The sequence below is a fragment of the Ixodes scapularis genome, unplaced genomic scaffold, assembly GCF_016920785.2.
Source record: "Ixodes scapularis isolate PalLabHiFi unplaced genomic scaffold, ASM1692078v2 PGA_scaffold1__304_contigs__length_218370807, whole genome shotgun sequence".
In the NCBI taxonomy this organism is placed as follows: Eukaryota; Metazoa; Arthropoda; class Arachnida; order Ixodida; family Ixodidae; genus Ixodes; species Ixodes scapularis.
Genome location: NW_024609846.1, coordinates 13,490,458 through 13,562,546, shown reverse-complemented (window position 1 = coordinate 13,562,546; position 72,089 = coordinate 13,490,458). Strand labels below are relative to the sequence as shown.

The following is a 72,089-nucleotide window of genomic DNA, read 5'->3' as shown; positions in this document are numbered from 1 at the left end:
GCCTTATTTGGAAGGACATATGCACGAACAGGACTCCATTAGTTGCTTATATGACCCAAGACTTTCTGGATGCAACGCATGCTCCGCTAGCCAAGAGCCCATTCTACCCTGTGCTCCACTTGTCAGCACTAATGAGCTGGAGCACTCCACGTCACGTTTCAACGCTCCAAGCGGTTTTCCTTCAGGTGCAATTGTTTTATAAACGTAATTATCACCAACCATATGTTCACTCAAATACCTGATGAACCTCTCACAACACGTTCGACAAATGAACATTTATTGACCAATTATATCCTACCTCATTGGTCGCTATAGTGTAAGTAAATTAACCTTAGCACGCTGAATTTTTCGCAAATTTCGGAAAGTGTAGTCTGGGAGTATTTGAGTGGCGCGAAATATGTAAATTGTGAGTGATATGTTATGTATTTGTTACCATGGAGTAATATATACACTACAGAAATTTTTCGTGAAGTTTCTGAAGTCGCGGAATTCGCATAAGTTAGCTCTTCGTTCAAGATTAACTTGTTAACTCTTCAAATTAATAACAAGTTCAAAGAACAATTTTGTAAGTGAGACCTAACCTTAAAGTTCACAAACAGCAACCCTTACCTGCAGCGCGCTTCGTATACTAACGTTTTCATAATGAGTCACAGATAAGACAGAGTCGGGCAATTAGTTACTGTTTTCACCACCAAGCGCTAACAGTAGTTGCTTTATTTTTTTTTTCCTCTTTGAGGATGTACATGTAATGTGAAGAAGCGGCAGTTGAGAGTTTTAACCAAGAAGTATAAGCTTGTTATCGGCTCATGCAACTTCCAATTGTCTTTTTAGCTGAGTATCTGTTCGCCGCTTTTTTTTTTTTTGCGTGAAAACAGTAGTCTCAGAAAATAAAAGAATATTAAGCATGATCCCAGGATGACGTCGTCTTCAGTTATGTGGGTTTTTTTCTAATTTTATTTCTAACAAATCATTGATCTAGACGGTTGAATTAACAATAGAATTTTTAAAGTGAATGACGTGGGGTCAGACTTGAACCGTACGCATTACAAGTAATCAAATTACTTGTAATCGATTACTTTTTGGAGTAATTTTGTAATCAGTTGATTACTTTTATTATGCAGTAATCACAAGAGTATTCTGATTACTTTTTGAAGTAATAAAATTACTTGTAACCGTTACAATTTGTCCACAGGACCCCCCCCCCCCCCCCCCCCCCCCCGGGCACACGCCTTTTTTTTATAAAATGACAAAATAAAATTTTTCGAAAGGAAAAAAGAAAGATTCTTGCGGAGCTGTAGGAAACTAGGTCAATCTCTTTCTATGTGCATTTCTGTGGAATGTCCGTTTTTTTTTCGAGCTGGGACTGGGAGTGGGAAGCCACAGTACGTGACAAAGGCCATTCAGGACGAAGTTTGAGGAAGCAGAATGTAGCTTTCTGAATCCTTCGTTCAAACTAGCTCCTTCACGCACACACACACAGAAATAGAAAAATTAAAAAAAAATCCTTCTTAGGGTACCTACTCGCAGCCCGTAGGAGAACCAGAACCGAAGAATGCCAAAAAGCGGATGCAAAATATAACAAAGGCAGTTGAAATATTTCCCCATTTCCCCTACGTGGTCCTTGTGACAAGCAATGTTTCGAGTTGAGAAATGGTCGGAGCGATATCTTCCGCTAATGGACACTACACATGATCCGTTTCAAATCCTGGAGCTTCTGCTCTTTTGTATAACATGCGAGCTCATCCACACGTGAATAACAAAATGAGCGACGCAAACTTTGAGCGACAACCCTTGTTCAAGCTTAACAAGATCTAGAACCCCCTCCGCCCCCCCCCCCCCCCCCACACACACACACACACACTGGCGAACGCCCAAATCATTAAACGTCTTCAAACGAATTCTATGCTTCTGTCCGCATTGTGAAGGTGCAACGACCACGAAGAGGGAGCCAGTTTTTCTTCTTCAATACTTGTGCAAATGTGAAATATAGGTTGGAAGTAGTTCATTGTTATGAGCGCTAAAGATGTGTCTTCACACAATAAAGTAATCGGAAAAGTAACGATTACTTCTTTAAGTAATGTCCGATTACTTTTGCCATCGAGTAATCAAGTAATCTAATCGAATACTTTTTAGCCAAGAGTAATAGTAATTGTAATCGATTACTTTTTTTTAGTAACGTGTACAAGACTGCGTGGGGTGTAAGTTTTTTTGGCGTCTGTTCTGCGAGACATTACTTGAGCTAGAATTTCACGATAGTTTCGGGCACATACGCAACTGAAATGTGAAAGGCCGATTAGGATTGGCTTTAACATTTTGCCTTCAATCACGCATTTTTCGCAAAATACAAGACACAGCAAATATGTTGGTCCTTACGACCTTGCTCTGTTAGTGACCAATTCCTACTCCTAGTCAAGGTAACTCGAACAAGCGTTAGTGCCTTCTGTTTCCTTCGAGACAGGTACGAAAGGGCCTTTTTCGTCGAATAAAATCTCTGCACAAGTAAAATATTATTTTCCCAATCTCTTACCGCGCTATGTACCATGCCGGGCGTCTTGAGATGTAACATGGGAATTGTGACATCACCGTACTTTCAAGGCAGCATGGTAAGCACCCTTCGGAACGCCTCGTGCGCAAGGTGCGGCACATATTACATTTTGGCATCGTGATCACACCATCCTCTCGTGCGCGGTAAACTCCAAGATCACCATCTATGCTGGTGGCAGTACGGATGTGCAAACTCCTTCCGATCTTACGATCACGCACTTGCAACCGAGTACGACCGAGAGAGACGAGACCTCTTGAAACCTCTTAAAATGTCTTCGGACGAGAGAACACACTGGCACGCTGGCGCCATCTATGCGGTGATCCTGGAACTGCATTACACATGAGCGAAGGTTTCGCGGGATTTACGAGGTCACATGTGCGTAGTACCTATGAGAAACGCTCGTTCATAATTTTGACGAAAGTTTTTTGAGCCAAGAAAGAAATAATAATACGCGAGAGATATATAAAATATGCCGGACCTCCAAGTTTGCAGTGCTACCGAATAGATAACGCCAGTGTGTCCTCTCGTCATAAGAGACATTAAAAGGTTCCAAAGCACTCGGTTCCAAGAGGTTGCAAGTGTGTGAACGGGCCTTTACATGCTTTTCTTTCTAAAATGCGACACTAAGAACGTATGACAATCACAGTTTGAAAAAGAAATTGTACGCGGTGACATATGAGAAGGTGAAACGTAGTTCTCGATGGTCCTGCGCCTATAAGGTTGTTATTCTTTTATCAGATTCTGTGTTCCTGCACACACCAGACATTGACTCTCGTATTTTGACTTCCGTCATTCGTAGGGATACATTATCGTTAGCCGTGATTCGCTGTCTCTGTGTTCTGTAGAAAAATAAACTCACAAACTGTTTTATTAAGTGCACACTTTTGACACTTTATGAAATCCAAAATGCAGAAAGAAGGACCGTGCGTCATCGATATTTCACATCAAGGGACGTGCTTGGAAGAGTCAATCACTGCTATCACCGAACGGAGCTCGGAGAATGACGAGGCTGAAAATACTCGTAGACCAACAAAAACGACCTGTGCTGCGACACCACGGCTATGTTCCAAATATTAACTGAGTAACTTGTCTTCTGCATCAGCGGGTAATGCCACATGTCATCGCGAGTAAACGATCCGCGACTCGATTTTGGAATGGCAGGGATAATCAAGTGAACACTACTTGTATTGGCTTCGTCTTGGGCTACAGCAAAAATAATGCATAGCAGTGGTGGCGGAAAATAGCAGACGATATCTTTTAATCACGGAGAGGATAATGCGAACTGCTTTGAAGTTCTTCTTTGACAGCGACGACGCGATATTTTAAGGGCTGCTCCACCAGCTCCGCTTGGTCACCATCCTTTTTAGCGCCCGACAGGGCGTCATATTGTTAATAAAGTTTGACACCACCACCACCGTGCTTTTGAGCAGTATATCAGTATCAAATTCACTTACTCCTTCCAGTAATGCATCAAAATTGTGTTTTTATTATTCAGCATGATCGCTGCAATTTTTGTCTACGTGCACTAAACGCATACGTTTCACGCATCGTAATCTGCACCCACTACGCTTTGCAGGAATTGATTCCACACGGTGCAGGTTTGCAGCGAAGGGGCTTTCTCACAATGATATGTAACTTACGTTGGATTTGACTCGAGTCTGATTACGAAATCACAGGGAAATATCTCCAAACCGCTATAGACAATTTCTTGGGTGCGGGGATGGGGAGGGGTTGCAGACTGTTGATTAACATGAAATATTCGAGGCCGCTTCACAAACGTTATCATATCATTACACAAAAAAAAAATAGTTCCATATGCCGAAAATAATTTCTGGAGATGGATAACAACGCGAACAAAGGACAAATGCAAATCTTAAAACACAACTTGGGGACTGGCGCGCGACCGAAAAAGTCCGCCTGGTCCTGGTGTCGAACCATGGACCTCTCAGTTTCTAGTGGAGCCCCCTACCAACTCTGTTAACCACGACTTAGACATCAGTAGAGCAAACGGATTTCATCAGCTGCCACCAGTTTAACATCAAAAAGAGTGAATAACTGCTTGCATTTTAAGGTTATAATGAAAATGAAAATAAATGCAAAGTTGCAAGCGAGCTGGACAAGAATTGCGAAAATAATCCCTGGAGACGGAGAAAAAGTAAAAGTATGGACAAACACAAATCTCCAAACACTTCTAGGTGGCTGGTGCGCGACCGAACAAATTAGCCTGATCCTGGTTTCGAACCAGGTACCTCTTCATTTCTAAATCCGTTTGCTCTACTGCCCTCTAACTCCTGGTTAGCTCAGTTGGTAGCGCGCTACACTAGAAATGGAAAGGTCCCTGGTTTGACACCAGGACCAGGCGGATTTCTTTGTTCGCTCACAATTCGCCTTGCTGTGCTTGGAGATTTGTGTCTGTCCTTTATCCCCTTATTACCCCGCTCCACGGATTATTTTCGTGATTCTTCTCCAGCTCGCTTGCACCATTGATTTTATTTGCATTACCATTATAGTTCCACGTCATCTGCTGCGCTCGAACCTTCTCAGCCTTGGACGTAAGATTACGGAGTTCCCTCCAACGCCGTGGACGAGGATGCGGAGAAGTTCCTCTAAACCCTCGCACTCTGATAATAAAAATAGGAATGTCTTCGTGGCCAAGGTGCGCGGTCTGGGTGTGTCGCACAGTCTGTCAATTCCTTCGGTGAAAACACCAAATCGCAATAACCACACATAAATGGCTGCACGTCATTCATTGTCATTTTGTACGTCTGCCACCAAAGCCAACGGACCAAACGAGCTTTGATGGCTGTCAGCACAGAAACCAGACGACGAGCAGACGGCGAGCAGATCACGTGTCGAGTCTGCTTGATTTCATCTGACGTTGCCTCCCGATGATTAGGGTCACGTGAATAATTACTCAGGAGTAAACAGACCGCTTCTGGAAGGCGAGTTCTGATGCCATCAAGTAAGCGCCAGTAGCTTTTGAAACGCCATGCTATGAAACATTTACTCCGCAGTCGGGACGATTAAATTTTGGAACACAGCATAAGGCAACATTTGTTCTTTCCAGAAGGAGTGTATGCTTGAAGAGGTCGTTGACGTCAGCATCGTACGTATACAAGGAGCGAAAAAAATTTATCAAATTATCTGAGCTTGAGACGTTTCCCAATTCTTCTCTTTCCATTTAACTTGAAAGTTGTTTTTCTTGTTTTTTTTTCTGTTTCACAGTTTGAGGTTTTACAATATGATTAAGGTGCCGTGTTTTTGGTACATACCCTAAACATCAAAAATTAACTCCCGAGGCGGCTTTCTCTGACTTTGTGAAAACTGAAAATTCCCAAATCTTTGGCTGTCACAAGAAAACGAAAAAGTAAAGACTGCCAGTTTTGCAAAAAGCAGTTTTGTACCTCGCAATTCTTTTCTCTCGTGGAACACAGCCACACTGAACTGTCTTAAGCCACACTGAACTGTCTTAAGTCTTAAGAACGAACACAGCCACACTGAACTGTCTTAAGGGTTGTTCTTTCTATAGAAACCACGGTCCTTGTCTGAGTTCCATCTTTTTTCGTTACCAGCTCTACTTTAGAATGTATTATAATTTATAACATATAAGTTATAATGCGTTGTTCATTAATTATTGAATTGTTTTACATTACACGTCCGATACAAACAGATTTTACTCCGGCATTGAAATTAGACCGCGAAAAGTACCTATGCAAAGGGGAAAAAAGTAAATACCGAGAAATAACCCCCGAATTGTGAGAAATATCACGACCAAAAACACGGATCCTATTTATGATGGATTAAGCATGACGTTTTACCTTGCTCGGTGCCAGAGCCCTGAACATTTTTAGAGCGCATCTCTTAAGCCCCGCCCAAACTAACGATAAAACGAGCGCTGTACGCCGCACGCGTTAAAAAAGATTTTCTTTGCGAGAGAATGGCTCCCTGCGCTATTTTTTTTCGGAATGTCGCGTGCCGCTGGGACGGCTTCGCCAATCAGAAAGCGTCATATGTAGTCCCGTGGGATGCCATGGCAACGCTTTGGCGCCAGGGTTGAGCCGCCACGTAGTGGCGAGTCAGCCAAGCTTCTTTCTGCCATGAGCCTGGACAACAACGCCAGGACCATGGAGCGTTTTATTGAAACGGTACGCATGTACCCGTTTCTATATGATAAAAAACACCCCGAGCTCAAGGAGAAAGGTGTGAAGCTAAACCGATGGGCGAACATCGGCGAGGATTTCGGCCTCACCGGTGAGTTTTTTCTCTCTACCCCTGTTGAACGTTCATTGTCAGTCGAGTTGTGTGAAGGCCTCTCGTGCGACTTCGTGATATTAGCGCAGGGGTTCCCGAAGTAGGTGCCGAAGCAACTTTCGAAAAAATGAACAAAGGTGTCTGTTGGGCTCAGCAGCTGATAGGGAACTGACCCAATTATGACTGCCGCGACGTGATGGCCGCGGCGGCGAAACGCTTGCTAGTGTGGTCTTCAGAATGCGGGACACGTCTTGCCGCGGGCGTTTTCTCGCTCTTGAGGGCGGGCCTTTAGCCGCTCTTTTCCGGCTTGAGCGGCGTCGGCGTGGCCGTCGGCGTAACCGCGCGTTGCATTATGGGACGCTTTCCATGATAACGTCACGTGTGACGTCTTCATGTTTTCCGCTAAGTTTGGCAGAAAAATGTTTCCGCTAAATTTTTCGGAAAACGTTCCCCTCTAAATTTAGCCAAACAATTTCCAGTTAATTTTAGCGGAAAACTTTTCCCGCTAAATTTAGCCAAAATAATTCCCCGCTAAATTAAGCGGAAAAAACTCCCCGCTAAAGTTAGCAGAAAAAGTTCCCCGCTAAATTCAGCAGAGAATTTCCCCGCTAAATTTAGCAGGGAATTTTTTCCACTGAATTTAGCTGGAAGCGTAGCGAAAATTTCCCGCTAAATTAAGGGGGAAGCAGGAGAGGAGGGGAAGGGAGGAGGGGGAGGAGGCGCATATCCTTCCCTCCTTCTCCTCAAGAGCTGCGCTCTAATTAGGCATTACAGGCAGTCGTAAACGTCTTTCTTTTATTTTATTTATGTCTAAACATATTATCCCCCTCATCATTCGCAGGCTTTTTCCATAGATTGCAGGGATTGGTTCTCAAAACTGCTTTGCAAGAAAGTAGATGTTCCAAATAACTTAAAAAATTCCTTGTAGTGTAAAGCTGTGAACTCCGGGTCGCAACGGTAGTTCCAGCGGTGCCACGCTCGCAGCTTCAGTTCAGGGTACAAAAGTTGCGCCTTCGCGCTCAACAAACAATCGCGTAATCGAATGTTCATGAAAAGTCTAGCCTTCTTGGTGCCCCTGTTTACATTAATATCCGGAAGCCTTACTCTATAGAAGTCCAAAAATACACGTTTTAACAGTTTACGAAAAACAAAATTTTTCCTCATTTATCGGGCAATTAAAAAGCTCGTTATTTGTTTAGGATAATAAACACTTTTTTTGCCCATTCTTTATTTTTTTAATAAAAATATGCACCATTGTGCATAGAAGACGAATACTGAAGCGAACCTTTCTTGAAAGATTTTTTAGGTCCATAGCTGGGACTAGAGTCACCGTATGAGTTCCCAGATCAACGCATTCCTTTTCTTTTTGCGTTTTGCCGACAACATACTCACTCCACTCGATCATGTTTTGGCTTAGTGAGCATCATTGGACGGTAGCAATCACGTGACAGAACTTCACAAGCACCGCTAGACTCACTTCAGTCAGCGCTTCAAGCTCCTCTAATCGCCACCATCTTCGGTCCGGCAAACAACTGCTCATCGAACGCGCGTTTACGCGTCGTCTTTCCCGCACGGTTACCGACGTCAAAAACAGGGAGGTTTTGTACTTGTGGCACAATGCCTGCTTGTTGCGCTTTCGGATGCAGGTAGCAGATCGGAGGATGGAAAGTGACTCTTCTGGATCCCGTTTGGAAAGAACACAACTGCGAGACGGAGGAACAAGGGTTTGCTGGCCATAGTAAAACCGAAAGATTCTGGGCCCTCTGCAACAAGCAAGCTTTAAGAGGTGAGTGCCGATGAGAGGTGAGCTGGTTTATTGCGCGTATCGCCGAATGAACCAGCTCCTTCAACACGCTCCAATGCATGTCACTATTGCCTTCATACCCCCGTCGACGCGTGGACCCAAGATGGCGGTGCCATGGCTTCAGTTTCAGCGCCGCGCCGCGGTTCTAGAATGAAGCTTTGGAGTTTCGTTACTTTGAGAACCTATACAGTGCCACTAGCTGGGTCCAACGTCATAACTCAGCTCACATGTTAAAGGCCGACGACCAGACTCGACATTCTGCAAGGCGGAAGATCCTCCTCACCATGCGGAGGAGGAAATGGGCAACGGTGGACAGGGTAGAAGGGGCGCGAGGAGGAAGCGGGCGAAAAGTGGAAAGCGCGAACTGGTCGTCGGTCTTTAAGGTACTTTAATGGGTATGTTGCCGAAAATTCGAAGCCCGTCGACATGCCTACCCGCAGAAATAAATGTAATATGGTGATGAGCCAAAGAAGTTCCAGGTAACCTGCAAATATACGCCCCGATTAACAGCTCAATTCGAAAGGATATTTTAAAAGTGAGTGAGAGTTAGACGAATATGATCTTGATGTATTCACCATGCTTTGGGGGACATTGGATTAGGAAATAATTATCATTGTATGTTGTCTAATTAATCATTTCTCTCGATAACCTTCGCATTCATTTGTTTTAGAGGTCATGCGGAAATTACAGTAATGACGGCAATTACTATTAGGGGCCAGAAAAATTAAAAGAATTTGCGAAAATCTCATGGTATTTAAGATGATACTCAATAAATGTTCACGTTTTAAGCCCTTTTTAAGATATTCGATCAAAAGGAGCGCTACAAGCCCTGCAAAGAGTTACGCTTATTCTAGCGACGTTGCCGTTCCAGTCAAGTCGTCACTTCTGTCGCCGTCGCACCTCCAAACGACATGCTTGCGAGATAGTAATGACACGATGGAAACAACTGGGTCACGCTGTCACGCGTCATTATGGGCTGGATTTGTGCTGCTTGTTTTGTGCGAAATCTTTAAAACGCGCTGAAAGGGTAAAAATTAATCAATTTACTATCTACAAAACTAAAGCATTCCTGTAAATACTTTTTATTGACCCACCCTTTCATAAAATTGCGGTTCATGCTGCACTTGTAACATAACCCTGCAAACTAATGACGATAAATCAACGACTGTTAGTTCATGAGACAACGTACGATCAAGATTATACCCTATCTAATGTTCAACGACCCTGATAGATATATGGTAAAGGCGGCGCTCGTTTAAGTCTCAACCTCCCTTTTAAAAAGATATGTCCGAATTAAAATTATGCTACCTGAATATACTATACTATGTACAGGGTGTTTACTCTATTTCAAACAAACTCGTTTTTTTTTTGTTTTTTTCAGAAATCTTTGCAAATTTTTGACGTCTAACTCACCTGCACAAAACGCATATGTACACCACATATCCGTTCTGTCCAGGTGAGTTAGACGTCGAGAAGAAAAAAAAAATATCGGTAAAAAATTCTTACCACAAGCCGAAAAATTAACTAAAATATTTTTATTAATGTTTTTGATTGTGTAAATAAACGTGCGCTTTTCATTAGACCCTCGCTAAGCGTCATCTAAAATAACTACATCAGTCAATATTAGATATATTTGAAGCATGTGGTAAGCGGGGGAGTGTGCCCAATGTTGCACTCGAGCAACAGGCGGAACGCATGTGGTCTGTAATGCTAATATTTGCATTCGCGTTTCCGGACCTCCTGCGGCTGTTGCAGGAGCGGCAACTTTAGCCCACCTACACGTTTCCCACGTGCGTCGAGCTTTCTTTTTTAATATTTATTGCTTCAGTGGTTTTGTATTCGGTTCAGCGAGTGTCTCATAATAAACCGTTTCTTTATATTCACTAAGTAGAAATGGAATTAAAACTACGAGTGAATGTTTTAATTACCTCGAGCATTATAACTATATAGAACAGGGGTGGCCAACCCGCGGCTCGCGAGCTTCATGCGGTTCTTCGGGAGAAGTAGTGCGGCTCGCGGCCTCGCAGCACCCTGGTAAACCTACCCCCTTTCCCCGGCAAAATCAAATGGAGTGACAGAAGGAAAAATAAAAAAAAAAACAGTTTGTGTTTTGTCCTTATTGTGCCCTCGTACGCACATCGAACAAGTTCCTTGTTTTACAAATGGAGACTCACAATGAAGACACATATTGTGCAATCGTTTTATACAGTCTAAAAACAAGGGAGGAGAAATGGAGGAAAAAAACGATGTTCCGCCCTGTCGCCAACGGAAGGGAGGAAGTTGCCCCCGTTCCTCCCTTTCACCGATCCACATGCAGCGCGACGTATGGTGAACTCGGGTGGTCGCCTCTGTCCTCCGACCTCGATTCAGCAGAGCGCCCCCTCCTCGCCTCCAGAGCTACTCGGGATCATTTTCAGCCGATCACAACTGCTGGCTTCAGAGGGCTCCCAGATTCTCAGACCAGTTACGGAATTAAAATTTCTTGACATTGGTAGTGCGTTAAAAACAACACTATCTTACAGCGTACGGTGGACGATTAAGCAAAATGTACGCTTGCAACGGGACGAAATAACGGTTGTTACGGAAATTGTTTTACGCATCGGCATGTAAAAAAAAAAAAAGAAAACAGCAGTATGCGAATTGATTTTTGCAGAACGGAACGAAAGCCAACACTTGGAAACAGTTGTCAACTCATCGCGTTTTCGATAGTGAACGCGCTGCGATAGCGGTCATGCGTACGACATGGCAGGCAAAATAAAATGTTTATTAAACCGCATTTTTTTCTCACGGTGAAATATCGTGAAAGCATCGCAATGTAACAGAAATCACAGTGAATTATATTCGGCTCTCCCTTTATTTTACAACACAAACCTTTGAACGCACTTTTACCAAACCTCAAAATTTCTTGAAGCGACCACAAAACCCAGTAAAACAGCGGTGAGCTCTGCGAGCTGTTTCCTCGTCGGTTAGGCTTAGCGGATTCACCGCCGGGAGATGAACGATCTCGTGAAAGCACAGAAAATACTTCGCAGGTCGACTTTTACTGTTACACTCACAAACGAATGTCGTCCCGTCCGTCGTAATCCTCGCACCGTCGAATGCACAAGCACTTTGTAGAACCACATATCAATCGCCGTCATGCCGTACCCCGCACACCACAACGGACCGCTGCCGGCCATCGCCAACAAAACCACGTGATCACTGTCCAAGTCCCACGTGACGCCTGCGCCGCTCCGCACTCCGTCGGCTACAGACGGAGTGCCAGAGAGCGCTCTGAGAGGGAAAGGAGCCCTCGGAATGAACCACCCGATTAGGCCACAGCACTCTTTTTCAACCACCCGATTTCGCACGCTCTGGAAAGAGCGCTCGAGAGCGCGCAGAAAGAACCACGCAAATTCACCAATAGTGGCGCTTGAAAAAGGGACAAAAATTCCTCCTCTATATTCGTGGCGGCAGCGGCGGTCCAACCGCCGCTGCCACCGCAAACATGTTTAATGGCGGTGACGGCAACTTGAGCGCTTGGTAGCTTGGTTGCCGTCACTTCCGCGAGAAACGAATACAATTGAAATAAAGCGTACGTTCCATACAGCGAAAGGTAATCTGTGAGGCGTTTATTTCAGTTCTGTATAAAACAGAATAACATATCCAGTCGATAGGAACGAGCACTGCGTTGCGGCGAGCGACTGCGTCCGACACACGCTGTAGTCCGTCCACATCGGGACCACGACCGGTTTGCGTGAACACGCGTTTTTCAAAAACCATAGCCCCGCACAAGAAACGACACTGCAATGACGATTCGGGGAAGGGACGAGGCAACGGATCCGGAAAGCAAGGTCGATTATGCATTCGGGAAGAGCCCACTTAGAAGCAAGGGTAGTACAGACATTCCATTCTGGTTGCGGGGCAAAGTGGGGGAGGAGGGCAGATGCGCGGGCTTGTAGGTACGAATGATTCCCCACTGCCGACGGTTCACCGCAGCTTCTTTTTGGTTTGCGCTGCGCCACACCACCTGCTACATGTCAAAAGTCGCACTCAAAAAGAAAGAAAAAAAGAAAAAACTTCGTCTCTTTTTTTTTTTTTTTTATGCGGCCAACTTAGTCTATTATCGCGCAATTCCTTTTGTGTCGCGAAACGACACAAAAGGCTGTATAGTACTCGACCAAGCCAACCCGGCGTCAACAACCTGGATCTCAAACTCGTCGCAAACGTACTGGACGTACTTATAAAAGGAACAAACATGAACATAAGCACTGGATAATCAATTAAAATAATATTTAGATAGAGACATGAATAGAAGATTACTAACAATTGCTTTACGAAATCGATTTCAGCTTTAGTGTCCGAAAGAGTTCCGTTGTGTTAGCTTTCGCAATGCTATATTCTTCACCGGGCTGCAAACGTTATACTAGAACATGAAAACGCGGCTCCGCTACGGTATATAAGGCGGAAGCCATAACGGATTGCGTATGGAGTTGCGGGAGTGACTAAACGATCTATTAAAACTATCAACACGGGCTTTTTAACTTTCTGACTCGGGCAAGGTGATGTTTTCAAGCGGGTGAATTATATCACCAAAGACAGCCTTAGTTTACTTGTCTGCTGAGGATACCAAAGTCATGGTTCGTGTTTCTTTATCACTCCCGGCATTTACTTTTTATAGGAAAAACGCTCCAGATTACTAGATTAAAACAATTCTAAATTTCTGTAACACCAGTGACAAAGCATGACCCAAGATATCTTCTCTGCTGTTGCAACGAGTCTCGCTAAATCAGTAATATAACTTGTTGGAAAATCCGTTGAACTTGTGCAACAATTAAAATGATTAATTACCCCACCAAAGCTGAAAATAATTACACTGGCACTGAACACTGCAATCAAGCAATAGCTTGATATCAATGTTTAGCACAGTGTACTGCATTTCAGCACTGCATTGTCAAGATGATTCATCGAACTTATTCAGAAGATAATTATTAAATTTTAGTTAAGTAGCCTACATTTGCTTTGCTCAGGGTGTTGCATAAAAAGATGGGGGCTATTCCACAAGATAATTCAAATAATGTAAAGAGTAATATGTACTCCGCCTCTCCGTGTTTATGCGCCAAATGATGGCAGTCACCGAAAAAGTCGGATTCAAAAATAAGACTGCCATATATAGAGCTAGTGCGAACTCAGCGTACGTAGAGAGGCGAGGGGCCCCGGTGTCGCTGCGTTGTTGCTGTTATGTACGTGGTTAATCTGCTTGTGTTTCGTGTATTCTGTGTGTTCAGTGATGCATGTGCATCTCTACCATGTAGAGTTCGAAAGTCGGCAGAAGCTAAAGAAAAAAAACAAACAACGCCTCTCCGACTTTTTTTTTTTTTCGCCGTTTTGAGCGCCATTTGTTGGAAACTATATAAATTACACGAGGGGAGAAATTTTCCTGCATTAATAGAAAAAAGGTGGCAATTTACCTCCCTGCTTAGGGACGAACTTTTCCTCCGCGAGCAAAAATAGGTAGCAACTTCCCTCCCTTGTTAGGGAAGCGAATTTCCTCCCCGCTTTGTAGGAGGAAATTTCCTCCCTTTATAGAGCAATATACGGGACACGCGGGTTCCTCCTGTAAGGGAGGAAGCACTACTCCCTTTTTTTTAGAATGTAAGTGCAATTCGCCGCGTCCACCAACTCAGGGGACAGGACTTGTTTTGAAGTGACACGCCCCCTTCTTTTGCGGCTCTTTGCTTAAAATAGTTCCTTTTTATGGCTCCTTTAGTGTGTCCGTTTGGCCACCCTTGATATAGAATGTTACCTTGAGTCTAGACTCAAGAAATAACCTGCAGATATGTGAGGCAGCGGTCCTCTCGAATGATGATTCCGGTGCGGCTTAAATGTGTTCTTCCTTTTTCAGTCTGGCGCAGCTTCACACACTCGCGACTGCCTACGAACCAGTCTGACACTGGTGTCACCTTCTACTGGGTAGCGATAGAACATTTGCGATTTCTGAATATTTACTCATATTTTTTCTGAATATTTACTCGCGCAACATTCTTTCCCTGTGCGGTGCACGAGTTCGTCTGCTTCTTTTGCAGTGGTTGTGGTGACGTCTGAATAACGCCGAGCTCTTATTGGCTCTGATTGAAGGATAGTGGATAGACCTCGAGACAGCTTGCTTTCAGGACTACCCATATCTATCCTTCAATCAGTGCCAATCACAGCTTGGCATTCTTAAGTCACCACAACCTCCGCCCGAGAAGCACACGAGCTCGTGATTTGTATTGGCTTGAAATTTAATGGTCTCGTTATAAACGACCATTTCTCATAGATAGTACGCCGATTTCATCTCGCAAATACTGAAAATCCTTCCCTAGAGCGAAATGTAGTTCCAAGGCCACCTCATAGGCCAGTGTGGTTGGGGTTCCTTTATAGGCTCCCAGCGGAAGCCAGAGTTGCGCGTCTGTTTTACACCTGCCGCCGCGCCGCTATTCGAAAGGATCCGATCACGTGAAGAGCAGGATGAAATGACGTGCAGGAAAGTAGACGCTGGACGCGCCCCGGCGTACGTTCCCTTGCTTTTGCTCGCGCCGCGCGCATCGAACGCGCGGCGCCGCTGTTCGCTCAATCAAGTCACGTGACGAGCAGGATCAACATGCCATGCAGGAAAAATGGCGCTACGAGGATGGGCCAGCAACTCTGACTCCCGTAGGGAGCCTCTAAAGGAACTCCAAGTATGTTCTGTTGTCGTAAGAGATCATAAGAACGTATTCGTAAGCGAGCGCAAGTGTTTGAACCAGCCTAGAATCGGATCGCAGCCAACGGTATTCGACCCGATGTAGCCAACCAAACGGCGACAAAAGTGCATTGTCGCGCAGCTGGTCGTCCTTTTCTGTTCGCTGTCCCCGGCTAAACCAAACACCCACAGTGAGAAAAGTGCCCCGTGATCCTCCGCTTATTTTCTTTCTGTCCCTGATTGTATGGCACGGAGGCGACGAGTGCCGAGACGATGTCATTTGCAACTCGAGAGTGTTAAGGAGCTCGTGTCGCACAAAAGCTGGCGTCAGTATCGGTGGGACTGAAATATCCTGATTGGTCGATAGGTTCACGACGTCATAGAGCATTCCCTCGCGCGAGAATTTCAAACAAGCCACAACTCCCACTCTCACGCGTGAAATGAGTGTGATTCAAAGAGGACATGCATTTCAAATTAAAGGTCGCTGCATGTCTGAAATGATTTCACTTAATGAAGTAATTCATTTGCCTCAAAGAAACAAAAATTGGAAGAATGTTAGGCGAAGGCAGGTTTCAAACCACGTTCCTTCTGTCTCGAGTCAGACAAGGAACCGACTAGGAAGACACTTTTTATTTCTGCATTGCATAAAACAGTGAACACGTGTCAAATAATAATAAAAATGATCTGCATAGCTTTTCCGGAACATTTTAAAAGGATTTCACTTCCAATAGCACTTTGGAAAGGCCTAGTCCCTCCCCCTTGGGCTCACGGGTGAAGAAAAAAAAACACTTTCTATTTGTTCCCCACCCTGTCAAACCAATAAAACCCAACTTTGGTGTTGAGGCCAGCATGACGCACTGCTACGCGCGACCGCCGTATTCTGCACAATCCTAAAAGACGAAAAAAAAAGTGAAAGCCGTTTACAAATCCCTGTAACGCCGAATTGGAGCGCAGCTCTTGAGGAGGAGGAGTGAAGGGTACTGAGGGGAGGGTAGACCCCTCCTCCTCCCCTCATTCTTTAATATGCTCCGGGGGGGCGGTCACGTGACCTCGGGGGGGGGGGGGTGTCACGTGACTTCGGGGAGCGGGGTCACGTGACCTCGGGGGTCACGTGACCTCAGAGGGGTCACGTGACCTGGGGGTCACGTGACCTGGGGGTCACGTGACCTGGGGTCACGTGGGGGTCACCCTGGGGTCACGTGACCTTGAGATGACCTTGGGAGGGGTCACGTGACCTTGGGGAGGAGACCACGTGACCTCGGGGGTCACGTGACCTCAGAGGGGTCACGTGACTTGGGGGTCACGTGACCTTCAAAGGGTCACGGGGGGTCTTGGGGTCACGTGACCTTGAGATGACCTTGGGAGGGGTCACGTGACCTCGAGGGGTCACGTGACCTTGGGAGTCACGTGGGGTCACGTGACCTTGAGATGACCTTGGGAGGGGTCACGTGACCTGGAGGGGTCACGTGACCTTGGGGGTCACGTGACCTTGGGATGACCTTGGTTACGCCGACGCCGACGGCGACGCCGCTCAAGCCGGGAACGGGCCCCTAAGAGCTGCGCTCTAAAAGAACATAAAAGTGTACACAAATGACGCTCCTTATGCTCAAAAAACGTACACCCGATGGATTGATACAGAGTTCTTTTTTCAACGTACTCTGGAGGACGTCCCTTCGAAAAAACAGCGTCCGAACTAGAGATGGGCAGTATTTCAAATGCTTTGTGTATTTTGCATTCGTATTTAATTACGAATTGGGTAATGTATTTGACGTGTGTATTTAAATACTAATACGTGGGTATTTCAAATACAATTGCAATTAAATACAATTTTGTGGGTGAAAATACATCTTGTTTTTATGGATTTGGTTCTAAGATATATTCTCCATCCTTTATTAGGCCGTGGGGCTTTTTTTTCTCCTCCGGCTTTATTTTAAAGGCACTGTCCAGAGCAGGAAGAAAACTACGTTATGCTCCGAATGCAGTGCCTCTGAATCAAGCACAAGCGTTTAGTGACTGTGTGATTACGGTGCTATACTCTGTTTCACCTTATGATGTACCGCAGGAAAGGCTACAAGCGCGAGCTCCTTGCTCTAGGGCACCTCTCGGCGGCACAAGCTCTCGTGCGTTAAGAATAGCTACCAACGCTATGAGCTCGCGCTTCTAGCCTTCGCTGCGGTACAACATAAGGTGAAACGGAGTATAGTCCAGGGCAAGAATAGTGAGGAAATCGACGTTCACAGGCAGATTGGCTGAAGAAGTGCCTGTGACAACTTGTGATGCTTTCCAGTCTGATTTCCATCCATATTTTTGCCTGGAACATTCTGAATGCGGGGGTCGTCCCGATTTTGGTAACTGGTGCGAGTTGCAACAATAAAAAATTCTCTAGCTACTGCTGCGCGTCTTGGTCGTCTCGGTTTTTTGTTGGTCTATACCAAAATGTAATCGACAATAAAAGCTGCTGGAAGCTCTGCACTTTTTTCACCTATTATGTCCAAGCTGATTACATTTTTTTTTGTGATTATATTTCTATTACGCTACTAGAGCCTCGCACACTAACTCCCGAGTGTGCGTTGCAAAATTAAAATGAGATACCCAGAAGCCCGTTGTGCCCTGAAGTCGCTGACGCAAAGTTTGAGGAATGTATTTGGAAAAAGTATTTGGAGGGGACCAAATACATTTGGTTGTATTCGTATCTTGTATTTTAATGCTTTTCTGAAAATGTAATTAGATTTGTAATTAAATAAATTTTGGACGAAGTATTTTGTATTTGTATTTCGATACATATTTGCATGTATTTTGCCCATCCCTTGCCCGAACAAATCATAAAAACGTGCTCGACGGTCCCAGGTTGTTTTCACAACATGCTAGACCACGCAGACACGGTAGCACGGCTCGGGAACGACCAGGGATTCATATGCGTAACCATCGCGTTCCATTCTTAAAGGCGAGGCTTAATCGTCGTCCTGTAATTTTTGGCTGCTTCACTAGCAGTCGGGCTTTAATGTGAAACAAAGGATGAGAGCCAGTGGTGTTGCCTCCTCCTCACTTTCCTTTGGCGTCTAATGGAAACGTCGATTAAAAGAACCTTGTTCGTTTTAAGTCAGACCTGTTATTTTAGCTCAAGCTGGGGTAACACAATGCGCTACGTTGTTAAAAGGAATTAGAAGGTTGATGCAAATTGTGCCGAACGTTGTCGCAGGCCTGCCTCTAACGCCTCCTTTTAAAGTCAAACATGCATCGTAGCGACTATTTTTTTTTCATGCGTTAGCATTAGTGCCTACATGCCAGCAAAAAGCTGACGCCGTCCGTCTGTGGACAAAACAGTGGAAAGGGAAGCGAGCCGCGTAGGGAGGAAGGGAGTCGTGACGCACAAAGACGAGAGAGAGGCGACTTCACGGGGCGGAAGCCAATGGGCGCGCGGCGCGGCGAGGCGAGAAGGCAGCTACGCCGCGCGGGACGGAAGGCAATGCGTACGGGGGAAACCGGTAAACGGCGAAAGCAGTGTCAGGCAGCGGATGCCGCTGCAAAGCGTGCAAGTCGGGCAAACGAGACAGCAGAGCAGTGGAAGCGGCGCCAAGCTCATCTGGTCGAAATGCGGCGAAAGATGCTGCAAGCCGAATCGGGTCTCCGTGCGACTGAGACTCGGGCGAGGGGGGTTCGGCGAGCCCGCTTCGCCGGGAAAATGGAAGGAAGATACATTGGTGGATCCCCAGGAAAAGCGTTAGGATGACCCATGAGAAATGGACATGTAAACTGACTGCGTTCTGAAGAGGAGTAGCTTGCAGGATAGTGATGAATCTTAAAGGAACAACCATTGGTAAATCTTCAGGGAATGCGTTAGCATGACACCTAAAAAACACCACACACGTCGATCTTTGAGGAATGTTAACACTGACTCCGTAAAGGAGCCAGAAAGACGCAGCAAAAATTACAGAAAGCCAAACAGAAAGCCAAAGTACAAAGCCAGAACAGAAAAGTGAAGGGGTCAGCATAAGCGTTTCTCAAAGGAGGACGTGTGTGGCGTTTCCCTGGGATCATGATAACGCATTCTCTAAGGATCGACCAATGGTTCTTCCTTTGATATCTGTCTCTATCCTGCCAGTTATTCCTTTTCAAAACGCAGTCAGTTTGCACGTCCATCCTATTCTACTACTCGTACCACACCACTGTGCTTGGTAACGTTCATTTTGTGTGCAAACACTTTTCATACCATATTTCATGGTTCACCGCTTGTACAGCATAAACGTTGCTCAGGAAACGTAGATAAATTCAAAAATTGCAAGAAACCTCCGATGTCTTTTGAAATAGCGTTAACTTATCTGCTTCTCTTCCTTCCAAGGGGGACCACGAAGATATCTCGCTGCGCCAAGAGAAAAGTAAATGCATATCGGGCCGGCAGCAGAGGCTTTCGTTCCCAGCGAGTGTTTGCAGGCTGCTGTCATTAGGCTGAACAACGTAACCGAGATGTTTCTTCGAAGTTTCGTTATGAGTGCGTGGGTGTTGTTGCTTGCTGTATTGATTTGCCTCGCAGAAGGGAGTAACAGGACGGGTGACTGAATTTGTGGAACTTAAAGTAAAGAATGTTTTGCAGAGACGTAAAAATGACGTGTTAGTAACTTGAATTAGAAGTGTCTGAAAAGACACAGGGTTGATTAGAGAAAATTCAGGGTGTCACGGTGTTGTGCCGTTTAAGTGTAAATTTATTGTGCTGTCCGCAGACTGTGCAGCTGTCACTTCAATGTTTCTTTGAGTGACCACTTCCCAAGAAGAACATAACTTTCCAAAAATAAAGTGAGAGCGTCCGATTAACGTAAATCATAATTATGAACTATCGAGTACTTTGCGTATCTCGTGCCCAAATAAACTGAACCGTGTTTAGTCTGAAGCAATATCGACGAAAGGACTTTCCTTTTATGCTATATTTAGAAGTGCATTCCTGCGGAGACGTCTATAGCCCCTGACACTGACAACTTTAGAGATGCAGAGAGTGGCAAACTCCTGTCATTTTAGTATCACTCTGCAGCCAATGAGATGGAGGCAAGGTGCGACGTCGAAGAACCAGTCACGAAGCAAGAAACCATAAACATAGGAAGCCACACCCTCCGTTTTTTATGCACTCGGTGACTAGAGACGTTTTCTATAATCTCTTTTTGCGTGCTGCCATTTCTGTCTATTGTACTATGACACAATTTCTGAGCATGCGTACTAGCTCTCTTCTGCGTAATATTGCCGTGTGCGTGGCGAAGTTGGCAACGCACGCGGTTGCCAGGCAGAGGAACAGGGTTCGAACCCTTGCTCAGCCAGTTTTTTCTTTTACAACTATGTACTGATCCAGAAAATTTCAGAACATTCTCGACTGTCTTCCTAGTGTTCTGGTTCGAAACATTCTACAACTTGCCGCGTGTGTAAAATCAGCAGTAGTAGGCTCCTTGGTAACAATCGCCTTTACTTTACCAACATACATATACGTTGTAACTTGTACGCTGAGTGTTTGAGTTTGGAGGGGAAAGTTCCTCTCATAGGACGTTTATTCGCAGTCCTACTTTCGTTTGCCATTGTCCATCCGTGACGAAATCAGATGCTGAGCAGGCGTCTTCAGGCAACACCGCCTAAAAGACAAGGCCTGTGCGTGACGTCATTGTTAAACAACCCCCGACCCGCCCCAAGTGGTGAACACGCCGAAGGATGACGAGAGTCACCGCCAAGCGAAAGACGCATCCGTCGTGGCGCCGCCACGTACTAGTCTAGAGCCCGTGAGGCGCTAGCATACATGCTTTCACATGCTCCCCTCCTCCTCCTTCTACTTTCTCCATCCTCCTCCGTACCTTCCCCTTCTTCTACTTCGCAGGTGACGTCAATGTTCCCGCTAAAACTAGCCGAGAAACTGAATTTGTTCAGAAGTAAAGGGACACGAAGTCATGTGACGTCATCTTCCTTGCTAAATTTAGCAGGGAATCGAATTTCTGTTGAAGTCACGTGACGTAAATTTTTTCGCTATATTTTGCGGAGAAACTGAATTTGTCCATACGTGACGTGACACCAACGTTACAAGATTACCTCAGTCATGGAACTCTCGCAGTTATAAAAGCCCCCTCATTATGTCAGTCCGTTTGCTATCGTTTGAAGCGCCATCTAGATTTCCGTTTACAAACTGTGTCTTCCATATTGTACGGTGGAACGCCATGTAGACGTTGTGCTTCGAAACATACGTGTTCCATAAAATACACTGCACTTACTATAGCAGCCGCCCAGCGCGTGGAACGACTTGGTGCGAGCCGTGGGGGCGGAGGTGAAGTACTACTCGTGCAAGCACCGTCTATGAGCAGTTCCGTAACTGAGCTAATCTAATAACGTTGCGTGACACCAAGACATGTGACATCATTTTCAAAGCTAAATTTAGCGCCGAAAGTGAATTGGTGTTGAGGTCACGTGACGTCAATTTTCCCGCAAAATCTAGCGGAGAAACGGAATTTATTCATAAATGACGTGACACCAAGTCATGTGACGTTATTTTACCCGCTAAATTTAGCGGGGAATTAAATTGGTGTTGAGGTCCCGTCATATCAATTTTTCCGCTAAATTTAGCGTGGTTACGCCGACGCCGACTGCGACGCCGCTCAACCCGGAAACAGGTGCATGTGAGCTGCGCTCTAAAAAAAAAAGTCTGAACTCCTGTATAAACGCAGCGAAGCCACCGTTTGGCACAAGAAAGAAGAAAAGGCGCAAGCGGCCGCGACGCCAACTGCCGCCAACAAGCAAGCATACGGCGTGGAGAGCCGGAGTCATTAGCAGACGAAATTTTCGACTCCGAAGCGGCGCGCGTTCCCCAGGCGGCGAGAACTCGAGAAAAAACAGTCAAAATAGCCCGACAAACCATTTTTAAATCGATTATGTGTCCCTTCAATGTGCTTTAATACTGAGGTTGATATAATCGTGCACTATATCGCCATTTTCGATGCACGCATCGAAAAAGCCCTCGCGCCGCTTTTAGGTAGGAAAGATCGTCCGCTAATGACGACGGCTCTTGACGCCGTATGCTCGTTCTTTGGCGGCAGTTGGCGCCGCGACAGCTTGCGCCATCTCTCGTCTCCCCTGCCCAACGGCGCCCTATTTATTTTAAAGACGGGTGACTACGCTGCGTTTGCATGAGAGTCAAGACTTTTTCTGTCTTTTTTTCTCTTTTCCTCAATGAAGTTCGCTCTTTGCGAATGTTATAGAAAAAATGCAGCGCCTGTGGGGCAACGCTGCACCAAATCGTAGCGCCATAGGTTAAGAAACCAACTTTTGCCGTCGATTTAAAGAACCTGACGACTACTTGAGACACAATGTATAGTCCAAAGACGCGATAGTTTAATAGCTTAAAAAATGCGCAGGGCATGGCTTACCATAATCATATCTTGCTCCCTGATTAAATCTTCAGTATCCTTACGAGTGAATGCGCCGATATCATTTGGCGCGAAGCGATTATTGCATAATTGGGCCTAGACACGTCCTGCGTTGCTCAAGTTCTCCATGACTTTACTCACTTAAAACCCCTGCAGTTCGCCTGAGGGCGCAAGCCAATTCAAGCAAAACCTAATTAAGGACACGTAAAACTTTTATTTTAGCTAAGTTGGAGCAGCGCACTCTAGGAGACTTAATTACACCACATTTCACCTTATTTTTTTGCAGTAATGTTCGGCAAGCAACAAGATAAAAGCGACGCTCAGTGTGGAAGACAGGATCATCGGAGGTCAATTGGCGGCGCCCGGTAGCTAGCCCTGGCAGGCTGCGCTTTTCACGAGCCACGCATGGGCTCGGCTTGCGGCGGCGCTCTCATCACTGACAGGCGCGTCATCACAGCCGCGCAGTGTGTGTGGTACGTGAGACTCTGCTCAAATTCATAATTTTTAAGTGAGGCGCATAAGAGACAAATTTATAAAAGCAATAACCTAACCTAACTTAGCCTAACCAAGCCTAACCTAACCTAACTTAACCTAACGTAGCCTGCGCACGGGGCACAGTATCTCCGAATTACGCAGCCCCCATATATATAATTCCTGGTCTTCCAAAAGTTGGATTACCTTTGTGAGTGCAAGGTGCAGCTCTTCACGTACTAAACCCGAAAGCGATACTAAACACAATGCGAGGGCTCTACCTTCATGAGGGCAACTCACTGCGCTCAGAACTTCTCCAGAAGCGCGGAGTTCAGCTGCGTTAAACGTTGGGGCATGTTTTGCGGTTCACTGACAAAATGTACTCTTCCAATGAATTAAAAAAAACTAATTTTCTTTTTTTTATTTGTTTTTAACTGCCACTAACTGTAAGTCATTTTCGGCTACATGTCTTGGTTCTACGAGCAATTCACAGTTCAGCTTACAGCCGTAGAAGCTGCTTTTAAAGAAGGGCTTCTCCGCAATGGTGCTTGCGTGTAAATAAGTCATTCAAACTGGGGACACTTGTGATTAATAGTCCGCACGTTTACTCGAAGCTCCACAGAAAAATGTACAGTAAGATGGTATATCGTAAAAGATGCCAGTACGACATAAACATTCCCGCGTAAAGTATCTTTATCTAATCAGCCCTGTTAAGAAGGCCGCTTGGTGATTCGCGTAAATAAAAGAGTATGGGCTCGACCAAAAAAAGAAATTGTTTCCACTTTACTACTAAACTCGACGCAAGAACGTCAAACACCATCCTCAAGGTTCCAGCAGATAGAACAGTGTAACCTCAAATTAGAGGTTTACGAATATCGTTATATATTGATACAAATAAAATACGGGTAGTCAAATATTGACTCGAATATCGAATGATTAAAGGCTGATGCATTTATTAGGAACATAGTTTCTTTTTTTCATTTTTACATCTACACATTTTTACATACCCTACCGGCGAGAGTAAAAATGAATGCCAAAATCGCTGCTGTCGCTAAGTTGGTTCTCGGCAAAATACGTTAGCATTTCTCACAGAGGTTCCGACGCAGCAAAGGGTAAGAATTACACCTTTGCAACGGTCCGCATACTGTTGCTTTCGCAAAGCCAGTCTGTCCTCCCGGGCGTTAGTGGTTTCGGGTGTAGGCACCACAGAGTCCCTCAATCGCCGCCTACGGTCCGTACACTCATGTTCATGAGGAGCCAATCTTTCCTTCCATGTGTCGGCAGTTTCGCGCAAAACGGCGTCCCTTGCTGCCCCTCGGTTTTACGTTTCCGCGTACTTTGTGCCACACACACGGCCGCTCGATCCCCTTCTCTCGTACTCCCGCGGCGCGTCATTGGAAAAATGCCAGAAGACTCTCTCCCTCTTGTAAGAGGAAACGTGGACCTAACGAGCAAACGAACGGAGCGAAAGAACACGGTGGAAACCGCAACGTGGCCTCATGAAGCCAGCAGTTTAGTCCAGTCCAAGGCAATACAGTCCAAACGAAAGACGGATGCATGCCTCTGGGCAATATATGTTAAAACATTTAAAAGGTATTTAGAGCTTGCGACCCCTTTCTGACACGAGCTTGGTACGGCGCACAAAGTCCGGGGAGGTTGCTTGATCCCCACAGGGATCTTTCGATGCTCATTCACCAACACAGGATCATGTTTCCGGTCCTTGAGAAAGGCGTTGTGTGTGCCTGTCGGTGTTTGAAGTGGTGAGTTACATGCCGCGTATTGCGCCATGAATGCCCTTACTCTTGCGAAGTATTTCCAAGAGGAACTTCTTCCTTTTGGAATTTTCTTCCATTCGGTTGTCCGCTTTGGAGGCGGCGAAGTAGTGAAATCAGTTTAATCACGGGTAACATAGTTAGGAAGGAACGTTTCAGTCTCTTATACCGCGTCGACAATTGGACGCTTCTGCGCACGAAGTTCAGACCATGCAGTCAGCGATGCGGTCGCCGTCTCGGTTAGCCTTGTTCAACGGAACCAAAAATGGACTAGTGCTTGTGAATAGTTTTTTAAATATTCGGTAAAATTTGAATATTTGACAAATAATAAAGACGTAGTTTGCGAATCGAATTCAGTTATGAGACATATTATTAAATTGGTATTCTAAATTTGATATTTGCCCATCTCTAGTCAAACTGCTTATTTCACGCCCCTTCTTTATCTGAGTATCGCTTACTGTAAACCGCAGTGATTGGTTAAACTAGTGTTGTGGTAGGCGCTGAACTATTTGAGAGCGTGACAGCCGAACAGGATTGCAAACCTGGACATTGCAATCTTTTTACCCTTGAGTTCATGGAAACGCTGCGTTAACTTAGATTTTGATCACAAATTGGCTCTAAGTTTCTGAGCATCTCAATGATTAAAAATGATATTAAAGGATGTCAGATATGTGTGCAAAAAGTGGATCAACAAACGTTTTTTTATTGTCCAGTTGTTTCGGGTTCTACTGACATATTGTAAGATCCATAAAAGTTTGTTACACATTCTACGCGTGCCTTGGCTGTGGCGCATACACTACTATCCGTTCCCTCATTGTTATTACGATGCTGCATAAAGGGTTCGATCAATTTTGAAACGAAATATGACGCTTTTATATGTCTCGCTGGCACCTCTGGCTCATAGCAATTACCTCCTGATGCGGAATGGATTCCAGCAAGGAACCACTTTCCGTTTTCCTCGTACATCAATGGTCCCCCGCTGTCTCCCTGCAAAGGAAAGCACAGAGAAAACACCAGCGATTTTGGTATAAATTGCACTCCGATAAGGACAATTGGCAGCACTAAGCTCTTGCAAACAGTAGTGAACCCTGGAAATGATTAACACTTCCTAATTCTACGAGTCCTGACTACTGAACGTAATTACGTAAGCAAGAAAAGATAATTTATCCTTTGTTCTTGGAGAACAATCACTAGGTTCTTATGACTATCAGGCGTTCCTCCGCGAAAACCCTCTGGCCTTGGAGAGCTTGTGCGTAATTGGAACGACAAGACGCCCACAGTCTCGGGGTTTTCTCATTTGAACTGTCGGGGGTGGCTGCCGCTATCTACCATTGTGGGCAGCCTTCGAGAAAGCGGAGAGAGCCGCTTCTGCTGTTTTGGAAAATCCGGTGTCTATACACCAACTCAACTCTCCTACGTCACGCCGCGGTGGTGGCGCGCCGGACGCACTTCCGGTCTGGGGCGGTGGGCAGAAGTCGCCGTGCCAGACATGCATTCCTGCGTTCCCTTGGAAGAAACGAGACAAAAAACCTGCTTTCTCGTCAAAATGCTGTGACGGGGGTTGTACCAAGAGAGTCTGGAAAGGTTTGAAGATCAGTTTTCATGTGTTTTTGCCCCCTCCGTTCGTCCGAGAACGTGGATAGTAGGCGTGAAAAGGGCAAACCAGACGCTGCCGAACTACAACTGCGTGCGCGGGCAACACTTTGTGGTCAACGAGAAAAGAGTCAAAGTACAGGCTAGCTGGTGGAAGTCAACCATTTCGTCGTTTACCCTGAGACTGGGGTTTTTTTTTTGAAGAGCAGAAGAAACAGAAAAAACAGACAGGTGCTGTTTTTTCTGTTTCTTCTGCTCTTCAAAAAAAAACCCCCAGTCTCAGGGTAAACGACGAAATGGTTGACTTTGTGGTCGCCAGATGTATTTGCTTTGTTCCAACATAAACGAGAAAAAACCGCCAAGTTGTCCGAACCACCCACGGGTTCAGTGCGTCTTCAAATTCACACGGCCGCCTGATCGCTCAAACTTTCGTCTGCTCTTTCAAACGTCTGCTTTTTGTCGTCTGCTCGTTCATACAAAAGCGGCCCGTAGACCAAACTTTGACCCGGTTATTGCAATAAGAAGTGATTGCGGACCTCAAAAGACTTAAGTAGGCTCGGTGTAAAAAGTAGATACAAGATGTTGATCATTGGTACCGGTGGTCATCACCGACTTGTTACGCTTGGTCTGTTTCCGCTTCCGAATTTCAATATCGACGTCGATCATCGCCCCTACCTTCTACACTTTTGCAACACGAGCGACGTCGCTACCGAAAATAGCTGGAAGAATCTCATCATGGTTTTGGCGTCCATTCTGCGGCGTTCATGCGAATGAAACGCCGCACGTCAAATTATTTACGGAAAGTTTAGCGGCGTAACGAGCCTTGATAATTTCGCTTAAGCGATTAAAGTGGTAAGACATTGCGATGAGGACGTAGAATCGACAATTCCAACGCAAAAAAGATTAGGCAGACTCACACAGACGCCGACAACGTGACATTCGAGTGGTTTGTTGACGCGGGACGCGGTGCTTCTTACCCGTACCCCATTACGCATGCGTTCGAACTGTCGTCTGCTCTTTCAAACTTGGCTGCTTTTTGTCGTCAGCTCGTCCAAACGACAGCGGCCGGGAAACCAAACGTTGACCCGGTAATTGCGATAAGAACTAAGTGCAGGTTTCAAAACACTTTTGAAGGTTGGTTGGGGTAAGTAGGCTAAGTGTAAACAGATACAAGAAGATGTTTATCATTATTATTACCAGTGGCCATCAAAGACTTGTAATGCCAGATTCTACTTGCGGTTTTCAGTATCGACGTCCACCATCTCAGCTACGGTCCGCGCTTTTGCAGTCCGAGCAACGTCGCGTCTGAAAACAGCGAGCAGAATCTCATCGTGGGAGTCAGGCTTTAGCGCCCATTCTGCGGCGTCCACGTGAAATGAATCGGCGCACGTCACATTATTCACGCAAAGCTTTGCCTTGTTAGTTTTGCTGAAGCCGCTCAAATAGTCAGACATTGTTAGGAGGACGTAGCATCAACAATTCCAACGCGAAAAAGAGCACGGGGACTCCCATCGACGCCGACAACAACGCAATTCAATGGTTTGTTTATGGGCGACGGCGGGCTTGTTGCCCACCATCCACCGTGCATGCGCGGCGCCGGTGGCGTCCGCTAGGGGCGCTCCAGTTTGTTTGTAAACATGAGTTGGTGTCACAGAATTCGACTATTTTTTAAATCTTTTTTTTCAAAGTTTTCGCGAGGGAACGCATCCGGTCGTGGGACGCTCCCTTGCCCCGCGCGTTGAGCGGCAGGGTTCGGGCACCGTCCGTTTTCTGTTTTATGACCCCCTGGCCCCCCTCGTCCCGAGGACGTTTCTCGCGAGGTTTTTAGTTGGTAGCGATGGGCCCCTCGGCTTCCCGGAATGTTGGGAATGGTTTCCAGATGTCCGAGTGGGGGTGCGCTTTATGGTTCGCTGGGGTAGGCTCAGCTTGCCAGTGTGACGTGTGTTTTTTTTTTCTATATGTATTTTGTTGTTGCCACTGCAGAGAAACAATTATTTTCTTTTGGGCAAGGGGGAGTGGTGTCTGCCGCTGGAATTTGGGAAAGTGAGGACCTCGGCTTGATTCCGAGCCGAGTCACGGCAGTGTATGCGAAGACTGGACCGGTGGGTGGACGCGTCGCGAAAGTTGGGAGCGACAGCGGGTGCGGCGGAAGGGGGAACGCGGGAAGAGCTCGGAGCGGCTCTGCAGGCCTCCCAAGTGTGTGTGCTCGTGGGTGAGTGTGGTGCCGAGGAGCATCTCACGGAGCATCCAAGCACGCACAGACTTCCCCGTTTCGACCAGCGTCGCAACAGGCCCGCGTCACCCACACCACTCTCCGGACCCAGGTTCGCTCACTCACTTTAGTAGAATTGTATAGCATTTAGAGTCATTATTGTGTTATACATTTTTTTTTTGTTCGTTTGTTCTTGTGTACTGTCCAGTGTGGACAAAGCCTTTAGACCGCTGCTCAGCCGGTTATTATTTTTTTGGTTTTGTTTTGTGAGTAGCGCCTTTCGCGATAAAAAAAAGCGGTGTGATCTTTGTTTTTTTTTTTCTTGAATTTCACTATGTGTATAAGCGCCGCGCGCGAGAAGGGCAGTGTTAGCGTGTGATTATTATTTTTTTGTTTGCATTTGGTGTGTACGTTGTCTTGAACGTGAGTCAAGTAAATCCATCGTTATTTTAACGCAACGTCTCCGTCTCGTTCCTCGCCCCTCACAGTGAGTCCGTCCACCAGGGCGTGGACCTATCGTCCGGTCAGCGGTCCAGACAAAATTATAAATTTTGTTTGCATGGGGATCATTCGGATCTTTTATTGTTAATTTTCACCGAACCTGTGACAGTTGGTGTATATACTCAAATGGCGTCCGCGGCAGCCGTCTTCATCGGTGCAGCATGAACGCGCGACAGTGTGGAAAGTGCGAAAGCTCAGGTGATCTCTTCGACGCGGGCTGTCCACACCAATAGGGTAGGAGTTGATGCTTTATGCACGCTGTTCTATGCAAATGATCAAAGTAGAACGCATGAGCGCCGAGAGACTGAGTGAGGCGCCCGTCCTGCCAGGGAAGGAAAGAGCGACGGGCTGTCTCGTGCTGACGGCGCTTCTCTCGCCTCCGCCCTCCCTCGTCGTTCAGCCCCTCCTTCCCATTCCCACTTCCTGTATCTCCCCATCTCTCCCCCCCCCCACTTCACCCGATCCCCCTCCGCCCCTCATAGTGTTATGATCGAGCCTACCCCACTCTGTTTATGTGTGGCGCTCGGTGGTGGTCGATGCGCCGCGCTCACAGGGGAGAGAGAGGGCACTCCGCGAACTAAGGCGTCGATAGAAATATTCGCTGTTGTTGTCACACAAAGAAGAGAAAGAGAGAGAAGGGGAGAGGGGGAGAGAAAGCGGGTGTAGGGAGGGGAAAGGGCCGTAGAGTGTGTCGTGACTAATAATATTAATAATATTATTAATATCAAATATTAATATTAAGAAAAAGAGTGACCGGAACCGAACCGAAAACCGGAACAGAACCTTGTTGAATCACGGCCAAGGGGTGAAGCAACACCTCCTAGAGAAGAAGACCACAGCGCTCCGAGTGGTTACGTCACAATGTCGTAAAGAGGGAGGCCATGGTGCAACTACGCGAGAAAATATCTGCTATCCACGTGAAACAAATGTTTTTTGTCAAGCGGCGTGGTAGGGTTCGTGCGCGTTTATCCGACGTTAATATAGGTTTTAAAGGCGCAGTCCTGTACAATATATTATATATATAATATAAACGTAATATGTGACGCGTTACCAAGGTTGACAGAGCCAAATTTATATTTATGAGTATCCGCGTAGCCGCGGGACTACGTGCAGCCCCGCAGCTCTCCACACCTTTTTGAATGGACCGGCTCCGATGCGACATCTCCCCTCAGCTTCGATTCGGGTAAATTTACGTTGTGTGTGAGCTGCTGACTCTCTGAAAAGGAACGCTGAGACATTACAGAAGGGAAGGAAACCGAAAAACAAAATCCTGTCAACTCCGCAGGTAGCGCACACGAGCAAGAGATGGGTCGACAACGTGAAGGCCTTTTGTCGCCTCTGCTCTTGTGTGTGGTAGTTTTGAGTCTTGTATCCTCCCGTCTTATTTCTGTCATCGCCGCAGTCTCGGGTAGTTTTTTTTTTCTGTTCGCTTCATACTACGGTATTTACGTGGATTCATGGAACAAGTCGTGCTACCGTTTGAGTGACATCTGTGACAACTAGCATAGCCTCCTCTATACGGAAAAAGCCTGGCACATCGACGACGGAGCCATAGGGCGCGCGGCCGCAGGAAAAAGGAGAGGAGGAGCGCGCCGAACGGTGACCAATATGGTAGCGCAGAGCAGGAAGGGCAGACCTAGACAGCGAGCGCTTGGGTCATGAGCGGCCGCTCCCCGAACCACGCTTGCTTTTGTGTTTTCGTCACCGTCGTTTTCGTACTCCGGGAGAAACGGGCGCGGCGATTCGAAAGGACGCAGGGAGAAACGGGAAAGGGTGGACGTTGAGTTTCTCCTCTCCACGATAGCGACAGGAAAAGAAAGAAAAAAAGAAAAAAAAAAGATTGTTTCTGCGTTTGGCTGCTCGCTCTTTTGTGGCGCTAGCAGGCAAGGTTCTCTCCGCTCCCGTTTCTCCGCCCCGCCTTTTCCATTTACGGCGGCCGTTTTTTCTCGCGACGCGCCAGGCTTTCTCCGTATAGAGGAGGCTATGCAACTAGCCAACGATTACTCCGGTCGATTATTGACAGACCTCTCTCCGTACAGAGAGAGACTTTTTGGAGTTCGTGTTCAAATGTTGTGGGACGTATCGATACGATCAACAGGTGAAAAACAACCTATTTACGGGCTTTATTTACAGGACGCAGGTAAACTGCTGCAATCGTGTTTTTTTAATCACGTGTAAAAATGGAATTTTGTTCTTTGCCTATTCGTTTGCAGTTGCGTCGATATATGTAAATATGCGTGGTAATCTAGTTTTCACTGGAAGGTGAAAAACACGTTTGTGTTACTATTGAAAGTGCGTCGTTTGTGGTTACGCGTTTATATACACGAATGTTATTTTATTGCCTTTAGCACGTTTATACTAGAATCTTACCTGTATTAAGGGAATAGTATTATTGTATACAAAATAAATAAATAAGGAGGTGGGACAAGTAAAGCCCTTTTCCCTCGTTGTCCTCTCGCCAGTGAGTATAGCGAAGGATTTGATATCAAGAGCGAAAGGTCTCCTAACTTTCAAAAGCCTTGCAATCAGCGGGAGGGAACAATAGCGGGGTAGCAGCGCCATGGCATGGGACCGGTCGCGGTTTGATCCCATGCGCGGTTATCACTGATCGTTTAACAGAAAATTGTACAATAGCTATTTCTACTCACTCGACATGTTCCTCCAGTGGAGCACACGGTATAGTCCGGTACAGTTCTGTTAAGTTGGTGTTTGCACTCCTCGTTACTAATAACGCAAATCTGTCTTTGTCTCAGCGTTTCTGTTTGGGCATCTGTCACCATTACTGCTGGTCTTGAAGGTGACATTTCGCTTAATTCTTCCTCCGCTGAACTTTCGTCATCGCTTTCTTCTTCGGGGTCTTCATAGCCTTCGTAATAGTCATACTCGGGGAAGTCTTCAACCACTAGATGGATTTATGAAATATTTGGTTGCATCATACAGGTGACACGCAGAGTATCTGATTTTTGTTTGTTCATGTGTTTTGAGATATATTTGATTGTAAATAGGAATAAAACAACAACACGTATTTGAAGCGAATATAAGCGAGTCGCTCAGTAACATAAGACATGCCTTTTTTGTTAATGGTAACTATGCAACTTGTTCTTAAGAAAAGATATTTAGAAAACCAGTAATTTATCATTTAATTATTTGAATAATTAAAAATATTTAGACATTCATTGTACTCTGCAGTCCAAGGCGGTAGAAGGAAAAGACATTTCCTCTTGCCAACGTCCTCTCCGCCAATTACGGTTCAAAGGTTTCTTTATATACAAAATTATAACCCACACCTCTCGCTGGCGGTCCCTCACAATTCAGTCGGTAATAACATCATAATTTTTGTCAGTTACGACAAAAACAAACTAGAGCCGCCAACTGTGAGGCATGTTACGTAACTCCGACACCACAAGTCTGCGAGCTCGCAAGCCGCATAGCCTAGCTGCTTCGATTGTTCCCTTAAAACAAAACAATAAAAGGGTCACAAATATTATAGATTATAGGCTGTTCCACCAAAGTGCATATTATTCTCGGTTTTAATTAGTGAATTAAGAGTAATATTATTATGCATAACCTTCATATTCTGAGATCTTAAACCAATACGCGCTGCTTATTCGAGGATGTGACAGTGAACGCGGTACTTCTAATAGCTGTTCTAAGCAATCATAATTCACTACAGTAACACAAAATCTAATTATTACGTTGCCTTGTGACAGGCGAAAAATCCGGGTGGCTTGCCGATTCGATTTACGACGGAGATAGGGGACGTCAGGTGTAAATCGTTGCATTTTGTTTTAAATAAATAAATAAAAAGTGTGTCCCTGAACGCAACGCCACTACCCTTGCTTCAATTCTAGAGTTCCCCGGCGACAACGAACAAGATAATATCGAATTCGGCAACACATATTTAACTCTTACAAGCATCATTACTTCATGTGAAGAAGATAAAAAAGAAAAAAATATCGCTCCCAGGTTAATGAGCAACCGTGACTCATGCAGCAACCACTCAATTTCAATCACTATTTTTATTTATTTGACAATACTGCAGGTCATTGCAGGCCAAGCCGCGTCCTGAAATGACCTGAAGTTAATGGTAATAATTTTATTGCTGGTTTGCGCTAAATCGAAGACTTATGCCGAGCGAAATAAGAATTGCAGATTTTCCGTATGTCGTGGAGAACTTTATAGCATCGTGCCACTTTTTTTTAATCAAGTGTTGAAAGGTTCGAAAATGTCCTAAATGTTCGGTACACTCAAGCGAAATTATTTCGGATATTTGACATTTTTTACTATATATAGTCAATTTGGCCTATTGACTTCCATCGCCAGTTTTCTTCTCTACTTAGCCACTTGAAAAGCCTCAACAAGAGATTTGTTTAATTGACTCTGCTGGTAATTGGAATATAAGCTCAGTAACATGAAGCCATTATCTAAAACTTGTCTCAAGAAGCCTACCCGCGTTTTGATAATAGACCACCACGTTTAGATTGAGCAAATCATGTCCCACTGCGGATTTCGGAGGTCCTTCTTCCACATTTGAGCAGCTACCGATTTATTTTTCATGTTTCTAACGAAAGCGATAGGAAACGAACATATAACTCCAAGTATTATATGTTGCACCGAGTAAAAGTTTATCATGGTAAATGCAGATTTCTCTCTGTTAGAACGAAAAGTCTGTACCGTTTCAATGCAAGCGACGCTGTCGCCTTCAGATGCTATTCTCACGATAAATCAATGTTTTTCAAAGTGTTAAACTTTTGTTACGTCGTCTACAAAAATGGTTGATAGTACAGCAACACCAATTGATTACGTTGACGTACTTCGGCAGGCTAGCTATGATAAAAACTACACTGCAGCAATCTGTTAGCAACCCAACTTCGTAATGTTTCCAAGCTACTCAGTCTGGGTGATGTAGAGCACCAAGTTTTACGGTATAGCGTGATTGATGAGTAAGCGTGGTAAGCTGGGCGAGCTGGTATGATGACGTAGTGAGCAGCAAAGAGCACTGTTCCCTATGTCTCTCTCCTCGTTTCTTTGTTCTCTGTCCTTGTCTTTTTGTGCGCTATACAGTTAACTATGTGATGACTGTAATTGGTCATTACTGACTTTACATGTAGTTTTGACGGCAGCCCGAAATGGGTGTAAAGAAGAAAAAGCAGAAAAAGAAGGATGGCCAACGATTGTCTGTGCAAGCTGTATAGCATTCGGTAGCAAAAATAATAAGCTGACGCAAAACAATTTACCTTCGACTTTGCCCCAGCCTGCAATATAGGTTGGCACGTCTAAAGACGGTTCGACGCCGTTTTTCGGAAGGCAGATTGGCTCGATGAAATCTGTCAAGCTTACAGGACTTTTTAATTTCAATATCGCAATGTCTTGCTGTAAAAGAAATGTAATTGGTGAAATAATATTTTCAGCCAACTTAGAGAGAAAAAAAAACAATTGTAAGTTATTATAGGGGATACAATACCATAAAAAATGTACAGTCCTCCTGATCAGGGACGCAGACCTCCTCAACGTCAACGCAAATGACTTTGGCGTTCTGCGTCGCGTCGCTCTTTGTTGTGTCACTCTGTTTTGCGGCGTCACGTCGAGTTTGTTCATCAAAACAATCTGTGGACGTTGTTTTATTTGTGCTTCCGAGGCGCACAGAAAGAAAGCTGGCGTCTTTGTTCCTGCACGCATTAGATGGGGGAAGGAGTAAGCGGCAATGTAAATTTCTTATTTAGTTATAATATTCCCGTCGTCAAACCGTCAGAGATACCCGTTGTTTTGTTCGTTTTGGGGTTCAATTTTGGAGCTTTTCGGAACTACAGTGAAGTAGAAAACGCGACTAAGCACAAAGTTATCGTCTGTATTTTTTGCGTGTTTTTTTTTGTTTTTGAAGGGAATCTTTATTACATAATTGCCCCCATGTACAGTTTCCGCAAATTCTCTTCAGAGAATATGCATGTGCCTTGAACAACTGGTGCGTACAGTCGGCACTGAAAAGGATTGGCACAAGTGATCGACAGCCGGAATGGGAAAATCGCCACACGTGGTGTTGCTTTGTCGCGGAAACACGGTGCTCGAGGGTGGTCAGGCTATTTCCATATTTTAATCTTAGATGTGCTTCGGCAAATCGTTATTTCTTCGAAATATGTTTAGTTGGTTCTGCTACATCGGTACTGTTATCGTTATCGCTGCCATTTCAGCGTCTTTAAAATATGGTATGTTGGGAAAGCCTTGATTGAAAAAGATGGTAATATATTTTTAGTCTAATATTGCCGGTGAAAGTCTGAGTCAGGGCTGCGGTGTTGTGAAAGCGTGCTTTCAGAACTAAAACACCGATGGATATAAAAAAAATGAAAAAAATACAAACAAATCCAACAGACGTGTTTGATGATCTTAGAATTATCTCGTGTATTATGTTTTTTTACCGCGCATGCCAATTATCCATTTAGAGGCGACTTGCTCCCAACGTAAAATTGCAACAGAAGGGACACAATCATTCTTTTCTGCAGCCGTTGTTAATAACTGGAGGCTATCCAGGCGTTGGGTTTCCTCAGTCCTTGAGTTATGAACACATATAAAACATGTTATAAGCGTATTACGTGCGGGAAAATTTGTATTATTTGGAAGAACATCCTAAACCATCTGTTGAAGGCTGGCATCTATAGAGTTAGAAAGCCGTGCCAATGCTTTGTGGTTTAAAATTCTGATATCACACTGCAAAGTAATGTATCAGGAAATACATGTTATCCAAAGTGAAAAATTCACGTCAAAATATTTGTCTATACTGATTCAAAACGTTTTAGATATATATCTACGTATGTTAGTATATCCCGATAATGCAACATAAAAAATGCCGAAAACATTACAAACACTGGTTATTTGGGTGCAACAAAGGTGCGACGCATTTTATATTCTCTGTCACGGGTTGGAACAAACGTAATTTTTATCGTAAAAAAACAGGTGAATTGTGTACATACGCAAAACAATGTGCAGCGGTCAACACATATTGCTTGCTTATTAAAACGCCGCCGCAACGAAACGTATCGTTGCTAGTATAGAGCGCCACCATCCACGGCCAGTTGCCCGGATCTGCCACGGTACCGTTCATGATTCGTTCGGAAACAGTATTCCTTGTATAGCGCCGTCCACATTCGACTGTTGAGTAAAAATCATTCTGTTCTTCAGTGTGCGCCCTTCCTTCAACTCCTGTAAATAGAGGGAGACGAATGAGCGTTTCGCATCGGCCGTTAGATCATCTTAAGAAATAATGCATCCAAATGTTCTCCAAACGAACGATCTTATATTAAAGTTGTCAGCTGATTTAGCTAAATCCAGACGAGTTACGCTGAATGGCTATTAGCAGGAGTCACATGTTTCATCAGATGACAAAAGAACAAAAACCTGGAAAACTGACTCAAATGCGAAGCGTTCTTTAAATCAAAATCTGATTGCACCGTAATTATCAAAGTACACCGTATACTGAGGCGGTCTAAACTTCACTTACGTTTAAAAACAAATTTAAGTGACTCAGAAGAAATTGCTGAAACACTAAGAAGGCGCGGATCTAAAATCACCCTGCGTCCATTTAATTCTACCGATTCTCTAAACTACTCGAGCCTACAAGAATATTATATAATTAACTGATTTTCAAGATATAATAATTAAAACAGAGTAGTCGTTTAAAGAAAAAAAGATGCATCTGCTCTCCTGGCATAGTTAAAGAAATCCTCACTTTTGCATCATCAAAATCATTTTGGGGAACATTTTAAGTGCTGGCGAATTAAAACGAATTCATTTTGGAGAAAGTTATAAATGCCAAGGAAATAGGAAAGTAAATAAAAAAGAAACAGTCATTAAAAGAAATAATAAATGCACAGGAAAACACGCCTCGAAAGTTTCTAGATAGCCATGAAAATTACAGTAAAATATATAAACATATCAACTCTCGCTTGTTCCCAAGCCGTGCAAGCGTGCCTTGCGGGGCCTTGTCGGTCGCGTGTCTGGCTCGCAACCGAATCCCGCTAAAACTCTTCAAAACTTTATTTAAAACAAATTAATAATTTTATAAAGTGAAATCATTGGAAACATCAGGCGACCTTTAATTCGCATTACGCGTCATGTTTAATCGCTTTTATTTCACGCGTCGCATCACTTTTCACGTGAGCGTTTTGGGTTGTATGAAATTCGCGCGCGAGGTCAGGTGGCTGTGACGTCATGACCTTATCGACCAATCTTAGATTTTTGCGTCACGCCGCCGACATCGGCTTTTGTGCGACACGAGCTTGTGATGAAATAGGGAAGGCGCGGGAGGGCGCTCTCGTGAGTCGTGCACAGAAAGTCGGGACCCGAACACAACTGCCAAGCGCTTCCGCTTGACAACCGTCCCGCAACTGTTTTTTTGCGACGTTGTATTTTCTCGCAAGTGGGCCGAGAGGAGAACAACCGGGGGACGGGGACGCGTCTGGTATTGGGGAAGAGAGCTTCCCCGGCGCCGGGAAGAAATATCAGGAATGTGAGAGGAGGAGAGGCACGGGCTGAGGAAGCCAGAAAGAGCAGGTTGAAGATGAGTCGACCGGGGGAGTTCGAATGAGAAATATTGAGAAACATTTGAGTACCTGAGACTGAGTCTATGGCGATGAGAGATTTAGATAGAGAAAGAAAGAAAGAGAGCGAGAGATTCCTGCGCAGAAACTGTGGAGTTTTAGAGAATGCACTGTACTTTTGTCTATATTGTAAATATTGTGTAAAGACACTGCATATTAAACCAGCTTTATACTCGAAGCGTCACCGTCCTTGCATCATTATGAAAAAGAAGAGCAGCGTGAGCGACAGCGGTATCTCCAGCAATCCCCAAAAGCAACGCTCCAGCAAGTTTTAACGATCCTATCATCACACAGCTCCTTAACTCTATCGCGTTAAAAAGGACATTGACACGCCTTGGCAGTCAATCTGCGACATACAAAATATTAGATTGCACGTAGAACTTCAAGTTTTTTTGTTTTGTTTCTTCAAAACACAGTCCTATTTGCTGGCTCTTCAGTTGAGGGCCTCCACTAGGGCATTGCATTCTAGATAAAACTCACTATGTCTTCCAACCGACAGCCATCAAAGGCCCGTGCTCCAACACGGCAAGAGCAATTGTTAAACTGACACAAATACCATATTTTTTGCCGTAGGCTTGACTCCCGTAACCCATTGTCGTCGCGTACAAATGCCCCCTCTACGATTCCGCAAAGCAGCTCAAACAACTTCTTCCATGCGAATTCCGTATACTTAGTGAAACCTAACTTAATAATTTCCAGCCGTTCCTTGAAAGTCATAACCAATTTCCCTTGACTCGAAAAGTGAGTTCTTAGTATGTGAAACATTTATTCATACGGCCTATTTTGAAATACTTATAATTAACTAATGGACTCGTCAGGATTATGAGCATTAATGAATTTATCAGTTAAACTCTCAAAACACATTTTTGTAAAAATCCAGCCGAAGCTAGATTAGGCTGTCCTAAATCGGTCGTCTTGCTCTGTGTGCATTTCAAGGCTGTTGACGAGCGAGGTGTAGTACAGATACCCATCCTGGAGAGCGTTGGCATTATGACGACTGATTTAGCGCGTCTGGTGATCGACTGTAGGTCTAGCTCACGAATTAGCAAAAGGGAACAAATGTGAAGGCTGCGTGTGACACCCCTGCGTGTGTCGTGCATTTTTTTTTCTTGTCTTTTGATTTGTACGACGTTGAAATTTCGGTTTTCTATAGCGATAGGTGTTCCTGGCTTTTCCCTCTACTGAAAATGACGTCTGTTGTAGTAGTACTCGTTGTCAATATAAGGCGTAGGTCGTCCGTCGTCGATGTTGCAAACACTTCTAAAACATCACCCACACCCACGCGATTCGAATCTGGATCCGCTGCGTTGGAAACGGGAGCGTTGCCACTGAGTAACGCCCCAGCTATGACTAGGTGCATCACTGACTTTTGGTTTAGGGTGATGCCATTCTTTATGGTACCGTGTGTCGTCAGCACGCACTCTCTGGGGAAATAATAATTCTATAACAAACTGCCAGCGGCACAGTCAATGACAAGAGCTCGCAACAGGAGACCCCCTTTCGATCGCTACGTATTAAAACGGATCAAAAGCGTTCGGAACAGAATGGTCAACGTAATCGTTAACAGATCCCAAAGCGTTCCAAGCTGCAAACTCGCTGACGCTTGAAGAAAGTACGGCTCAATGCGGCAGACGTGGTATGCTTGGCGTCGCTGCGTGCTTGCATTCATATAGTTATGTGTAAGCTAGAGGTTCAACTGGCACTAGTGTGCTGTTGCAAATTGAATCCGACAGCAAACAGTCGCAAAATTACTTCCGGTAATGCAGTGCTACGGGAAAAAGTGAGGGCATATTCTCCCTGCGGACCGGTGCACTCGATCATAAGCGCCATCATCACGAATAGTTCATAAGTACTACGTAGCTTGGAACATACCGGACACTTCTTCAAATAGGGTCTGTAGTTATTTTTCTTTTATTGGACCAGCGGGCCGATGCCTGGATCGTCAAGTTGAGCAGAGCGAAGGTTTTTGCAATGTCCACACTTCGTTATTGCATGGCAGGTTTAGCAGTGAGTTGAGTGACATAAAGCTCAGTCTAGCAAATCCTCAAACACTGCTCGCTCTTCTCATTGCACGGGCGACATAAAAGACAATCGGCATGGGTGTGAAGCGCGCCAGCAGGATGTTGAATCTCGAAATCGTATAGATGAAGACGCTCCAGCCATCGGGCGACTTGTACATCAGTGGTTTTGAAACTACGCGTCCAGGTTAAGGATCCGTGGTCGGTACGAATAATGAATTTCCGGCTCACTAAATAATGATGAAAATGAGTTACGGCCCAGATGATTGCCAACAGTTCGCGTCGGATGACAATCTGTATCGTATATATTGATGACACCGTTGTCTTTTGCAAAACATCTTGTGACCATCTGGCAAACGTCGAGTGAACATTTACACGCCTACAACATTCGAGCCTGAAGCTGACACCGAAGAAGTGTTTTATTTTTCACCAGACAAATCGAATGCCTCGGGCACATCCTTTCAGCGGATGGTGTTTCCACGGACAACTCGCAAATTATCTGATCTTGCTTAGTTGCCGACATCGACAAACACCATTGACGTAAAGTGCTTCATCGGGTTGGCATCTTACTACCGAAGATCCGTCTCCAGTTTCGCCCACAATGCCAAGCTGTTGTAGGCCTTGATAGAAAATAAAGCAACTTTGTCTGGTCTACGAATTTCAGCACCGATTTCATACACAAAAACAGCACTTACGTCGCCGCTAACGTTTGCCTACCCAAAAGACACCACGGCGTGCATACTCGACACCGATGCTAGCGCTTTGGCAGTTGGCGCAGTCTTCTCGCAAGAACAGGATCGGCAAGAACGATTCATCTCATTTTATAGCCCTCTATTATGGGCATCTCATATTACAGTCGTCTCATATTATAGTGTACACCTAGCCTGAGAGAAATTACTGTAGAGGAGGTGAGGAGGCATTCAGTATTTTCTGTCGTGTGGTGGCGCCCGTTCTTTCTCTTTCTCGCTCTCTCGTAGTCGGATGCCTTTTCTCTCTCTCCCGGTTGCTTATTGGGCGACACTGAAGAACAGATGTTTTTGGCAAGGAAATAGAAAAAAAAAATTGGCGCTCGTCTTTAGTTAAAACAAGACATACCCTCCACTCCGTACCGTCTCCTCCTCCTCCCTTCCTCCCCTCTGGGCGGCAGGGCTTGTGAGGTTTCCTGGTTGCTAGGAGAAAGGGAGGGGAGAAAGCTGGGGGAAGAAACGGTGTATCCCAATCGTTTTCTCCGTTTAGTGGAAAAGGAGGAGACGAAAGGGAGGAGGAGGGGGTAGGAAGGCCGCGGAGAACTGGTTCCCCTTTTCCAGCACCGGACACGCGTGCTTCCTCTTCCCCACAGTAGTAGGAGGAGGAAGTGTAGAGGGAGGGTACCCTCAGGGTCTTCTGAGGGATCATTATCTGCTCCTCCTCCTCCCCTCTTTCCCCTCCGCGCTTTCCTTTTCCTACAAGCTCCTTCATACCACAAATGCACCTACGAACAGAACCTACAACCGTCATCGCTCATCGCGAGAAAAGTGGATTGATGCAATTATGATGCAATAAAATATGAAGGCGCAACCGAGCTGGACAAGAATGACGATAATAATCCCTGGTGAAGGGAATCCCTCCTCCGGGTATTATCTTCGTCATTCTTGTCCATCTCGCTTGCACCTTTGCATTTAATTGCATCATGGTAATAACCTTAAATTGAATGCCTTTCACCCTTGTTGGTGTTAGACAGGTGACAGCTGTTAAAACTTGTTTGCTCCACTAACGTCTCACCCCTGGTTAGCTCAGTTGGTAGAGCGCTCCACTGGAAATGGAGAGGTCCCGGGTTCAATATCCGGGCCGGGCGTTTTTTGTTTTTTTTTCGATAGCGCACCGATCACCTAGCGCTGTTTGGAGATTTGTGTTTGTCCTTTGTCCCTCTTGTTCCCCGCCTCCAGGGATTATTTCCTTCAGGCTTACTGTTCTCGCGAACTCTGTCTGTACGTGAATATTGATAAGGAGAGAACAGGACAGAAAACGAACTACAAGCAAGATGACCCCTCAAAACGCCAACAAAGCGTCCCCCAGCGTTGAGTGCCTTTCTGAGCAAAACCTACTTGAAGAGGGTGCGTCCTGTACTATGGTTATTATGTGGGCTCTCTTTCTTACCCATTCACTCACTTCTGTATCCCAAGGTCGTTTATAGTAAACTCCCCATATAGGGAATATGGATTGTAGTCAAAGGTTGCGTCTAAGATGCGCCGCAGGACATGATATTCAACCATGTCATGGTAATTAAAATTACCTTTTTTTCCAGAAATGTTTTGTAACATGTATCAGTGAAAGTAACTTGAGTGGTATTTTAAATATTCCATTAAGCGGGTATTTAGTAACTTAAGTAAAATACTTTCATCGAGCGTTTTGTCTAACACTGCTCTTGACCAAAGCGTACAATTGGCGAGACGACTCGGAACCAGAGGTTGGACGGACGTAGCATCGTTCTTAGCTGAAATATTGACTGTCATGTAACAATCGGTCCCTAGACACGACTGTTCACATGGAGTTCCCTTTTGCTTGCTCTTCGAAACCAATGTCGTTTTTTTTCTTTTTATACTCTGCCATTGGCAAGTTTTCATACGTTAAGTCGTCAAAGGCCATATATCTCTTTTAGTACCAACTACGTGTTCAACGGATAAATTTAATCGTGTTAACGTTCTGCTAAATAACAGACTCAATATTGGGTTTACGCCCCAGTTTATTGAGAAGGACATAGACGTGAGAGGCCTCCATTAGCTCCCCATGTGACCGAAGATTTTCTGCCTGCCACTGATGCGTCCGGTTACCAAGAACCCATTCTACTTTTTGTTTGACTCGTCAGCATTACCAAGCTGCGGTTCTGCTCGGAAGGGTTGAACGCTCAAGAGAGTTTCCCTTCAGTTCCAATGGTTTTCATGAACGTAATTAACAGCCAACCATATTTTCATTCCAACTCCCACTGGAACCCCTGTCGCAACGGTCGGCAGTAGAATTGATCGCAGAATTTATATCCTCCCACATTGGTCAAGGAGGTGTAAATTAAACAAAATTAGCAGTCTGGATATTGCAGAAATTTTGGAAAGCGTGGTTTTTGGGAATATTTCGAGGGCACGAAATCTTTAGGCTTTGAATAATGTGTTATGTATTCGTTACCGTTAGCAGTATATTCACGAGAGCGGTTTTTCGCAAAATTTTTCAATTCGTGAGTTTCACATACGTTAGGTCCTCGCGATTAACAAGTAAAAAACTTGTCTCAGTGCGACGCCATATAAAAGCTTAACACAAAGTAATATTTACATTCCGCGCGTTTTGTATACCAACCTTTTTAATGAGTTTCGAATAAAAATGAGTTCCGCACTTAATAACTGTTTTACAAGTAAACATTAACAGTACCTGGGTTAATTGTTTTTCTGTAAGGTGTACGTGTAATGTTTAGAAGGCAAGTCGAGAGGTGTCTTCAAGAAGTATAAGTTTATTATTTTTTCATATATATCCGAGTTTCCTTTCTTGCTTTGTCGTTCGTTGCTTTTTTTTTTTGTGAGGGCAATAGTCCCAGCAAGCGCCAATCTTGCATTATCCAGTGATGACGTCATCGTCGGATATGTGTTTTTTTTTTTTTCATCTCATACAAATCATAGCTCTAGACGGGTGAATGAACAAAAGAAATCCTAACCTAAAAGACGTGAGGTAATTTTTTTTTTCGTCTGTTTTGCGAGACACGACCTGAGTTGGAACTTCTGGATAGTTTCAGGCACATGCCGAACGGGAATGTGAAAACGAAATTAGGCGCGGCGTCGACATTTTTTTTTTTTTTTTTTCAATCGTGCATTCCTCGCAAAGCACAAACCACGGCGATTGCGTTTCTCCTTACGGCCTCACTCCGTACGTGCGAAATTCTGTCTCTCACTCAAAGACATTTATGTGAACAATTGTTAGTGCATTCTGTTTTCTACGATCAAGGTACGAAATGGCCTTTTTCGTCAGATACAATACGGGCGCAAATAAAATAATAATTTCGCAATGACTTATCGCGCTATGTACCATGCCGGACTTAGCTGTAACACTCGAATGGTGACCTCGCCGTACGCCCAGCGTCACAAGGTAGGCAATCCGGAACACTTCGCGTGCAAGGTGCAGCACAAATCACATTTCGATATTGTGAACACACCACCCTCTCGTGCGCGGCCATTCCAAAAGTGCCAGCTATGGTGGCGCCAGTACGGATGTATAAATTCTTCTGATGTTACACACGTTTGTTTCTTTTATGCGACAAAACTAAGAACGAATAACCAGCAAATTTATGTACGCAGGGACAAAGGAGTAGATGAAACGTCGTTCCCGTTGTCGCTGCGCATGTCAGGCTGTTTTATTCTTCTAGCAGTCTCCCGTGATCCTCGACAGATTGCTCTGATATTCTGGGTTTCGTCATTCGCAGGGATACATTTATCGTTAGCCGTGATTGACTCTTGCCCTGTTCAGCAGACTACTGAACTCACATACATTTTTTTAGAGTGTATACTTGCTGCAGTCATAGAAATCCAGTGTGCCATCTACTTAAGACATCAAAGTACATAAGAGGGTCTATCACTGCAATCACCGGACGGAGTTTGGAGAATAGCGACGCTGAAAATACTGCCATGCCATGCAAGCCATGTAGACGAAAAGGCAAACAGCGCGCAGAAAACGGGGACAAGAGGAAGTGCAAAGAGGACAAGCGCTGACTCTCAACTGAAATTTAATCACAAGGAAACAAAACAAAAAAAACAGCAACTCTGCCCACGTCACATGACACATTCACCACGTGTCCAGAAAAAACATCTCTTTGCTACTCAGGCCCAATGACGTTTGGCTTACCCAGTTCATGCCGGCTTTGATGATTGCATGCGCCTCTAAAATTTCTCTATTCACTCTTTCCCTACCATTGCCAATGATACTAGTCTTACTGAAGATAGGTTCGCACCCACAACCATGACAATGCAATGGCAAATGCCCCCCTACAGCTCCAACCACAGATCGCAACGACAAGTCATGCTCCCGCAATCTGTGATTAACACATCTGCCCGTCTGCCCGACGTAGGCTTTCCCGCACGTTAGTGGAATCGTGTAAACAACTCCCACCTTGCAAACAATATATTGATTCTCATGCTTCACCGAGCAGGCGGGGCCTTTGTCCTTCTTATCGGCAACTCTCGCGCATAATTGCGAAAGCTTACACGGAGCGGAAAAACGATTTGGGGTCGTGATAATTACTAGCTCGAGAAGCATTCGGGTAGTGGCCTGTGTCCAATCGCTGTAACGACGACAATAGCCGAGCCATAACCATATTTGGAACTCAGCCCGTGCCCTGTGCTTTGCCAACCCCAGCGCGTGGCTATGATCTACATTGGCGTCATATAATCGGCTCCAGATCACGTGGCCGTCTGTTCTGGCTGCGAGTTGAGGGGGTGAACGCTGCTCGTTTTTCTTAAATTTTTTTCTGGGACTTCTATTGCGTGGGGTGAAAAACGAACGCGTGTTTCATAGGTCATTAATGTCAGGGATCAGTTCTAAGCGGTATTTTGCGCAAAGTACAAAAATTGTTGCATCGCCCCTTTAAGTTTCGGTTTGCAATCGGAGCGCTTCTCGGCACCGACGGCACCGCGCCCCACGCTGAAATGGTGAAACCAACCTCTGCTGCGCTGCCCTCGCGCAACGCAGCAGAGGCTGGTTGCGGACCGGGATCTTTTGTTTCAGGTATTCCTCCTGCACACAGCTGTAGTTCTATGTAAGGTCGGGCTAATAAGTCACAATTCGTAATTACCTCGCAAGGACAACTCTGTGAAGCAGTTCAGCAACAAAGAAAACATGTTCGCGTGCCTCAGTGACGTGTACGTGTACATACATTGATTGGGTCGTGCATTATTTTTGTAATTTCAGTAAATACTGCTAAAAACTAATCCCTGACGTTGCTACTTGCAAAATTGTAATACTCGTTAGTCTTCCTCTTCGCGCACTGGCAGACGTAGAAAAATACCGGAAATAAACAGTCTTCCCCCTCCCCCCCCCCCCCTCAATTGGCAATTAAAATAGGTGGTCGACTGAACTCACGCCAATTATGTATAGGTACGTCAGCGTTCATCATAGTCATGCACTGGGGCTAGAAAGCATAGAGCGTTGGGCTGAGCTTCAGTCAATGTTAGAATTCGGCCATCCTTATCTTTACTTGAACACAACCCATCACGCGAATGTATGGCGATGCTGACTGTCATGAACCCGAGCACTCGACTCCGGCACAGGCAGTCGAGTACGTTAGGCTGCAACAAGACTTGGAATGCGAAGTTGTGATGTCATTTGACGTCACGGTGTCAACAACGCTAATAAGTCTAGTGAGGCTCTAAAGTTCAGTCGATTTGACGCAGTGAGTCCCATGAGGCCACTGGGCCACGTGACCAGACATAACTTGACAGCATGTCTTGACACTATGGTGCCTACAGCGCGTATCTGGCTGGTATGTTTCCAATCTCGACCATACATCAACACGATCCAAAGTGCTACCAAATAACATCACAAAAGCTGGAGTGTTCTGCTGTCGGATGTCGCGATTATGGCCGTTGGTCGTAGAAATGCTGGCGAAAAGCACGAGCGAACGCGGGTTTCGCTGTCTTCGCAGGCGTCCCTACTTATGGCTTCCGAAGTTTCCGTGAACTGCCACAGTGGAGAGCGACTTGCTGCAGAAGACACGTCTGGCAGATCAACAGCCGCTGCAGGGGCGACAACTTCGCACTTCTATGATGTCATCATAAAATAATCCACTTTTTTTGGGCGCGCTAAACACACCAGTCGGAGACGCGTTCCAGTCTTTATATAAGAGGCCAAGCACGTCAAGTGTGATGAACCTAATCCCTAGAGAAGGGATTATTTTCATCATTTTTTGTTCAGCTCGCTTGCACCTTTGCATTTAATTGCATTATAATAATAACCTTAAATTGCAAGCTTCACCCTCCTTGGTGTTAGTCTGGTGGTAGTTGATAAAACCTGTTTGCTCTACTGATGTCTAATCCCTGGTTAGCTCAGTTGGTAGAGCGCTCCACCTGTAATGGAGAGGTCCCGGGTTCGATACCCACCCCAGGCGGATTTTTGCGGTCGCTCACCAGTCACCTAGCTGTGTTTGGAGATTTGTGTTTGTCCTTTGTCCCTCTTGTTCCCCTTCTCCAGCGATTATTTTCATCATTCTTTGTCCAGCTCGCTTGCACCTTTGCATTTAATTGCATTATAATAATAACCTTAAATTGCAAGCTTCACCCTTGTTGGTGCTAGACTGGTGGCAGCTGAAAAAACTCGTTCGCCCGACTGACGTCTAACCCCTGGTTACCTCAGTTGGTAGAGCGCTCCACCTGTAATGGAGAGGTCCCGGGTTCGATACCCGGACCAGGCGGATTTTTCCGGTCGCGCACCAGTTACCTAGCTGTTTTTGGAGATTTGTGTTTGTCCCTCGTTCCTCTTGTTCCCCTTCTCCAGCGATTATTTTCATCATTCTTTGTCCCGCTCGCTTGCACCTTTGCATTTAATTGCATTATAAAAATAACGTCAAGTGATCACGTGACACATGATTAATCATACTGCAAAAGCAAAATTACCACGAGAACCCACAATTTTTCGCACATTTCAAATCTGCTTTTGAAGATTTGATCGATATATAGAAATACAGCCGCCCAAATTTTATTCTCAAATAGTTATTTTGTTATACTAACGAAAAAAGAAAAATACCGTGAACCGTGTTGAACCAGATACCTTTATTTATTTTTTTCCGGCTCAGTTCCGTTTCAGTTACAAGAGGGCGGAGAAGATTTCGGTTTGGTTCAGTTTGGGTTCACCTAAAAATAACGGGCCGGTTCTGGTTTTTGGGTTCGGCTCGGTTCCGGTTCGACACCCTGGTTTAGCTATAATGTTCCATCTTAAAAGCGACGCTTAAGCATCTTCCTGTAACATTTTGCTGCTTCATCGGCTGCATCGGATTGTGCCGTCGGCTGATATCGGGCCTTAAGGTTAAACGAATTAGGAAAGTAAATGGCGGTGTCTGCTTCTCGCTGTCTGTAGAGGTGGTCGCATTTTCGCTCGCCGCCGTGACAGCGTTTTGTTTTAGATAATTTGTTCTATATTTTTCTGTGCGTGTTGAACCGCCCTTTCCCCACACAAACGCCGACATACCGAGGGTATTCCACAACGGGCCCTTGCCATTGGAACTTGCCCCTGACACGGGGTCGTCCGGGAACGCGAACCCACGCGAAAACCAGAAGCTAGAAAGTTCACCCTTCAAACGGCTGCATGGTTCGCCATTCCATAAACCAGACCGAGCACCGTGGCTGCGTCTCGAGCTATTTTAAGCGTCTCCCTTAACGTCGGATCATGTTCAGGTGGTTCGAGAAGTTGACTGCGAGGGGGGGGGGGGGGGGGGGGAGGGGGGGGGGCTTATTGGTTATTTTTTTGGCCGGGTCTACCGGAATGCGAGAAAGGAAATTGGTAGCTGTGCGGTACTTCCCTCTATGGTGACAAATTTCTAACATATTCTTGAAGCATAGAGCCCAGCGAGCGAGTTTAGGGTAAGGTCACGTTTTGTCTGAATTCATGACAATCTAAGTAAGGCCGAAAGTGCTGGACAGTCTAGATGAGAACACAAAATACCAGTTCTGAAGAATGGTAACGTTGTTCCGCACCCGTGAGATGACGACTTGCGAGGGGTGCGCAATGTTTTGCTGAGCTTTGTCCACGGAGTGTTCTTGGAGCTCAAAGATTATTTCCACTGGCGTCGGTACGCAGGAAACATGAAAATTCCGGATTGAAATGGGCTACAATTTGCGCCTAAAGACAACTTGCTTTGATATCGTTGAAAGCCTGCACCTCGCTTGTTGTCCATTGCCAAGGGAATTTCTTATGAAGGCGTAATAGGGCCGGTGCGCGACCTGCAAATTCTGAAAGAATCTGCCATAAATTACACGGAAATCCGAGAAGGTTTTCTAGTGTGGAGAGGCGGTTCGGGTTTGGGTACCTTGATACCTCTCTACGGTTCCGCGGTCGGGCTTGAGGCCGTCCTTGTTGATGACATGACCAAGGTAGAGAACCTTTTCAAATCCCAAGAAACACTTTTGAGGTTTGATCTGTAAATTTGCTCGATTAAGTGCATCGAAAACTAGTTCGAGTCTTTGGTCATGTTTTTCAAATGTTCTACCATAAAGAATAATGTCCTCAGGGTAAACTAGTTCCATAGTCAAAATGAGGTGACCTAGAGCCTTATCTACAAGCCGTTGGAGAGTAGCCTGCCACGGCGAACCGACATCCGCTCACCTTGGCTACAGCCGAACTATTGCAAAGATCCGAGAGGCGTATTACTGACCCTAGCTTCTAAAGACTGGACACCCCTATAGACGATGTTGCCACCAGTGCCTGCGAGGGAAGAAACCGCCGAGGAAACCGGCAGGCCTTCTTCCGCAGATGGGGCCCCCGACTGCACCGTCCCCGCAGACTGGACCTTTCCAGATGTCAACAGAAAAAAAAACGTTGGATAATTGTGGCAACTGATTATCGCTCCCAATACGCCGAGACAAAGGCACTTCCTTCGGGAACCGTTGTGTAAATAACCAAGTTCATTGTTGAGTCTATCGTCCTCCGACACAGCGCTCCCCAAGTCCGGATTATCGGATCGGGGCTCATTGTTCATGGCCCGACTGAGCCACACCAACCACCGCCAAACCCCGCCATACCACCCGCAGACCAGCGGGCTGGCGGACCGACAAAACAAGGACATCGACGGCATGATATCGGTATACGTGCACATGTAACTCAAGACCTGGTATGACGAACGTTGGTGAACAACACGGCGGTTCAAAAAACCACTGGGGTTACACATTTCAGCTTTTGCACGGCGAAAAAGTGATGATGATGATCATCGACATGCTGCCCCACGACCCGACGGACGACGGCACCGACGACGCCCAGCTGATCACCCAAGGAGCAGAAGAGGTATCCCATTTAGCCTGTTTCGGATGAAGGACAAACAACGTGTCGACGCTGGCGGTTACAACCATCGTCGCCGCGACGTGGGGTTCCAGCCCCGAGACATGGAGTGGTCCTGAATGCCCATTCGCAGCCGCGGCCTTAGTGAGAAACTGAAAAGTCGACTTCAGACCCTACAAGGTCATTCGCCGCCTTGGTAACATTAACTACGAGGTGCTCCCTGACGGAACCCGACCTTAAAGGGACACTGACAGGGTATTTATGCTCGCCGAGGTTTTTAGTTGAACGTGACATATGAGAGCTCAACTACCCAGAACAGAATTTGCGGCTCGAAATTCGGTTTCTTTCCGCCCGAAAACCGCCGATCAAGAACTGGCCGGTTCGAGTCTCGCTCACTCTCTTTTCCGCGGTCACGGGCCATTTTCTAAGGTATCGATGCGACCACCAAATTTAATCAAAGTCGTGGGTCACTGAAGGCACACACTCAATATTAAAAATAGAAAAAAATATGAAACCCATTTTTTGCGGCTTCTAAAAAGCTGCAAATACGTTGATTGAAAAAAAAGTTCCACAGACAACCGGAAACATTCTGTGCGTGCGTCGTTTCGCGTATCGTGGGGCTCGCGGGGACGGCGATGGCAGCGGACGACGGGCGTGGGACCTTTATTTCAGAACTGTCGTTCGCGGTACCGGCGAATTTTGTCTGCCTTTAAAAGAGAAATTTGGGACTGGTCAAAAGAATTGGTATTCATCTCGTACGACACGCCCGACCACCAAGCCGATTTGCACGAAGACGTCGCCGAGCCGTCGCTCCCTTCTTGAGGTTGAAGACATCGCTCGCGCAAACGTCAAGCGCGACGTGTCTACTTCGAGTTGAATATGCACGCGTACGATTTCTTTACTAGGTGAGAATGTCGCCAATGCGTGGTGCATCCCGACTTCGACCCGGGAGTGCTTTTGCTAGAGGAAAATCGGCAGAAAACTTTCCAATTTACAGTTTATCGGCTGAATTATTACTAAGGAAAGAGATATAGCAGTTTCGATATCCCCCAGTAGCTCAGTGGGAAAGACATCCGCTTCACACGCGGTAGGACCGGGTTCGATCCCCCGTAAAACGATTTTTTTTTTCAACTATTTTTTGATGTCTACATTTCTGGTTTTTTTTTTTTACAATTACTGAAGAAACAAACAAAAAAGAAATATAAGAAACAAATGTGGACGGCACGTCGCTGAATTAAATGGTATGGGATTTCCTTTTTGACACCTGCGAACTCAATGTAATCACTTTCCACAAAATGCAAGGAGCATATAAATCAGGTAGCGTCCGCTTTCCGAGGTGCCCGTAAATGGTCTACAGGAATTGCAGCCAGTCATTGGTCCCGATCCCGTTGATCTTTCGGAAACTCTGTCGCACAATGCCACTTCTGTTTCGGACGCGGGACATGTGAGCCAGCTCTTCACGCAACATCTTGAGTGTATTCTTTTCGGAGCCGATCAAGATTCACCACGGGCACTCACTACTCATCTCCAACTCCTCAGTGTACAAAACAACTCATCTTGGAGTACAGAACAACGAGCGGAACATACATAACTGCAAAAGAATCCCACGGCGAACAGTTCCCATACGCCGCATGTCGTCTGCTACCGGGAAGGAGAAAACAAAAACAAAAAAACACACGGTCGGGTGTAGCCACGTGACTTCCGCCACTCACTCTCTTCTCTCCACTTCTCCGACCTCCGTCGGGTTTCGGTTTCGGTTTCGAGCAGTTGCGTCTTTTGGCTTTATTAAAAAAATACGCTACTCTGCTGCAAAATATTAATTGGGTAGTCCTCCGACACCATAATGAAGCGCCTGGCAAAAAATTAAAAAAAAATTTTGGGGGGTGTCAGTGTCCCTTTAAGGACGCCGCCAGAATTGGGAAACAGAGTTTGACTGAAGCCGTTTTACGCGCGTTATGACTGCGACGCCTGATGTTTATTTCGTTTCACGAAAATATTTTTTATTTGCCATTTTTTTTTAGTTTATTGGGACGATGCACTTTTAAAGGAAGAGAAAACCCATCGTTTAGGGCCGAGCAAGCTACTGTCGGTCACGGAGATCCTGGAGATTGGCATTTATTCTTACTCAGGGCGTGACTTTCATTATTTCTTCCTGCTTTCTTGTTTTTGAAAGTGCCTGTCCATCCTCACCCCGAACGCGGGACGCTCGAACCTTCTGGGCTAAATTTTCCTGATTGTGACGTGCACTAGATAAGGAGCTGCGCGGGACCTTGTCGAGGCAGTCCCGCTCTCGCTTTTGTTTTCCACCGCTAAATCACTGTCCGCCATTCAGGTATCTCGACGCTCGTTTTTTATTTGTTCGTCACAAGTATGCCGATTAAGCCTTTCTTTTTACTTGATTATTTATCTATACTCTGCGTCAATACGTTACAATAGCACTTTTAAGTTAAACTAGAAACTTAAGAGAATTGGAGTATCGACGTTTGAAGGCACCGTCTGCTTGTCTCATATAATCATTCTCCTAATTAGAGAAAATAATTTAGAGTTGAACTTTATTGTAAGGTGCTTATAAAGAAATAACCATATCGACTTGGCCTATTTCGGTTTATATTCTAGATCGAAACAATATCCAGATGAAATACGTTGAATATAGCATATTAAGCATAGTGTAGCTGTATAACTTCAACTTTCTCTCTGTCTTTATTTAGACCAGAAGTCTTGGATGCTGGAGCAAATGGCGAACAAAGCCGCCTGACAAGGCTCCAGTCTCCGCTACAACGCAACAGCAGCAGAGCAACAGAGCAACAATAGGCACAATTACAGACGGGCAACGAATGGTCCACTTGTAGCATTGACTTATGTCAAACTAATATATATATATATATATATATATATATATATATATATATATATATATATATATATATGAACATAAAGTTAGATGATATATGCGCTATAAACCGTACAATCAAATGTAAAAGGAAGGAAGGATGATGAGGATGGGAGACGTATTATTGTTGAGGACCTTATTTTATTTTTGAAATTTGGAGACGATTGACAGTTAGTAATTATGTGTACCGTTTCTGGGAATCTATTTAAAAATTTAGGGATGATGTAACACAAAATTTGAGATAATTTGTGCGAATATTTTTGAACATATTTTTCATGACGCAAGTTATAGGTTGTGGTTTTCTGCCGGTAATTTTATAGAAATGGAGGCTCGCTGTATTTAAATTCTGTGTAAATTTCTAGAGCCACTCTGGAGTAGTAATGTTTTTCGATGCAAAGAATACGGTGTTTCAGGAAGAAGCAGCAGTATGGGCGTAACTATCTAGTTATCTATGCACTGGATAGCTTTTCTGTAGGACTCGTAACCTGTCAAGGTTAGTTGCTGTTGTTGTTCCCCAAATTAATAAACAGTAGTTAAGATGAGAGTGTAACAATGCATCATATAGCTGACGTTTTAACCTACAAGGCAGGAGTAGCTTAACTCTATGCAAAATGCCAATAGATTGGGAAATCTTTGAAAGAAGGTGTTCCACATGTCGAGACCAAGTTAAACTCTCATGGAACCAAATACCAAGATATTTACGCGACCTAACGTTCTCTATAATTGTGCCTTCAAACTTTGCGTTGATCTGATAATTCATATTAGTATTTTTTGGCTTAAAATAATATATATTGTTTCACCAGTGTTCAACTGAAGTTTGTGGAACTGTAACCAGTAATAAATTATTTAACCACTCATTTGACATAGTCTCCAGCTTCGTTAGGTTTGAATCTGAAAAAAATACACTCGCGTCATCTGCGTACAAAATAATATTTCGTGTATGTGGCATATTTACAGTGCAATTCAAACAGAGATAAATTACAATAGACCAAGAATAGAACCTTGTGGTACATCAAAAGTAACTGTTTCAAGCTGAGAACGTGTGCCATTTATGAACGTGTATTTGAGAACGTGCAGATAAGTAACTACGAATCAGTGCCAATGCAGTGCCTCTGATTCCATACATTGGCGATTTTGTTAACGGAATATCGTGCATTATGGAATCAAATGCGTTGCTAAAATCTAACAAAAAATCCGGGAGTGAAAAGATTATTTTCCATATTGGTAATCCTTCCTTCCTACCTTCTAGCAGAGAAGACGCGCTATATCTCAAATACAGCAAATTAACGCATGCAAGATACATACCAGTTAAGCGAGAAGAAGATGCGGAGTTGTGTTTAAAGTAGAAAATAATCAGAACCAATATGGCGGTTTTCATTTTACGACTTCTCTCAAGAGGCGTGTGAATCGAAGTACGCTTGGAACTTTGCTTTAAATGGAGACCTCGCAATACAATTTTTTTTCTGTTTTATCTTTGTGGAATGTTGTGAGGCACCTTCTTCTGGATTCCGTTTGTTGACTTAAGGCAGACTTAAAGAAGCATAAATAAAATGCAGCGATAAATATTTAAGGTTTAGGAAAGGCCACACGGAATAAAACAAAGTAAATAAACTAGGAGTGGCAGCTCACAGACAACGCAACCTACCACGTGAAGAAGCTTCCAGCATACGCCCATCTATCATTTGTGAAATTTCGACAACGCAATAAACCAATTCAATTTTGCCCTGCTAATGAACCATAGGACTGGCATGTCTTAATAACAAAGTAAAGAAGCCAGATTGACGTGTGCTCTGTATGCGAACTTCATTGCCTTGACCGATTGCCAACTTACATCTGTAATGTTTATGAAATTATTGCATTGGTTTATAACAATTTTTTCAAATCAGTTAGATCCACGTGATTATGAATTTTCGCGCGGACATCTCGAAATTCACTTATTTTGTGGTAAAAATAAGAGTATAGTCATAAGGAAAGAAATTACTTTAAAATCTGCCCCTTTCGAGATCGTGCCCTTTTTTAAGACATTACGCGTCATATGTAAGGAAACATTGTCTTATGATCATAATACAGGAGATTGTACCTTTTTTCAAGACATTACGCGTTCTATCTAAGGAAACATTGTCTTAAGATTATCATACCAATTCGGTGATAACTAAACTGTCGCAGATACTTGGCGTGGCATATCGGAATAGGTATATATATACTCCGACACAGTATTACGGTCTTTAAATAAATTTTACTATTTTCTTCAAGACTCAACTACTGTCAATTTAGTCGGGGTTTCGTCCACAAGAAAGTCTTATGAAAATGCATATACTAAGAAATGGTTTCTGAGAATGGTAGAACACGTGTCTAATCACCCCATCACTCTCACTCCCCATTTACAAAGTATAATGAAACGGCGATAACAAAAATGTATGATTTCCGTCTCTGGAAGCGATGTGCGTGCTCCTCTATTGTATTCTTACCTCGTTCGTTCTGTCCATTTGTGCGCGGTCTACCATAACGTCTTTGCGGTTAGCTCGGTATCTAAATTAAACAAATTCTTTTTAGCCGTTTTTCAATAAAATAAACATAATTTCGCTTTCCTGATGTTGGGTATCATATCGATTTGCACCTAAATGTCTTAGATCATTTTTTAAGAACTACATACGATTGTTAATGTTTCTACCGTACGAGAGTGCACTACTTGCCAGCTTAGTTATAAGAACATTTACATTCATACGATAACCCGCATATATCCACTCATGTGTTCCTGTTTTTAGTTAAATATGCAGTTATTAGACGAATATCAAGTTATCGCTCTACCTTTTGTAAGCCGGAATTTTTCAACGCTGCCTGATTAAAAAAGAATATTCCTTGCTTTCAAGGTGTAACCGCAACGACGGCACGGTCATCTCAGATTCCGTTCTCGGGGGCAACTCTTCTTTCCGAACGAAGTGAACCAGTTGGTGATCCGTTAATTTTAAAGGTATTTTACACGTCACTGATTTGCAATATATTGGAATACTCCCGACAGAAACGTTATCTATTTAGTTACTTGCCAACTCCAACCAAATAATATTTGGAAAGTACGTAAAAAGGTAACCATAGTTCATACGATTACTATTTCAAGGCACCCGTTTATTGTGACTTTTTTTTCTGAATGAGATTGCATTTCTTTGTAGGAACATAGTTCTAATGAAATTAATCAAACAAGCTTGCTTTTTCGAGAAATTAGAAATTTGTCTGACCAACACTAGGGCTGACGCCCTAAACAATGGCGTCATTCCGTGAGCGTACTCGCTAGACTCCACGTGGCAGCCACCAATGATTCCGTGTCACAAAGTATTACTCCGCACGAAAAAAAAAATCATTGTGTGTGCGGGTGTGGTCCATTTTGTACAATAGATTTTTTTTTATTACGCGCTTTACAAATGGGTATTTTCCTTGTTGAGGTTATGAACAGCGAGGGCTCTGGGGTCTCCTCGGGCCAGTCAATTCAAACCAAACAATTCCACTCCGTTTTTTTTTTTTTCTTGGCAGTATGTTTTTGGAGTATCAAATTGTTTTAGTTCTGATTGTAAATTAAAAAGTCAAGTATCCAGTTTTATCACATGGGTGAGAGACCGGGTTGTTGAATATTTCCGCGTCTCACACGATTGGACAGCAAACGGGACTTTTTCCTAAAGATTTGCACTCCAATAATTGCAAGTTCGATCCCGTCTTATTCTTTTAACGAGTTTTCTAATGGAAGTTTGAATAGCTTCTAAAAATAACTAGACAAAAAATGAAAGGCAAAGTCAACCCTCTCATCAAGCTTCAAGAGGATACAGGGTAGCTTCCAGTTTTGTAGATGTCTAAAATAAACCTTTCAATAGAAAACTTATTCATCGAATTATGATATGTTTGTCGTCTTTTTTCGCAGAAAGCAAAACAGAAATGGTGTATTTTATTGTAAATAAATATTCAAGCGTGAACAGAATGTAAACAAGACGGTTCATAGCCATGAGGCACAGATTATTGTTTGAGGGGCAGCAATAATTTAACTTAGCCCCGAACACGAGCACATCTCACTGGGGAGGGAACACTCCCGGAGATATAAGGTTAAATATAAGCAAACGAAGATGGACCATATATGAAACTAAATAAGTTCAGAAACAAGCCATACCATGAACACGTTTATCATAAAATGCATCATTATGCAATTGATTGAGGCGACAACCTTCCTTTATGTGGTCATTTTTTTCTTACACGTCCAAAAATGAGGACCATTTTATGGCAAGTTGTGTAGGGTTATTCTTTATATTCATTTGGCGTTAGATCTACCGGGAATGGGAACGTCTTTTTTAAAGTGAGCCGAACTGTTTTCTTGGTTTGCTAATGCTTGAATAAGGGTCAAAAACCCGCCAGTTGCCCCTAAGTTATAATTAGAATGCAATTAATTGTGAAGGTGCAAGCGAGCTGGACAAGAATGATGAAAATAATCTCTGGAGAAGGGGAACAAAGGGGACAAACCCAAATCTGCAAACACAGCTATATGTGACTGGTGCGCGACCGAAAAAATCCGCCTGGTCCCGGTATCGAACCCGGGACCTCTCCATTACAGGTGGAGCGCTCTACCAACTCAGCTAACCAGGGGTTAGACGTCAGTAGAGCAAACGGGTTTTATCACTGATGAAACCCGAGGCCAACTTAGTTTCAGACGACTTGCTCGGGATCTTCGATTGGACGATCTCGTAAGCCTCTCTCAACGAGAGCGACGGAAGGGATGCCAATCGCGCATCTTCATACGTTTAGCGTTCGCACCGGATACAAGTCGCAGTGCAAAATCGTGGCTATGTGACCGTTTCTTCGCGGTAGCTCTTGTGTGACGATGTGAAAATTCAAAAATCGTGTAAATGACGTCGGAATGCTCCGGTGCACCACTGGGGCAATCGCACAAGCCTCACCTGTACATTTCCGCGGACGCTTCCTCTATGGCTGTGGCTATTTTTTGTTTCGTTAGCGTTCGCACCTGAGACAGTGTTCGTCACTAGATTGCGGTGGTGTGCGCGTTTCTTCGTGGTAATTTGGGAGCCGCGTCACAACGCTGCAGTCACCCCTATCGAATCGATAGGCGGAGTGAAATGCTGGAGTGACGACAGGCCATGCTGTCTAAACGGCAGCATGGCCCTCTTCGCTTTAATAAATAAAAGATGCCTACTGATACGACGATTTGAAAAACACATTAATTATTCTTGAAATTCGCTTCCTTGCCAGGTCTCATCGCTTTTATTATTCGGATGGTAAACCGGGTAAGTTGGAATTGCCTCGGTCCACAATTACCACAGACGAAGGTGTTCCCGCCGTCAACTTCGACAGTGAAAGATGGAAAATCTTCCACACCTTTGTCTTTTACGGAATAACTAGATTTGCAAAGTGACGACGATGTCGTCCCGTTCGTTAAACGGCAATCTGGGCTCGCTTCGCCTCGCACGTGAAACCGACGTCGCCAATATCGCCATGTCGCTGAGCAGTCGACGCGCTACTTTTTTCGTTATTCGATGCTCTCGCAGTGGACGCATTACACCTATGGGGCGGAGCATTTTGCTGAATTCTAAACCCGTAATTGAATATTGATAGTAGAAAGCCGTAGTAGTGTTGAATGTCATCCGTAACCTGCTGAATGCCAGCACGGGACACATAGTGTACATGAGTTCTACGTCAGCGTTCGGCGGACAGTGGTCTTAAGCCAGTGAAAACATGTGACACGGTTCCAACTGATGGAGCAGTCGAGTCTAATCTGTGTCCCGCGTTGGCCCCTAGGAGGCGATGTAGATAAATCAGCACTACGGCTTGTCATCTGAGTGGGATATACAGCGCATGTATACATATACAGGGTGCCACAAAACAAAATTGTACGCTAAAACGGCTCGCGAAAATAAAATAAAAAATAACTTGAAGGATCTTGTAGCAACTTTTGTGATCCCATTGTTTTGCTAAAATTTGAATTTGGAACTTCTGGTAAAAGAAGATAAGAAAATAAGAACTGATCTTTTCAACGCCGAAGCAGCAGCTGTCGGGAAAACACCGAACGCGGACATGATTTTTTGCCTTTAAGACTGATAACGAAGAACTTTCGATAGTGCATTGTAATGGAGAAAGCTTGAAGGCGCTGCTAAAATGCAAACAAAACACACAAAAAATTTAATAAAAAAACGCGATTCCGACGATATGAGTCTGTGATTCGCAGAGTCAAGGGCCCTTAGCGGCGGCCCTGCTACCTCCCTTTCCCCCGGTCCGGAGTTTGGGAATGGCCTTCACCTGACCGAGCAGTTGAAACGGCCACCGCCAGGATAGCGCCGCTCCGCGAAAGTCGGGTGTTCAAGTGGAGGCGTTAAGTTTGGGGCGCACTCCACAGTTGATCAACTAAATGGCTACCTAGGAGACTTCTCGCATCTGCATGCGGTGTTACTGGGCACCAAGCAGGCTCTCTTGAGAAGAAAAGAAAAAAATCCAGCGCCCTGCACCGTGTGCTTACCAGCACACGGAAGAGTTGAAAGCCTGTCAAGCGCTTACTTTTGGGACAAGCCGCTTACATCCGGTGGTTTCATACCTGTTTCCCAAATGCGCCCTCCGGGCCCCTATTGGATATCAGTGGTCGCGAGTCGGCAAAAAAAAAAAAGCCGGCTGCATAATAAATAAATTCATGCATCGGACAAAGAACAATAACGGTATGGTCTTTGTCAATGGGCTTACTAACGATAATCAATCTAATAACTACTTCGAATGACAACTTTTAATATTGTTGAATTAGCAGCACAAATACGACAAGGAAGGATAGACAAGGAAAACAGGACAGCGCTCTATCCTGTCTTCCTTGTCTATCCTTCTTTGTCGTACTTGCGCTGTTAATTCAACAATATGATCGACCAACTAGCCTACCAGATGATTGTGAGACAAATTTTCAATTTATAAGTTTTAAGACATGTTTATTTGGAAACAGTCTATACATTATCGAAGGCCACTACATCAGTTCGCTTAGCAAAACTGCAAGGCACACACAGCGGTATACCAAGTTTAAGTAAAACACCCAGTTTGAACGCATTTTAAGCCTCTGATTTATATTAGTACTTACCCCTGCGCCTGCAATTCTGCTCACCGTAACCAAAACGCGCTGCTAAAAAAAAATATTCCCTGTTGTGTAGGACATATGAAGGGGTAACACAAGCCTGCTGAATGAAATGCCGTACAGATCTAAGGGTATTGGAAGAATAAGCTTTGATCTTTCGGTTCTTTTTCGTGACATTAATAATGCTTGGCTCCGTGGTTTGGTACTGAAGGGCCAATCGCTTGCATAAAGATGCGCCTCGATGAGAAACTGAAACTTAGGCACCCGTCTGAAGAATCATTTTAAAATATAATACACTGAAGATTGTCCGTGTCCTTGAGTAGGCCTTTTGACAAGCGTCAATGCGTTTTTTTTTCCCTTTGGGGGAGGAGAATAGTATGTTTTTGGGTGCAGGAACGATATCGCCTACGTTTCGTGAAACGGGCTGGCTACGTATCGTTTTCCGAATGCTTTAGTTTCGTAACAGTCGTTTGACGCTCATGTCTCGGAAGTTCTCTTGTAGTGACAAAGAGAATGAACAAGAAAAAAGATTGCAAGTCAATGTCATTTTTCAATAACCTCTAAGTTCAGAAGAAAGTTCACAGCTTCACGGAATTTAATTCTTAAATGTCAGTGACTTGTGTTTCATTTTTCCGAGGAAGTAGTTGTATTGAAGCGCCGTTAGCACCCCTGTAAAAAGTACGTTATAAACCGAATTTAATTTGCGTAAGCACAAGCTTGAAATTGATCTGCAAGGCATGTAGTTCCAGTTGTCTGCTTTACGTGTTTGAAAGCATCGGTACCTGTAAATTGCCACTGCACTAATCTGTGACCTTACGTCGTGTTCTATGCACTATAGCCATCGGCACGGTAATCAAAACTGAAGTACCGAACGTTCGGAAAGGAATAGAACCGCGTTTATTTGCCACGTAAATGAAATTACATATCCCCCAATGTTCAGCAGCTGTATCTCCTCGACAAGGGCGAAGGCGGAGGGCCGAGGGCCCCGGTTCCTCACGGATCGACGCGGAAGAAACACCACGCGAAAACGCAGCTGATGCTGCGATACGGCAAGAGAAACCCTGCCGAGGCAAAATGAATACGATTCTCGTCCCCGGTTAAGCGAGGGCAAAATATAAACACGGAAATACTTCACATCCAGAATCACGGCACTTTTGTCGGTGTCCATATACAAATTTCTGTTTAGCCGCTTTCCGTGAGTACGGATGGTACACTTTGCAACGTTAAGTTTCATATTCCATTTGCTCCTTAAGAGCCTAAAACATTTCATAAAAACTTTAATTATAGTTAAAAAGATTGATTGTCTACCAAGCAAGAAGGTCAACTTCACATCTATGCTAAGTTATTAAAAAAGCATAATTTTAGGTTAACCAGTACCAGGTTGCAGAACAAATATCAATATGATCTATTAGTATTGAAACCATGGTTTTAAGTGTTGTATAAATCGGATCATTGTTATTATGATGGGTTAAATCAAACCTTCTTTAAAGAAAAATATCTCTTGGAAATAGTTTTTTTTTCAGTTTGTCTTCTCGTTAATGCTTCTAATGTGCATTTGTTTTAATCTGAAACGAAAGAATCACAAATCAAGAAATATTTATTGCAGGCAGAACACGAGAAGCAGGAGGGCTTTTCTAAGCTAAGCAGAGCTTTGAGCTTTTTTTTTGCCTTCCATCTCGTTCTCCAGCCCCATTAGAAACAAATAAAAACGCGAAAGAAAACACATCGAAACTTTTTTTGCGAACTAAATAAGTCAAGCTGTTTTTGTTTTACAATGGCGGGGTTAAATTCGTAAAAAACGTGTAAATTGGGCTGTACTTTTAATTTACAGTAATTCTTTATTCTGCACTGGTATCAGTGATGGGTCGGACGGATAAATCAATCTTTAGTTAAAAAAAAATACATCTAGACCTAACGACTCTGTAATTTCTGGCAACATTGATAGTAATCAAATTAATCTGATATAGTCCAAATAAGTTGTTTTTTTTTTATTGTATATTGTACCGGGTTCGCTTTCCAGCCGTTTCATAGCCGGACAAGACGTCGGTTTCTTTGCTGGCTCGCTTCAAACTGCTAGCCCAAGCGCCCACATCGCGCCACATCCGGCCTCGTTCTTCTCTTAATCACTACATTATCCCCCTCCTATTGTATTTTCCTTTCTTTTTACTGAGAATTAACGGAGTCCGTCGTACGATGGTAGGCGATAAGGGTGAACCACGAGCAGCCGTGATCGATCATTTCGACGTATGTGATACACCACGTCGTTCAGCCGTTTAACGATCGTAAAAGGCCCTTCCCGATGGCGTTGAGGGTTCGGAGACCGTCATCCATTATGAATGGGGATGTACAGCCATACCCTATCACCTGTTGAAAATAGGAGTGTTGCGACATGTGCGTCGTACTGACGTTTCATACGAGTGAGACCATTTGCCAAACGTTCTCGGGTAAATGTATGCATTCGTTCTAGGTTCGCCCTCAGGTTGCTCACGTGAGACACATGGTGTTTGGCCGGTTCTGATGCTCGTAGGATGGCGATTCCACAGGGCATACGAAGATCACGGCCAAATAGCATTAAGGTGGGCATGCAGCTGGTGACCTCATGAGCAGCTCAACAGTATGCGTACAAAAACCAAGGCACAATGGTATCCCGATCGCGTTGGCTATCATTTACAAGCATCGATAGATGTAAAATGGTGCGATTCATCCTATCCTCCTGGCCGTTCGACTGTGGGTAGGGGGCATTGTTCTCGACTTTGATATATCGAAGATCTGGACAACTTCTTGGAAGACTCGCGACTTTAAACCTTTTTCCTTGGTCCGAGTGGATGCTCAGTGGGGCTCTGTACCTGGTAATCCAATTCTTTTCCAGAGCGTCGGCGATTTTGAAGGCGGACTGATTTTGAATATGAATCACTTCGGGCCACTTGGTGAAATAATCGACAATTACGAGCAGGAACCTGTTTCCAGACTTAGACCCAGGGAAGGGTACCAGTACGTCGATTCTGATACGTTCAAGGGCTTTCTCCGTCATATTTTCTTGTATTGGTACACGTTGTTTTACGTGGGGTCTTTACGCAATGCACACGTGTGGTATTAATGGCACCACTACTTTACGCCATTGCAGCATTACAGCCACTCGTCCCGTTAACGAATATTTCTTATCGTGCAGTCCACAGCAAAGTGTTCTCCTTCGGGGCTGCTGTATAAAATCGAAATACCTGAGTGCAGAGCTTGCGTGCCAACAGCAGCTGCCACACGACAGAACAGCCAGCAGCGGAATGTTCTTGTGCATAAATGAAGAGTCACATTGAACCAAGTAACTGTTAATTGCAGAAAACCAACCCTACACTTCTTCAAATATGGTCTCTAGTTATTCTTTTTCTATTGGACCAGTGTGGACCAGTGGGCCGATGCCTGGATCGAGAAGTTGAGCGGAACGAAGGTTTTACAATGTCCACTCTTTGTTATTGCAAGGCAGGTTCAGCAGTGAGTTGAGTGACATAAAGGTGCGTTTTGCAATCCTCAAACACTGCTTGCTCTTCTCATTGCATGGGCGACATGAAAGGCAGTCGGCATGGTTGTGAAGCGTGCCAGAATGATGTTGAATCTCGAAGTCGTATAGGTAAAGACGCTACAGCCATAGGGCGACCTGTCCGTCAGGTGTCTTGAAACTCGGCGTCCAGGTTAAGGATGCGTGGTTGGCACGAATTACGAATTTCCGGCTCAATAAATAATGATGAAAATGAGTTACAGCCCAGATGATAACCAACAGTTCGCGCGGATGACAATCTCTCTCGTACATGTTGATGACTATGTTGTCTTTGGCAAAATATTCTCTGACCATCTGAAAAACTTCGAGAGAGTGTTTACACGCCTACAAATGCGAACCTGAACCTTACACTGAAGAAGTGCTTGTTTTCACCAAACCAGTCGAATACCCCGGGCACATCATTTCAGCGGATGGGTTTTTTACGGACCCTCGCAAATTATCTGCTCTTGATTAGTGGCCGACACTGACATCCACCACTGACGTAAAGTGCTTCATCGAGTTGGTATCTTACTGACCATGATCCGTCCGCAGGTTCACTCACATTGCCAAGCTGTTGCAGGCCTTGACAGAAAAACAAAAAGCAACTTTGTCTGGTCTCCGAATTTCAGCACGGATTTCCGACACCAAAAACAGCACTCACGTCCCCGTAACGTTCGGCTATTCAAAACACACCACAGCGTCCGTTCACGACACCGATGCTAGCGCTTTGGCAGTTGTCACAGTCCTCACGCAAAAACGGGATTGGCGTGAACGAGTTATCTCATATTATAGCCATCTATTATGGTCCTCTCATATTACAGTCGTCTCATATTATAGTGTACACCTAGCCTGAGAGAAAATACTGTAGGGGAGGTGAGGAAGCAGGGAGTATTCTGTCGTGTGGTTGTGCCCGTTCTCTCTCTTTCTCGCTCTCTCGTTGTCGGGTGCCTTTTCTCCCTCTCGCGGTTGCTTATTGGGCAGCACTGAAAAACATGTTTTTGGCACGGCAATGAAAAAAAAAATTGGCCCCGTTCTTAAGAAAAACAAGACATACCCTCCCCTCCTCCTCCTCCCTTCCTCCCCTCTGGGCGGCAGGGCGTCTGAGGTTTCCTGGTTGCTAGGAGAAAGGGGGGGGGGGGAGAAAGGTGGGGAAGATGTGGTGTATCCAAGCCCTTTTTTCCCTTTAGTGGAGGAGGAGGAGATGAAAAGGAGGAGGAGGGGGAGCAAGGCCGTGGCGGACGTTCCCCTTCTCCAGCACCGGACACGCTTACTGCCTCCTCCTCACAGTAGAAGGAGGAGGGAGTATAGAGGGAGGGTGCCCTCAGGGTCCTCTGACAGGGCATGATCGGCTCCTCCTCTTCCCCTCTTTTTTCCTCCCCTCTTTCCTTTTCCTACAAGCCCCTTCGTACCACAATATCACCTGCGAACAGAACTTACAACCGTCAACACTCATCGCGACAAAAGTGGACTGATGCAATTATGGTGAAATTAAATACAAAGGTACAAGCGAGCTGGAGAGGAATGACGAAAATAATCCCTGCAGAAAGGGATCCCTTCTCCAGGGATTATTTTCGTCATTCTTGTCCAGCTCGCTTGCACCTTTGCATGTAATTGCATCATAATAATAACTTTAAATTGCAAGCCTTTCATCCTTGTTGGTGTTAGGCTGGTGGCAACTGATGAAACTTGTTTGCTCTGCTGATGTCTAACTCTTAATTAGCTCAGTTGGTAGAGCGCTCCACTGGAAACGGAGAGGTCCCGGGTTCGATATTCGGGCCAGGCGGTTTTTTTTCGGTAGCGCACCAATCACCTAACTATGTTTGGATATTTGTGTTTGTCCTTTGTCCCTCTTGTTCCCCTTCTCCATGAAATATTTTCGTCATACTTATTGCTCTCGTGGACTCTGTCTGTAAGGGAATATTGATAAGCAGAGAACAGGACAGAAAACGAACTACAAGCAGGATGACCTCTCGAAACGCCAACAAAGCGTCCCCCAACGTTGAGTGCTTTTCTGAACACAACCTACTAAGAAGGTGCGACCACTTCTGTGGCTATTCTGTGGGCTCTCATTGTTATCCATTCGTCGTTTGTAGTAAACTCCCCATATATGGAATATGAATTGTAGTCAAAAGTATGCGTCTAAGGTGCGCCGCGCGACATGATATTCAACCCCGTCATTGTAATTGAAATGACCTTTTTTTTTAAGAAATGATTTGTAACATATATCAATGAAAGTAACTTGAGTAGTATTTTAAATATTATATGAAGCGGGCATTTATTAACTAAAGTTAAATACTTTTATCGGGTGTTTTTTCCAACACTGCTCTCGAACAAGGCGTACAATCGGCGAGACAACTCGGGACCAGAGGCTTGACGAACGTAACATCGTGTCTTAGTTGAAACATCATGACTATGCCATGTAACAATCGGTCCCTAGACACGACTGTTCACATAGGGTTCTCTTTTGCTTGCTCTTCGAAACCAATGATGTCGTTTTTCCTTTTTATGCACTGCCATTGGTGAGTTTTGATACGTTCAGTTGTCAAAGGCCATATATCTATTTTAGCAGGGACATCGCGTTCAACGGATAAATTTAATTGTTTTAACATTCTGCTAAATAACAGACTCAATATTGGGTTTAAGCCCTGCTATAAGTAGAAGGACATAGACGTGAGAGGCCTCGCATTAGCTCCCCATGTTACCAAAAACGTTTTGTCTGTCACTGATGCGTTCGCTTACCAAGAGCCCATTCTACTTTTTGTTTGACTTGTCAGCATTACCAAGCTGCGGTTCTCCTCGGAAGGGTTAAACGCCAAAGGGAGTTTCCCTTCCGTTCCAATGGTTTTCACGAACGTAATGAACACCAACCATATTTTCATTCCAACTTTCACTGGGACTCGGGACGCAACGGTCAGCTGTTAAGAATTTATTGCAAAATGCATATTCTCCCATATTGGTCAAGTAGCAGTAAATTAAATAATATTAGCAGGCTGGATATTTCGGAAATTTCAAAAAGTGCGGTTTTTGGGAATATTTCGTGTTCACAAAATCTTTCGACTTGGAATAAGGTGTTATGTATTTGTTACCGTTAGCAGTATATTCACGAGAGCAGTTTTTCGCAAAATTTTTAACTTCATGACATCCCATACGTCAGGTCCTCGAGAACTTAAGTTATTTACAGTTCTAATATTAACAAGTTAAAAAATTGTCTCAATGCGACGCCATATGAAAGCTTAACACAATGTAACATTTATTTACCTTCCGCGCGTTTTGTATAGAAATGTTTTCTTAAGGTGTTTCGAATAGAAGTGAGTTCCGCACTTAATAACTGTTTTTACAAGTAAATATTAACTGTATTTGGATTAATTGTTGTTCTGTAAGGTGTACGTGTAATATGTAGAAGTGGAAGTTGAGAGGTGTCTTCAAGAAGTATAAGCTTATTATTTCTTTATAGATATTTGAGTTGCCTTTTTTGTTGAGTTTTCGTTCGTCGCTTTTTCTTCGTGAGGACAATAGTCCCAGCAAGCGCAAATCTCGCATTATCCAGTGATGACGTTATCGTCGGATATATTTTGTTGTTTTTTCATCTCATATAAATCATAGCTCCAGACGGGTGAATGAACAAAAGAAATCCTAACTTAAAAGACGTGGGGTAAAAAGTTTTTTTCCGTCTGGTGTTCGAGACATGACTTGAGTTAGAACTTCTGGATAGTTTCAGGCACATTCCGAACGGGAATGTGAAAACGCGATTAGGCGTGGCTTCGATATTGTTCTTCTTGAATCGTGCATTCCTCGCAAAACAGAAACCACGGCGATTGCGTTTCTCCTTACGGCCTCACTCCGTACGTTCGAAATGCTGCCTCTCACTCAAAGACATTTCATGTGAACAATTGTTAGTGCATTCTGTTTTCTACGATCGAGGTACGAATGTTCCTTTTTTGTCAGATAGAATACGGGCGCAAATAAAATATTGATTTCACATTATCTTACCGTGGTATGTACCATGCCGGACTTAGCTGTAACACGCGAATTCTGACCTCGCCGTACTCCCAGCGTCACATGGTAGGCAATCTTCGGAACACCTCGCGTGCAATGTGCCGCACATATCACTCTTCGATATCAAGAACGAACCTCCCTCTCGTGCGCGGCCATTCCAAGAATGCCAGCTGTGGTGGTGGCAGTACGGATGCATAAATCCTTCCGATGTTACACACTTTTTTTTTTATGTGGCTAAACTAAGAACGAGTAACCAGCAAATTTTGAAAACAGAAATAGTACGCAGAGACAAATGAGTAGGTGAAACTTCGTTACCGTTGTCCCTGCACATCGGCCGGATCTACCGGGATGCGAGAAAGGAAATTGGCATCTGTGCGGTCCTTCCCTCGACAGTGACAAATTTCTAACATATTCTTGAAGCAGTAGAGCCCAGCGAGCGAGTTTGGGGGTAAGGTCACGTTTTGTATGAATTGACGACTATATAGATAAGACCGAAAGTGCTAGACAGTTCAGATGAGAGCAAATAATTCTAGTTCTGAAGAAGGGTACCGTTGTTCCGCACCCGTGCGATGACGACGAGCGAGGGCGCGCAATGATTTGCTGAGTTTTCTCCGGGGCGCGTTCTTGGAGATATCAGCTCACAGACCATTTCTACTGGCGTCGGCATACAGCAAAGATAAAAATTCCGGATTGAAACGGGCTACAATTTGCGCCCAAAGGAAGACTTGCTTTGATGTCGTTGAAAGCCTGCTCCTCGCTTGTGGTCCATTGCCAAGGGATGTTTTTACGAAGGCGTGATAGGGCGGGTGCAAGACCTGCAAATTCTGAAAGAAACTGCCATAAATAAGAAAAGACGAGAAAACTTTATACTTTGGAGAGGCGGGTCGGGGTTTAAACCTTATTACCTCTCTGTGGTTTCGCGGTCGGGTATGATGCCGTTTTTGTTGATGACACGACCAAGGTAGAGAACCTCTTCAAAACCCAAGAAACACTTTTGAGGTTTGATCCGTAAATTTGCTCGATTATGTGAATCGAATTCTAGTTCAAGTTTTTGGTTGTGTTCTTCAAACGCTCTACCGTAAAGAATAATGTTGTCAAGGTAAACTAGTGCCATAGTCCACATGAGGTGACCTAGAACCTTATCTACATGCCGTTGGAAAGTAGCTGCTGCGTTACGAAGGCCAAATGGTAATTGTTTGAGTTGATAAAGTCCTGCGGAAGATATGAATGCAGAGTTTTCGGTGTCCTCTGGATTCAACGGAACTCGCCAATACCCTGATAATAGGTCAATGATTGTAAATCATCTGGCGCCTTGCAATCTGTGAAGCGAAGCATCACGACGGCGCAAGCTGTAGACGTCTTCCTTTGTGGTGCCGTTGATCTTTCTATAATCAACACAAAAACAAACAGACCCATCTCTCTTGCTCAACAAGCCAACCGGTGACAACCATAAGCTGTTAAATGGCGTGACAGCCCCTTCACTAAGCGTATCAGCGAACTGTGTATGAATAACTTCGTGTTCTGTGCAAGCTATTCGACCCAAGCGCTGGTGAACGGCAGAACGCTGTCCTGTGTCAATCCTGTGTTCAACGAGATGCATGTATCCAAGTTCGTTGACAGTAAGGGCCACACTTGTACGGTAGCGGTGCGGATTATCTTCTGGAGTAAGTCGACTTAGTATTCCTTGAGAGATGGACCAAAAATAAACACATTCCAAGGTATATCCTGACTCTGAATTGAAGCTTGTGTGGGTTGCTATATATCATGAACAGGAGCTGTCGAAAGCGCTGACGAAGGTTCAAAAAACGAGTCGCCGGCGCGTTATCCTTGTTTGAGCTCGGTAGGGGTACGCCGAGGTTTATCATCAGGATGCTGAAACAACCATCAGCACCAGTAGTCAATGATTGAGGTGCTGCCACTTCGCCATCAGGTCTGAAAATTCGCGATGGCTCAAGACAATAGCCCTAGTAAGGTGAGGCGGTTTTGCTTGCTCGTAGACCTACACGACTGGCACTGACTGTATCACCGTTGTAGCAACAATGAATACGTTCCAAGTATATTTTTCAGGAACAGAGGTAGATTGCATAAATATGTGCTGTAAGCCTTTCACTCCAACTGCCGCATAAGAAGCGCAAGAATCCCAAATATTTATGTAGGTGCAACAAAGTCGACTAGGAGGAGAACAAATTAGGCAAGCTGCCCGAAGGATCGTAATATAATTGAAAAACTGCTGGATTGGCGCATAGCTGTGACATGCGCCGTGAGCAGGAGCGCCTGGCGATGTAAGGGGACTGTAATAAATGGCGGTAGAGTTCTTAAAAAAAAAAGCCGCCTTTAACCGACGCAACCTATACAGAATAATAGTAATAGCTTTATTTCCAACAATGAGGTACAGGGTTGGTGGGGGCTTCGAAATAAAGCTGTTAAAACAACTTGACTGGTCCCGAGCCCCCAGAAATCAGCAGCGGAAAGAAAAAGTTAACAGAAAAATCATATCATACATTAACAAGATGTTAAAAACAGAAAAATCACAATAGCAATAGCATCGATATAACAAAAAATGAACATATAAACTTGCCACTCACGTGTGATCACTTTGGCTAAGAATTATTATGTTCCTAAGGTTATCTCCAGATATATTTTCAAGCTCAATGAGTTGCGCACAAAAATAGTTGAGGTTGGTTGGGAGAGTAAACACCGCGGTTTGAAGGCCGTAATTAGTTCTAAAAAATGGGACTACCCAAGGTTCTGTGATTCTCGTTGGATATGCATATACTTTTCCTTTTAAGTCAGCTCAGCACACAAGATGTCGTACTAACTTCAGCGTTCTATTTAACACATAGGCGATATCGATACAAGTTAAATTTTTTTACATCTTGATGGCTAAATAATTTTTCCATTGAGAATTCCGGTGAAACATTGCAAATGCTTCGGAGTATCTTTTTTGTAATAAAAATATCGTTTCTAGATTTGTATGAGTGGTTGCTCCCCAAATTAAATGTCCGTAATTAACTTGTAAGTGAAATAGCGAGTTATATATTAACAACTTTATTCTAAAAGGCAAAATATCTTTATGATGATACACCAGGCCAACGATGCTAGACTGTTTTGAAGTAGCATAATTTACACGAGCATCCCCCCCACCCCCCCCATGACATGTTCTCTGATAAAAATATAGCTAAACTTTGAAACGCTGGTACCACTTCTATTTTAGAAGAATTGAACATTATATTCTCGTCTATGTTAACAATTTTACCCTTCGGACGAAACAAAACAGCCGCTGTCTTATTCACATTTATTTTTAACCCATTATACCTACTCCATATATTGAACCCTTTAGCCTGACGTTTGCGCTCTCAATGCCTCCGCACGCATCATCAGTCTAAGATCGATGGCGGAGTGAGATGGTGCACGAGTGCTGTGTCAGTGTTTGGCTGGGTCTCGTGTGCAATCAGTGATTGGAAGGTCGGGCTTGGAACTGAAAGCCGAGATTGTGCGACCGGACTCTGATGACAATTCATAGAGGGAAAAGAGACCATGCGGAGCCCTCAGTCTAGGTGGTCAGCCGCACGCAAGAATCACAAGGCAGACACTATTTTGAATTAGGACAAAATCCTCAATGGATGTGCGACCGAATGCAGTGATGCTTAATCCAACTTTTCCCGCCGTTGGGATGACAGCACCGTAGGCCATAAATAGTGACCTACGGTGCTGAAGTACTACGATACTTCAAACATCGAGGAAACTCTAAGTTTGAAGGAAGGAAAGCTTCATCGATAACGTTCACAGCTGCCCCAGTGTCGAAAATTACATCCACAATTCCCAAGTGTTAGCCCAGTATAGGATGCAAAGGAACTCATGTCAGCCGTTTTGCAAATGATACAAGGGGTCTTCCAACAATTACATCCGGCTGTGACGGACCCGGATTGTCGTTTTCCGACGAGGTAGAAGCAGCCGTGCACTTAAATGCCAAATGACCACGACTTCCGCATCGGTAGCACGACCCGTTGACGTTTCTCCGTGAATATGTAGACACAAGATGCCAGCGTGTCCCTTCAGGGATGGACGGTGCTGGTACTTATATCCCCCTCCTGGGATGTTGATGGCTTCGTGCAGTTAGTGGCCCACTGAGTAGTGCCTATTTGCATGGCGTGGCCAAGAACTGCTTTTATTGCATCCGGTGTTGCGAGATGAACACATTTTGAACCTTGGGATTGCTTACAGCGTATACGAACGTGGCCGTGAGGACACGATTCAAGGTATCTAGTGTCGGTCCCGGAAATGACTTGTAGCTTAGGCGTTCTATACTTGATGAATGATCGGGCAAAGTCTGACTTAATTGTTGGCGTTATGACTAGAGTACTGTGTAGTATGCCTGTTGCAGGTGGTCATTACCAAAATGATCACGTAAAGTGGCGACTAGTGCCATGTACGTGAGACGGGTGCCTTGAAGTGCATAGAGCAGGTTGGGCGATGACATCTAGTGTGCTGTCAACTTCGGTGCAACGATGTGCAAAGGAAATTGTGTCCGTCTGGTGTAGGTAATGATAGAGGGGGGGGGGGGAGGGGGGTTCAGAATTAAACAACTTAAAGTTGAAACGCTGCAGTGCATGCGATGCTGTCTGGTTTAGGGAAGAAATCTGCTAAATTGTGGCGATATTTGGCTGTGGCAGTTACCCAAGTGCCTCTAGAGCAGCTGCTCGGCGACAAATGTCGGCGTAATTTGCAGCTGAATTGTTTGA

General features: G+C 44.6%; 1 protein-coding gene across 1 annotated transcript; it reads right to left on the bottom strand.

Moving 5' to 3' along the window:
• Positions 1–25,633: 25,633 nt before the first annotated feature.
• On the bottom strand, positions 25,634–54,107 carry LOC120841186 (chymotrypsinogen B-like). Its single transcript, XM_040212047.1, has 6 exons — positions 54,035–54,107; positions 36,203–36,431; positions 34,702–34,906; positions 34,475–34,610; positions 31,886–32,139; positions 25,634–25,918 (listed from the first exon to the last, which is right to left on the bottom strand). The coding sequence occupies exons 1-6, from the start codon at positions 54,105–54,107 to the stop codon at positions 25,634–25,636; spliced, it is 1,182 nt and encodes a 393-aa protein (XP_040067981.1).
• Positions 54,108–72,089: the final 17,982 nt, after the last annotated feature.

Excerpts from the sequence above, each read along its gene's own strand:
- LOC120841186 (XM_040212047.1), bottom strand. The coding sequence starts at position 54,107 with ATGAAAACCGCCATATTGGTTCTGATTATTTTCTACTTTAAACACAAC. Across the intron at positions 34,907-36,202 it reads ACCGCTGCACATTGTTTTGC|GAACAAAGACGCCAGCTTTC; the intron begins GTATGTACACAA and ends TAATGCGTGCAG. Across the intron at positions 32,140-34,474 it reads AGGCTGGGGCAAAGTCGAAG|TGGTTGAAGACTTCCCCGAG; the intron begins GTAAATTGTTTT and ends AAATCCATCTAG.